The sequence below is a fragment of the Cupressus sempervirens genome, chromosome 1 (genome assembly GCF_028749045.1).
Source record: "Cupressus sempervirens isolate cs-2001-9-10 chromosome 1, ASM2874904v1, whole genome shotgun sequence".
Taxonomy (NCBI): Eukaryota; Viridiplantae; Streptophyta; class Pinopsida; order Cupressales; family Cupressaceae; genus Cupressus; species Cupressus sempervirens.
The window spans coordinates 456,730,982-456,803,070 of NC_143118.1; the positions used below are offsets into that span (position 1 = coordinate 456,730,982).

At 36.9% G+C, this 72,089-nt stretch overlaps 1 protein-coding gene across 4 annotated transcripts; it reads right to left on the reverse strand.

Annotated features, from left to right (window-relative positions):
* Nucleotides 1–1,806: 1,806 nt before the first annotated feature.
* On the reverse strand, nucleotides 1,807–38,092 carry LOC149578269 (cyclin-dependent kinases regulatory subunit 2-like). Of its 4 annotated transcripts, none has more exons than XM_089828020.1 (4): nucleotides 37,946–38,092; nucleotides 37,386–37,466; nucleotides 2,465–2,525; nucleotides 1,807–2,308 (listed from the first exon to the last, which is right to left on the reverse strand). In XM_089828020.1, exons 2-4 carry the CDS (start codon nucleotides 37,436–37,438, stop codon nucleotides 2,141–2,143), a joined length of 282 nt encoding a protein of 93 aa, XP_089684146.1. In that variant the 5' UTR covers nucleotides 37,439–37,466; nucleotides 37,946–38,092; the 3' UTR covers nucleotides 1,807–2,140. The 4 variants fall into 4 exon arrangements, with proteins under 4 accessions (XP_089684146.1, XP_089684149.1, XP_089684153.1 ...); XM_089828023.1 differs by having other exon boundaries at nucleotides 37,386–37,498; nucleotides 37,946–38,042; XM_089828027.1 differs by lacking the exon at nucleotides 37,946–38,092 and adding an exon at nucleotides 37,629–37,894.
* Nucleotides 38,093–72,089: the final 33,997 nt, after the last annotated feature.

Genomic DNA, 72,089 nt, shown 5'->3' on the forward strand with positions numbered 1-72,089 from the left:
TTACCCATTCTCTCATCTTGCTGGTGGGGTGGGGTGGGGTGGGGTGGCGTGGCGTGGGATTAAAGCCTAAATGGAATGGTTGGATATAGTTATTGCTAAGGGGGTTCCTAGATAAGAGTTTGGATAAATGATTTTGGTAGTCTAACTTACTGGGTACACTATTGTTTTTGTCTAAACAAACCTTATGAGCATATGAATTCTATTTTGGTTGAGTATTTTGTGCACTTACAACTAGAGCTCTATGGGTTGCTTTCCATTTGTTTTTGTTTCCAATTGTTACATAATTAACTGCTCCCTTATTGATTTTACTTTCTACTCTTCTATGGTTAGGGTTTGGGCTTGAAAGCATACCACCTTCTTATGATGTTTGTGTTGAGAAATGTCTTGTCCTTGTGATTGTTGCATTTGTAATGGTGGCAAATTGTATGGGTCTTCCACCCATTCTTTTTGGGCGTATTTGGTTTTGGCATAACACTCTTTCTGCCTTTTGAGGGATGTATTCGTTGTTTTCCACTGGGGAATGATGGATATGCAAGACAATAGTTTGATTTTTAAGGGTTCTTGTTGACAATTACCCACCACAAACCAGAGTTCTATGTTATTATTGAGATCTCAATCAAATGTGCTAGGGGTAGATTCGTTTCTTGGCACTTTTGGTGCTGCCTTCCAACCTGCAAATTTGAGACATTTACTCCATCAATTGTCCTCTTAAAATAATTATTTCCTCCCTCCTCATTCATAATCTTGTACGATTGTACATTCACTCTGAAATTTATTACAAAAAGTGCTATGCTGCTATGCATTTTGTGTTTATTTCTTAAATATGATATAATTTTTTATATTATATTTTTATTTCTTATTTAGCACTATGCATAATTCTATATGTTTTACAATTGAACTAAATGTTAAATTGTTCATTTTATATTTAAATGTGCATTTTATATTAAATATATATTTAAAAATGTATGAAAAAGAAATTGTCAAAATATATTATTTTAAATTTATGCGTTCTGTTTTTTTAGTTCAAAATATATTATAATATTGCTATAATGTGATTATGTAATTTTAGATTGGATCCTTTTCGATTCCTTTATTTGTATTTTTTTTATTACTTTTTTGCTTTTTTGGAACTACACACTCTGCTATAAGGCCAATTTAAAACAAATATAAGCAAAAGCTTCCACAATGAATTTGTTATTTTCCATCACAACCAAAACAAAAAAAAACCATTTATTTATTCTCCAAAGAGTCCGAATAAGAACATGTCCAAAGAAACCGGAAAATTCACATGTTTCAGAGAAATTTATTCTGCGGAAAGCTCAATCAATCTCCGCCAATCTCCACAATATTCCTCGAGTGGAAAAAAATCAAAATTTAATCGCAAAGCCGCGTTGCTAAAATTCCCAGCGAAAATCGAAGTAGTTTAGATATATTATTTCATTTGTTGTCGTGTCTTCACGATGGGACAAGCTATTTTCCCTATCGATCGGCTTTTATTTGACAACTGTTTAAACGGTTGAGACACTGCCAAATTGGATCTAGCCATTCTGTCCGACACATCAGATTGCTATAAAGCAGTTTAAAGCTCATTATCAATCCACATTAAATATTATATAAGTGCTCTCAAAAATTTATCGACGGTTTTTTCTTTTATGTGAGACATCACCCTTTCCCCTCAAAGTCTGCTGTATAATAGCCTATCGACTGATTAACTCAATGCAATGATTAGATACCCCTGGCTAATGTATATGTTGGTACTTGGTTCCATAACAATTCAAAGAAAAATGGAGACTTACACTGAGTGCATGATATAAGTATCTGACTTAATAGTTCATGTGCAAATGTTTACAAGAAATTTTCCAAATATTTCACAAAGCCAGTATATACTTTACCATTTACAAGCAATAATATCCACTATATGGAGGATTGGCAATCACTGTCTGCTACAGAAACAAAACCCTCACAAGCTTACTAAGATGGTCATAACTATCATAGAAAATGGAAACTTCAAGAACAGCATTATTCTCCTTTAACTGTCATCAAAGTTTCTAGAAAATTACTCATATACTCAGTCCTAGGCATATCATTATCGTCACTTAAAAGAAACCTCTATGACTCATCTTAACACTCGTTATGAGACTTATTGAGCTTTCATGCCCATTGTTTGAGACTGAACACCATTCTGCTGCTGTTGATTTTGCTGATAATTCAAGGGCCTACGGAATAACATAATGTGAGGCTCGGGACGATGAATGGCATAGTGCACCCAACCCCGAGACTGCTGCACTCCGATAGCTCGCCATTCAGCCTAAAAAAATATCAAGAAACATTTTTAACTCTTAAACAATAAAATATCAGAATGCGCCACTATAAAACAAATAGGTCTATAATACATCGCACCAAAGAGAACAGAGTAAAGAAAATTTAAAATTGCATAAAATATTAATGCCATTTTAGTATTTACCTCTGACAGCAACTGATTCTTTGGAAGCAATTTAGCAACATCTGGGGGAAGAACCACATGCCTGAACACATTAATTCATCAAGGAAAACCAGCAATTAGTCACTAAGAAATTGGAAGCAACTCACCAAGACACAAGGTAAAATTATAATTCTAGCAAGTTTTAGGCTATAATTTTGAGTCTGATGCATACATGTATAAAAGTAATCAACTTTGAATCAGCCCGAGCATGTGTGTGAGTACACGTGATGAATGCATGTATAAGAGTAATCAACTTTGAATCAACACAAGGATGTGTGTGAGTTCACGTGATTGATCCTAGATGTAAAATATGATTGTGAGAGAAGAAACTCCAAATACAAATAAATCAGTATCTATTTGGTCACAGGTATTTAATCTACGCCAAGTATAGTCCTAATTGTTGGAACCCTGTCAGAAACTTTAAAAATTGTAAAAAGTTACGCTGAGTCCTTCCCAATTTTGCCCAATTGCTGCTTGTCATTTTCGCTTTTGAACCCACGTGTTGAGGAACTCAAGTGTTCTATGATGAATCTCAATTTTGTGTGGGTTTCCCAAGCCTTTACCTCCCAAACCCATCTTGTGACACTTTATGTCCTCTCAAATCTCAAGGGCTAGCACAAACCTTGCAGCCTAAAACCTTTGCACCATCCTTGTTCCAATTCCTTCTCCACTCCCGATCTTTGGTCCCCTTTTTCTTATTAGATTTGAAGGCACTGTAATTTTTTCATTGGCCCACATGGTGGTGCTTAAATGTAATTGGGTGGTAGCAGGTAGTTATGGAAACCCTAATCAGGGTTTGTAGGATTTAATTTGGGCCATTGGTTCTAGTTTAATCTTGGTCATTCATTATACTTGAGCTCCCTATAGAAGGACCTCTCCTCTCATTTGTAAAAGGGTGGGTAATTTGGAGAATTGTTGTTATTATAATGTCATTTTTGCTCTACTTTTCATCGTTGTGTATTGTATGGTGAGTTGACATGATCATGTTTGCATTATGGCATGGTGATCCATGTTTCATCACTTAGTTTAGAATTTCATTTCATGTTTATTAGAAGTAGTTTAGTTGAATGGAAGTCATTGTGGATGTTCATTTGATTAACTCGAATAAATCTGAGCCACTAGCCTCTTGCTAATGGTAAGGGTGCCTTGCCTGGTAAGCCGATGAAAACACTTAACTTCAATGGATGTTCAGTCTTTGGTTTTCATCCAGATAATGGAACCGGAGTGAGGATATTGATGTGAAAACCATTTTTATATTCCTTAGAAGCTTGCACTAGATGGGTGGAATCCCTGGCAAGTTTACATCTAGTAGAGTCCGAGTTTGTCCATGATTACATGCATTTGTAGTAGAATTAGAATAGAAGTTTAAGTTGGAGTTGAAGAGGAAAGTGGAACTATTTTTTCACTGCACATTGTGGAGCCAAATCTTTAGGAGTGCAAGAGTTTATATCCATTAAATGAATAGCATAAGTCCCTTTGTGATAACCAACAAATCAAATTATTTCACTGAGCAAGTATCTACAATAGAAGGAACCTTGAAGTCATTTCATGATCTTACTTTGCAAGCTTAGCATGACAGATGACCTTATATTTAAAGAGGATTGAGTGTTTAGTGTTTCTCCTTGACACATTAAGTACTTAATTCTGCATGTTGTAGTGGAACAAAACTCACATCAACAGAAATTGGCGCTAGAAGGAGGGCCAAATTGAAATTAATTCTTGGGACAATTTTGAAAATCAGAGTGATGTTGGTGCACATACCCTCCATCGTCGCACCAACAGAAATTGGTACTAGGAGGGAATGAACTTCATGGAATTGTCAACAAGTGAGCTTTCAAGTTGTATTTGAGATAGGAGGTCTCTTCAAAAGTGAACAATCCAAAAGAGTGAAAATTTGAAGAAAATGAAAAAAATGAAAAATAAAGAAGAAACATTTTCTCGAACGGATAGGCAGGTGGATGTTCTTCCTATTTGGTTTAATTTGATCAATAAGTTGCATCGATGCGATTTTACTAAACATGCAGCAATAGAGCAATGTAGGATACATGGCGCCACAGAACACGAGGAGATGAATCGTTTGGTTTTCCCTTTGAGGGTGGACTTGGTATTATGAGGGAGAATTTCTTTTTGACAAGTATATGTGTCTGTCGTACTTGTCACTTCAAAAAAAGAGTTTCTTGAGTTCAAAAAGGATATCAACTTAGGAAACCAAGGATTGGATATGGAGGAATGTAATGTCCCCTGTTTAACCAGTTTGGATATATGTTGTCGTTAGCCTACTTCTATGTGGTCCCGGGGGCTAACAAGGACATGGACGGGATCTTGTGGTGTTTTGGCCTAGTCAATTTTGTTCTGGGGCCAACTAAGTTCGTTTGGAGGCATTTACAATGTGACTTACTATTTTTAGTAAGTCAGCCAGGCTAGCCGGATGATAATTTTGATGATGGGGTTGGATGTGTTTTTCTTAGCTCTTTCTAACGAGCTATCATTTGTGGTGTTTCGAGATCATTTGCTATGGAATTTTAATGCCGGAAGTTATTTAATAAAGTAACTTCAATTAAATTAATATTATAAGGTTACTTTATTATATTTTGTATTTTAAAGTGATAAATGGAAACAATATATTAAAATGCAAATATGAGATTTAATCCCACATTGCTTGTGGAGTGGGGGTCGACCCTCTAAGAGGACTTTATATACAGCCATGAATGGGGTGTGGAGATATGAAGAGATTGATGAATTCAAGCTTAGTTTGGTTGGTTTGGTTGCTGGCTTTTGGAGACGAAATCCTCCATTGGTGACAATCCTTTCGCTCTTGGAAGACAGAGTCAAGGGATTTAAGATCTATTAGCTTCATACTGTGTGCATTCAGCTTCAATTTTTCAGCTACAGGTAAGATTGAAATTGTTCCATTTCCAAAGGCATATCATTGCAGACATTGAACAGCATGGACAGCAGATTTGGAGGTGAGATTTGGAGCAGGTTTGTGGGTAAACAGTGCTGCTACAGTGCGCGTGAACAGTGCATGTGAATAGTGCGCATGAACAATCCTCATTCTGTGTACTTGGAGGTCATATTTCATACCCTAACCGAGCAGCTATTAGATGGGTTGCTAAACTGGACATCCATCCTCAAATTTCGAACAGCAACGATCATATTATTTCCAGGTTCTTCTACACCCGATTATAATAGTTCAATGAATGTATAGGTGTCATAATTATAAAGAGTTTTGCATATTCAGTCACTGTGTAACAGTCTTTGCACTACAAACTCAGTCACTTTTGTACACAGCTATATGAAGTTTGTATATCTTGAATAGAGGAATAAGTGTACGGAACATTTAGGATCAGTCCATAAGAACTCTTTACATTGCATATTTGTAGTAGTGTTCAAGTGCCAAGATATTTGTCCTTGCTATTCTTCAGATCATATGGTCATTGTTTGGCAGAGAAGTATTATAACATCTGAACAAGAACTCAGAAATTATAAATCAGACTTTGCACACCAACTGTTTGACAAAATGTTGTTGAATCAAAATTAAAAAATTCAAGGTAGAATTAGTAGGGTATGTTACAGTGGTATCAGAGCTATAAGTCCTGCCATCCTGTGGAGGTCTTATAGGAAATTTGGAACTGGCGGATAGAGGGGAAAGTGTTTTTGTCAAAACACTAAAATCAGAGCATTTATGTTTGAGCATGCGACAGGGGCCTTATAATTTCCGCAATACCAGAGCAAGACAAAGTAGGAGTTCAGACCTGCAAAGCAAACAGTCTAGTTCATCCGTACAGGGGGGTATAGAATCCAGTCATACAGACACAGCGGAGGTATTTTTTGATCAAGACAGCAATATGGGTGACCGAGATGATAGGAATACAAGATTAGGTGGAGGCGGGAATGCCGGTCCAGAGCCTGGAGAGGAAAGATTTTTACAATTATTAGAGACCTTGGCACAGGGACAGCGATTAGCAGAACAAAGGGCACAGGAACAGAATCAGAGATTGGAGCTTATGATGCAGATGATGGCTCGTCAAATGGGGTTGAATGCTAACATGGGTGGAGGTAATAATCAGAATGGTAACAATCAGAATGGGAATAATCAGGATGGGACACATAATGAAGGTGAACAAGTTGGGAACAATTTCGGTCATGCACCCCAGCAAGCTAGGACCGTGAGTTCGAGGCCCATGATTCCCACATTCCCTCCTAGAGCTCCAGAGCAACCCGTACCAAAACCCCAGATCATTGATATACAGGACCAGTTGAGGAGAGATTGGGAAGCCGGAGGTCCAGATTTTACTGCTGCAATTACCTTTAGGGAGTATATGGATGTGCGGATGAAACATATGCCACGTGGACATGACAGGAACCAGAACTATGAGCTACGGAAGAAAGTAGGGAAACTTCAGTTACCATATTATGATGGCTCGGGGAAGTCTTCAGCAAGAGCTTGGGTTCAAAAGCTTGACACATACTTTCAATTGAACCCTATGCCTGAGGAAGAAGCTATTAAGTACGCAGCAATTCATCTGGAGGGGTTAGCACACGAGTGGTGGCATCATGGTATGGTCACTATGGGTCATGCACACATTACCTCATATGTGGAGTTCACGGAAAGACTGATTGAACGTTTTGATAGGAAGGATCCAGAACTCCATTTCAAGGAGTTAGCTCAGCTTAAACAATGGGGATCATTGGAGACATACATTTCAGAGTTTCAGAAACTTGCAGTGTTAGTAACAGATGTATCTGAACGGAGGATACTGGTTCTATTTATGGATGGGTTAGCTGATCCGTTGAGAGGGTGGATTAAAGCTCTCAACCCTCCCACTTTGCAGGAAGCCATTAAGAAAGCTCGTGACATGGATTCCTCTTCAGCTTCTAAAAATAAATTCCTCGCAAAGAGTTTCCCTTCAAGGAAAGATAAGGACAGGAAACCTTTTCATAGAGAGCCTCCGCCACCTAAGGAGGAAAGTAAGAGGTTGGACAATGAAACACTTAATGATCTCAGGAAGAAGAAGCTTTGTTTTCATTGCAGGGAGCCTTGGGATTTGTCACATAAGTGTCCATTGAAAGCAAAAGCTAAGCAGATGGAGTACTTTTCAGCTGAAGAGTCAGTGGATGGAGATTCAGAGCAGTCATCAGAATCAGATGGAGATGATGATAATTCTTCACATGAGGAAGCACGTAGTGATGGCACGATAGCTCAGTTGTCTAGTATACAGGAGGCCGTCACTTTCAGAGTTAGGGGAACTTTGGATGGACAGAGATTTGTGGCACTCATTGATACAGGGGCAACACATAACTTCATTGATGAGAAGTTTGTGACACGCAGAGGGCTACATACAGAGGAGCATAGGGGATTTAAGGTGATGGTTGCCGATGGCTTCAAAATTGACTGTACCAAGAAAATCTCCAACTTGCAGCTTCGTTTGGGAGATTATGACATGACAGGAGATTTCTTTGTGGTCAACATTGGTGATCAGGATATGGTGCTTGGAATGAACTGGATGAAGTCTCTGGAAGAGTTTACATTTAACCTCCAGAAAATGGAAATGAGGTTTGAGGCAAATGGTAAGAAGATAGTGCTCAGAGGTTTGTCAGATGGGAGACTTCGAGTGGTCTCACTCAAACGAATGCAGAGTTTCTTTAGACATGATCAGGTGCAGTGGGCAACAGAGTTCAAAGTAATGCCTGAGGTGACAGAGCAGCATAAACAGGAGTATCCACCTGATGTACAAAAAATAATAACCAAACATACTAAGGTGTTTGATGAGATACCTCCAGGAAGACCCCCAGATAGGGGAATCGAGCATGTTATTGAGTTAGAGGAAGGGGCTAAGCCAGTTATCATCACACCTTACCGCCACCCCAAGAGATATAAGGATGAAATAGAAAAGGCAATCAAGGAGTTGATTGACATGGGGCACATACGGCCAAGCAAGAGTCCTTTTGCTTCTTCAGTAGTATTGGTGAAGAAGAAGGATGGTACAATGAGGATGTGCATTGATTATAGGGAGCTAAACAAGAAGACAATCAAGAACCGATACCCTATCCCGCGCATCGATGAGCTTATTGATGAATTGCACGGTGCATGCTACTTCTCTAAGATTGATTTGAGATCTGGCTACCACCAGATACGGGTTAGAGAGGGGGATGTGGAGAAGACAGCTTTTAGATGCCACTACGGACATTTTGAGTTCTTAGTCATGCCTTTCGGGTTGACTAATGCTCCCGCCACTTTCCAGTCCTGTATGAATAGAGTGTTCAGAGATCAGCTGAGGAATTTTGTGTTGATATTCTTTGATGATATACTGATATACAGCCATACTTGGGAGGAACATTTGAAGCATATTGATACAGTGCTCAGTATTCTAGAGAGGGAGTCATTATATGCCAAGATGAGTAAATGCGAGTTCGGGATGACAGAGTTGCTCTATCTAGGGCATATTATTAGTGCAGGAAGTGTTCGGGTTGACCCAGACAAGATCAGGGCCATTCTGGATTGGCCACCGCCGAGGAACACTTCACAACTCAAGGGATTTCTCGGGCTTTGTGGGTTCTACCGCAGATTTGTGAAGGGATTTTCACAGATAGCAGCACCACTTACAGATTTGACACGGAGAGACAGTTTCAAGTGGTCAGAGAGGGCTCAAGATTGTTTTGACAGGTTCAAGGAGCTGATGAGTACGTGTCCTGTTTTAGCCATTCCAGATTTCACCAGGCCTTTTGAGCTGCAGTGTGATGCCTCGGGAGAGGGCGTAGGAGCTGTCCTCATGCAGGACAAACATCCCATCGCATATGAGAGCAGGAAATTACGAGGTGTTGAGAGAACTTACAGCATCTATGACAAAGAAATGCTAGCAATCATGCACGCGCTAGCTAAGTTCAGGCAATATTTAGCAGGGAGCCGATTCACAGTAAAAACAGATCATAACAGCTTGAAACACTTCCTTGGGCAGAAGGATCTTAATGACAGGCAACAGAAATGGGTGAGTAAGTTACAAGCTTATGATTTCGACATAGTCTACGTCAAAGGGAAGAAAAATATTGTCGCAGATGCTTTATCCAGAAGGCCTCATTTGCTTGCTGTTGGGATAGTCATGGATGATTGGAGAGAGTTGATCTTGGCAGAGTATGCCAAGGATAGTTGGGCATCTAGTATTATTGAAGGAACTATTCAGGATAGCCGATACACTGTTGTAAATGATCTGATCATCTACAAGGAAAGGATTTATTTAGTACCCGGGTCTGCTATGAAGCAGAAGATTTTGAGGGCGTTTCATGATTCACCATTGGCAGGACATCCGAGATTCTTTAAGACATATCGGCAGGTGAGAGAGCGCTTCACTTGGAAAGGACTCAAAACAGAGGTGCTTCAATTTGTTAGAGAGTGCCAAGTATGTCAGCAGAACAAACAGGAACATTCCTTTCCAGGTGGTTTACTACAGCCCCTACCCATACCAGAGAAGAAGTGGGATAGCATTTCCATGGATTTCATCACAGGCCTCCCCAAGGCACAGGGTCGGGATTGTATCTTTGTTGTGGTAGACAGATTGACGAAATTTGCACATTTCTTTGCAATTTCGTCTACGTATTCAGCAACACAAACAGCAGAACTATTTTTTCGAGAGGTATTCAGACTACATGGGATACCAAGAAGCATAGTCAGTGACAGAGACAGCAGATTTATGAGCCACTTTTGGCAGGAGTTGTTCAAGTTATGTGGAACAGAGCTCACTCCGAGTACCAGTTACCACCCCCAAACTGATGGGCAAACAGAGATAGTGAACAAGTGGGTTGAGGGATATCTCCGAAACTATATTACAGGGCAGCAGAGGGCTTGGGTGAAGTGGCTACATCTAGGGGAGTACTGCTATAATACCTCTTACCATATGTCTATTCAAATGTCCCCTTTTATGGCACTATACGGGTATGATGCTCCTAATTTCTTGGATTTGTTATTTGGGGACAGTAGGGTGCCTAAGGCCAAGGATCTTTTGCAAGAGTGTCAGGACATTATGCGATCCTTGAAGGAAAACTTGCAAAAGGCACAAAATCAGCAGAAGCAATATGCTGATCAGCACAGGGTTGAGAGGTCTTTTGAGGTGGGAGACATGGTGTACCTCATGTTACAGCCGTATAGGCAGTCCTCTCTCAAGAGGAGTGGAACAGAGAAATTGAAACCGCGCTACTATGGACCATTCAGAGTAATCAGGAGAGTGGGCGAGGTAGCTTATGAGTTGGAACTGCCTGCAGACAGTAAAGTGCATAATGTGTTCCATGTGTCACGCCTTAAAAAGGCATTGGGGCACAATGTGGTGCCTTCAGTAGTATTGCCACCTCTCGATGATGAGGGAAAGCTTATCTTGGTTCCTGAAGCTATACTTGACACCCGGGAGAGGGTGCTTCGCAGGAGGACTATCAGGGAGTACCTAGTGAAGTGGAGGAACCTACCTATTGAGGATGCAACATGGGAGGCAGAGCAGGTTCTCCAACATCCAGAGTTGAGATTGCTTGGGGACAAGCAATTTCAAGAGGGGCGGACTGTAATGTCCCCTGTTTAACCAGTTTGGATATATGTTGTCGTTAGCCTACTTCTATGTGGTCCCGGGGGCTAACAAGGACATGGACGGGATCTTGTGGTGTTTTGGCCTAGTCAATTTTGTTCTGGGGCCAACTAAGTTCGTTTGGAGGCATTTACAATGTGACTTACTATTTTTAGTAAGTCAGCCAGGCTAGCCGGATGATAATTTTGATGATGGGGTTGGATGTGTTTTTCTTAGCTCTTTCTAACGAGCTATCATTTGTGGTGTTTCGAGATCATTTGCTATGGAATTTTAATGCCGGAAGTTATTTAATAAAGTAACTTCAATTAAATTAATATTATAAGGTTACTTTATTATATTTTGTATTTTAAAGTGATAAATGGAAACAATATATTAAAATGCAAATATGAGATTTAATCCCACATTGCTTGTGGAGTGGGGGTCGACCCTCTAAGAGGACTTTATATACAGCCATGAATGGGGTGTGGAGATATGAAGAGATTGATGAATTCAAGCTTAGTTTGGTTGGTTTGGTTGCTGGCTTTTGGAGACGAAATCCTCCATTGGTGACAATCCTTTCGCTCTTGGAAGACAGAGTCAAGGGATTTAAGATCTATTAGCTTCATACTGTGTGCATTCAGCTTCAATTTTTCAGCTACAGGTAAGATTGAAATTGTTCCATTTCCAAAGGCATATCATTGCAGACATTGAACAGCATGGACAGCAGATTTGGAGGTGAGATTTGGAGCAGGTTTGTGGGTAAACAGTGCTGCTACAGTGCGCGTGAACAGTGCATGTGAATAGTGCGCATGAACAATCCTCATTCTGTGTACTTGGAGGTCATATTTCATACCCTAACCGAGCAGCTATTAGATGGGTTGCTAAACTGGACATCCATCCTCAAATTTCGAACAGCAACGATCATATTATTTCCAGGTTCTTCTACACCCGATTATAATAGTTCAATGAATGTATAGGTGTCATAATTATAAAGAGTTTTGCATATTCAGTCACTGTGTAACAGTCTTTGCACTACAAACTCAGTCACTTTTGTACACAGCTATATGAAGTTTGTATATCTTGAATAGAGGAATAAGTGTACGGAACATTTAGGATCAGTCCATAAGAACTCTTTACATTGCATATTTGTAGTAGTGTTCAAGTGCCAAGATATTTGTCCTTGCTATTCTTCAGATCATATGGTCATTGTTTGGCAGAGAAGTATTATAACATCTGAACAAGAACTCAGAAATTATAAATCAGACTTTGCACACCAACTGTTTGACAAAATGTTGTTGAATCAAAATTAAAAAATTCAAGGTAGAATTAGTAGGGTATGTTACAAGGAAGTACTTGGTGTACTATGCATAGCCTTCTACATTCAGAATCTACTTGTCCATCTTGTCAAGACGCTATTGACTTTATCAAGTTTCAAATGGGTTGGTATGAGGAAATATCTGTGGGGGGTGGCAAGGATTTATTTCGACTCCCAGATTGGGTGTCTTAGAAAGGTGTTAGTCATCACTTGAATTTGGAACCAAAGGTTGAAGAAATTAGTTGCATCAAGGAAGCATGGTTGAGTATAATGATAATGATAATAAAGAGGAACTTTCACACATCACTTCACTAGAAGGAGCGAACCAAAAAATTAAGGAAGTGATAGATTTTATTCAAGGAAGGTGAGACATAAAAGACAAAGATCAACATTTTGAAGAACTAGAAGGTGATCATTACAATTTTGAGGAGGTGATCCCTCTTGCTACAAGGACAAATTCTTTAGGATGAATTGCAAGGATTTTCACACACCCTTTGGGGAAAAGATAGTCTGATGGATGAGTTGAATAAGGAATTACAAGTTATCATAGATGAATCAAGTTACGAAGAGCAGTTTGATAAGTCATTACAAGGCATCATCACCACCAAGTTCTTTGTGGGGTGCTAAAGGATATCATAAATGAAGTTGATTCGTTGCCAAAGGTATTTCAAGATAATCAAGTTATGGCAAGTGACACGTTCACCATCAACTTCAACCCCCAAAGGCTTCACTTGAGGTTGAATTTGATGAACGCATGAGGATGTTTGGTAATGAGCTTCATTCCAGTTTTGAAGAGGGTATGATTGATTAAATTCTACATGAAGCACTACAAGATGTTTGTAAAGAGAAATCTACATACAACACCATAAGGGAAGATGATGAACAATTTGGGATAATGCTACAGTGGGAAATTGTATTTGATCAGCTTGGGAAAATATTTGAAGGAGACCTCTACAAGGAATCCTTGATTTTTGAGGATGCACTTAGCAATACACACAAGGATGTGTGTTTCATGCTATACAAGGACAAGCGACCTAAAGTAGTATTCCAAGGGCTTGATCTCAAGAATAATCTTGACTTGAACACCCATGAGTTTGATGTTGCCAGCAGAGGGGGAGTCCACCACCAACTCCAACCTCCTGAAGCCATAAATGATCAAAAAGAATTTCAACATGAACCATCACTACAGACATGCCAAGTTGTTTCTTTCCTTGCCTCTAATGTTGAAAATTTTGAAAGTTATATTTTGATTATGGAGGTATAGAAAACAAAAGTTACATTTGGATTAACCATGGACCACATGAATTGCCTCACTGTTTGATGCAGGAGCATCTTGCATGGAAAAAGAAAAAAAGAAAAAAAAAATTTGAAAAAAAAAAAAAAATTGTGGAGGAGAGAGAAAGTGACGAAAATTAGAGGAGAAATAATAAAAAAATTAAAAAAAGGGAAAAAGGAGAAAAGAAAGAAAAAGGTGATTTCTATTTTCGAGGTATAATAGAAAAAAATAAAAAATAAATGGTTGTCATTCCATTTATCGAGGTGAGTGGGTAGAATTCTAGAAAGTTATGAATATTGTAGAAAGTTTTGGAAGTTGTAGAAGGTTGTGGAAGTTGTAGAAGGTTGTGGAAGAATTCTAGAAGGTTGTGGATAAGTCATGCATGGGGTGGTAAGTGCCTATTTAAGCAAGGCATATGAGCATTTCTAAATCAAGCTCAAGGGGGAAGCTTAAGGAGTAAAAGCTCAAGGGGGAAGCTTGAGGAGTAGAAGCTCAAAGGGGGAAGCTCGAGGAGTGGAAGCTCAAGGAGAAGCTTGATATCATCTTGTGGGTGTTGTAAGAATTTTTCAAGTATAATAAAATTATTTGTGAAGCATTTTTTTTTCTGGATCTCTATATTGTTGCTTTCTTGATTGTGAGTGGGTAAGGGTGGTGTGGCCCTCTATTAAGTGGTATCAGAGCGTACTACTATCAGTGGTATCAGAGCGGGCCCCTCTATCAAGTGGTATCAGAGCGGGAGTTCCTGAGTGTACAAGTAGATCGCCGAAGTGTGAGGCAGTTTGTACCAGGACCTTGGGTGAAATTTATCAGAGCAGGAGTTCCTGAGTGTACAAGCAGATCGTTGAAGTGTGAGGCAGTTTGTACCAGGAATGGTTGGGCAAAGTTTATCAGAGCTTGTGGATTGCAAATCCGTTGTCCCAGACTTGTGATGTGGTTTTTGATTGTTTGTGCGAGGTGGCAGGTTGCGATCTGACTTGCAAACAATTTGGTTGTCACAAGGAGCGTGGGAAGGATTTGTTGCAAAGGGTTTACGAAGTTCTTGGGAGATGGCTCCAAGAGGATTGGACCCTAAGATGATTGCGAAAATCCATGATATAGTGGAGAGGAATTTTTCTAAGATGATTTCTCGGTTGGATGATAGATTGGCTGATCAAGTTAAGGAGGTTCGTGAGAGAAGATGGCATCACAAGGTTGAGGTGGAAGAGGTTGGTTTTGCTGATCAGTCTGTGGAGTCTGATGCAGAACCTGTAGAGCAAATAGAGGTTGTTGCTGAGGATATTCCTAACCTTGCTAATGTTGGGATGGAGGTTGGTTTTCATGATCAAATGGTTGAATCTGACATGGAGATTATGGAGCACTTGGAGGTGGATGATCCAGTTGTTGGAGGTGAGTTATGTATTGCAGAGCATCTTGTTGTGAGCAATGAGGTTTCTGGTGTTGAGAGTTTGGCATGTATTGATGGTGATCTACATGTTGGTGCCGATATGGAGTTTGTTGTTGTTGATGCGGGGTTTGTTGCTATGGGTGTGAATTCACTAGTTGCTGATGTGAATGAGGGTTTGTTGATGAAGAATTATGTTCAGTTTGTTTCTGAGTGTGAGTATGCTGATTGGATGGTTGAGATTCGGGTGTTTGATAGAGTGATGCAGATGTGGAAGATTTGTATGGTGGTTTTCTTGTCTCTATTGAGGTGGAAACCTTTGGTGAAGATGAAGATGGTGGTAGATCTTTCTTTTGGCGTCAAAGTGTGGGACACACTTTTCTATTTACCAGGGGAGTCTGATGCAGGAGCATCTTGCATGGAAAAAACAAAAGAAAAAAAAAAAATTGAAAAAAAAAAAAAATTTGGAAAAAAAAAAAAAAAAAAATTGTGGAGGAGAGAGAAAGTGACGAAAATTAGAAGAGAAATAATAAAAAAATTAAAAAAAGGGAAAAAGGAGAAAAGAAAGAAAAAGGTGATTTCTATTTTCGAGGTATAATAGAAAAAAAAAAAAAATAAATGGTTGTCATTCCATTTATCGAGGTGAGTGGGTAGAATTCTAGAAAGTTATGAATATTGTAGAAAGTTTTGGAAGTTGTAGAAGGTTGTGGAAGTTGTAGAAGGTTGTGGAAGAATTCTAGAAGGTTGTGGATAAGTCATGCATGGGGTGGTAAGTGCCTATTTAAGCAAGGCATATGAGCATTTCTAAATCAAGCTCAAGGGGGAAGCTTAAGGAGTAAAAGCTCAAGGGGGAAGCTTGAGGAGTAGAAGCTCAAAGGGGGAAGCTCGAGGAGTGGAAGCTCAAGGAGAAGCTTGATATCATCTTGTGGGTGTTGTAAGAATTTTTCAAGTATAATAAAATTATTTGTGAAGCATTTTTTTTTCTGGATCTCTATATTGTTGCTTTCTTGATTGTGAGTGGGTAAGGGTGGTGTGGCCCTCTATTAAGTGGTATCAGAGCGTACTACTATCAGTGGTATCAGAGCGGGCCCCTCTATCACTGTTGATCTTGCATGATAATTTTCCTAAGTTTGCGTTTGAGGTAGATAATATTTTTTCGGCGTACAAGGATAAATTTGCAAAATTGAGAACCATTACCCAGACCTTACTACTCTTAAACATCTTGAGAAACCATGTCCGATCAAGTGCATATATTAGTCTGATCCATGTCATCCCTTCGAGATTATTGTACAAAGTCAGGGTAGGTTTGTCTTGAACCACTTGGTTCGAAAGACTTTGAGTAGGTTTCCTTTCCTTTTGTTAAAGTAGTTGTCTTCTTGTTGAACCAAAAAGTTAATTTGCTTCAAGTCATTTAACTTGAGATTTCTTTGAGTGGCTTTGTTAGTTGCTTGGCTTAGTTTTCTTTAGGGAGTCAGTCTATAGGTTGGTCTCGAGTCATTTGACCCAAAAAAATTTAGTAGTAATTTCTTAGTTTGCTTTAGTTTAGGAGTTTGCTTTGGGTTGTCTAGTTTGGAGGGAATCCAATTTGTGAGAAAGGAAATGTATTTTCCACACACTTATTCTCCCAATAGATTTGTTCACTTGATTTCTTGAATCTCTTTTGAAGATACCTTGAACTGGAAATTGTTTGTAATAGCCAATTCTTTTAAAAGGTTTTGTACGAAATTTGGATTGCATTCATTCATTGTGTTTGAGGCACCCGATTCTTTTAGTTACGACATTTACTCACACTTAATTGCTCCAAGTTCTTATGGAGTTTTCAAAGTGAAGTTGGAATTAGTAAAAATCATACCCATGCTTCAGCACCATTGTAGTCTTCCAAATCCTTTACAAGCTTCACTGCTTAAAGCCAAAAATAAAAGATTGAGAAAAAAGAAATGCAATATCAAAAGAAAAGAGAGAACTGACAAAAAAATGGAAAATAAAGCAAATTTGGCTTTTGCGCGTGCAAGTATCTCTATCGATGCTATAAAAAGTAAAAACTATCACTAAAGGTAGAGCAATGTTTATGGTTGACCACAACAATAACATCATTGAGGTTATGGACACCTAACTAGTAGTGAGGCTCTATTCAAGATGCTTTTGGAGTAAGGATATCACTTGCACCAACGTGAGTAACTATGGGTTAAGGTTCTTAGCTCAATTCATGGTTTCACCATTTGGAGTGCAATTTCTATTCATTGAATACGTGAAAAGGGGATTATCCAAAGTTTCTTGATTCTAAGTAAGTGATATTCTTGAAATGTTCAGGAACGTTTCTTTGGGTGGGTGCTAGATGTTGTGAGGTTTTCACACCATCACCCCATTGCAAATGGGGACCCCTATGTGTTGAGGAACTCAAGTGGTCTATGATGAATCTCAATTTTGTGAGGGTTTCCCAAGCCTTTACCTCCCAAACCCATCTTGTGACACTTTACGTCCTCCCAAATCTCAAGGGCTAGCACAAACCTCGCACACTAAAACCTTTGCACTATCCTTGATCCAATTCCTTCTCCACTCCCAATCTCTGGTCCCCTTTTTCTTCCACCCCCCACCACTCCATTCTTCCCACGAGTTCTTTCCTCCCTAATTCCCAATCCCCACAATTTCCTCCCTTGTGTTTCCTCCAGTACCAAGTCCCCTTTTTCTTTTGCCCACTGCTCCATTTGTCGTGAGTCCTTTCCTCCCTGGTCCCCAATCCTCTCCACCCCCCTCCCTCCCCGTGCACGCAATTTTGTCCCTTGTGTCCCAAGTCTCAAGTCCACACAATCCCAATGCCCAATCTCCAACCCTCTGTAGTTACATTTCTGTGGTCCCTCATAAACCCTAACTCCCTCCTAGCACCCAAACATTCAAAAACTTTGAGACAAGTTTTGTCGTGCTCTGCAAACCCTCAACAACAAAAGTCAACCCCACCAGCAACATACAGATCACCATTTAGGCTCCAATTCAACTTCTACAACATTCTAAATGTATTTCCCTTGCGTGTAAAAAAGATCTAATCTTTTGGCCACACTTTTGGAAGGATTTTGCAGCAAGGAATGAAAAACCCTCAAGCACCATCTTAACACGGTCAGTAATTTTAAAATGCTTACTTCGATGCTAGTTCCTGCAGACGACGAGGGCATGATTTTCTCATGTGCTATAAATGAAAAATATTTCTTCATCACAGTGATTGGTTAATGTTGCTTCCAACAGATTTATTTAAGGATCAAGTGGATTTTAGCTTTTCAATATTCCAATGTCTGCTTTCAGGAAGTCAATGAGTTTTTGAAGCAGTAATGGATGTCAAATATTGAGTGTCTCCAAGAAAGCATGTACTTTTTGGGGAATTTGTAGTGTTCTGATAAAGTTCCCTCTTATCAATCTTGCTGATACTAATGTAATATTGATTTCAGAAAGGTGACAGCATTTTTTTTAACATTGCAAACTTGTGATGATTATTTATTCCTCACCTGTGGGTTTATGTAGTAGAATGTAGGATGACTAAGTATATTCTGTGTTTGATATCTATTCCTGGTGCATTTTATGCTTGGATTGAATCCTCTTCAATTCTAGTCCTAATTAATTCTCCTACTGCAAACTGTGACACTGTAACTGCTTGGATAGGCACCCATCCAAGAAACAAGTGGTTCAATCACTCTTTATCAAATGCAAAAATTCTTCATCATTAGTTAGAACAAGTTTCAGTATATTTGCAAATCATGATTTAGCAGTTTAACAGGGAAAATTATAAAATATTATCTGTGAGCCTTACCAATTGGTGATTTTGTGAATCATGTATACTTGGAATTTATCAATTTGTCATATAATTACACTTAAGTTAGGATAATGCATTTCATAGCATTTTGCATAGGAAACACTTAGGGAATTGCATTTCATTGTTGTTGGAGAAGTTTCACCCTTGGTAGTATGATCTAGATATCACATTTGGAATGATAATTCCACCTTTGGTGGGTGTTCCACCTTTAAACCTTGCATCTCATTAAGCCACATGTCATCCGTGTGTGCTCTCTTCGCCTATCGCCTTGCCTATATAAGCAAGCACATGTACATTGCACTTGGTTTAGTTATTGCATCTTAATGAGAATATAATTTGTTCTTGTCCATGTTCTCTCTTGCTTTTGTGTTCTTCATTGGCTTCTAGATCTTGGGTTGTTGTAATAGACAAATTCTTGCATGCCATTGGGCCATCTTTGAGTAGTCTTCTTGGAGATATTTTGGTGCAATTTGTGATTGGCATAATCTCAGATCCGTGAATTTTTGGAGCATCCTACACTTAATATAAACTCACCATTGCATCTAGGAGATTGATTTCACAAGTTTTGACTACCAATGTTCCCACATTGAGCAATATCTTTAGCCTTTAGGCCATGCAACCAACCTAGCCATGCAGATGGTAAATTCCTTTCAGGAAAAAAAATTTGGGGGTCCACAAACAACCTATTTATTGTCACATGCCTATTCTTGAATTTGACATGGCACCATAGCACCTACACTAGCGATTTTCAAACCCTGCTTTGACTACATTATAGTACCTACCAGAACACAACACCTACCTCTGACTCCGACCACCACCATCACTATCAATATAACATTTGCACATTGCTCTATATATTCTCCGAAGAAGTCTACAACAATGTGCATGTGGGATTAATCTCCCATACTGCTCTGGCTTCCCCTCTCTTTGACTCATCCATGTGACCTTCCACTACCTTCCTGACCTATCCACTGGCATTTCCAGTGTCCTCTTGCGACTCCCTAACCATGCAGTACCCAGTCCACACACACAGCACAAAATCCAAACATGTGACAACGATAGGTGTCATGTCATACACAACATAATTTGCCAAATCAGCAACTCTCACCTCCCTGTCAATGTGGACAACTCAGCAAGTAGTGCCATGTCAGCATGATCAGCCACGTCAACACTCCATTGCCTTGCACAATCATCGTACAGAACGAAACATCAACTTTGTATGGTATGCACGGTCAATAGACACCCCCTCAAACACACTGGCATGTCAATAGTCATGTCAATGACACATGAACATATGGATTGCCTAGTCAACAAACCACACCAATGCTTTGTCAACAATACAAACACCACATCAGCTTCATACAGTTGAATTGCATACTGTCACATGGCATAAGCCTTTTTGTTGTGACAATCATTTGATCTATAAGGTTTCTTGTGACAAACATGCAATAGTCAAATTTAATCCAATGCTTTGAGGACGCCAACGAGGTTCTGAAAAATTTAGCATGATCAGCCACGTCAACACCCCATTGCCTTGCACAGTCATTGCACAGAACAAAACATCAACTTTGTATGGTATGCACAGTCAATAGACACCCCCTCAAACAGACTGGCATGTCAATAGTCACGTCAATGACATGTCAACATATGGATTGCCTAGTCAACAAACCACGCCAATCCTTTGTCAACAATACAAACACCACATCAGCTTCGTACAGTTGAATCGCATACTGTCGCATGGCACAAGCCTTTTTGTTGTGACAATCATTTGGTCTATAGGTTTCTTGTGACAAACATACAATAGTCAAATGTAATCGAGTGTCTTGAGGACGCCAACAAGGTTCTGAAAATTTTACCCCCCTCACTTTTGAGCTTTTCAATTTTGTAGTCCAACTTTGGAGGCTCATATCTTGGTCATTTTTTGGGATGAAATCTTCATGAGCTTCACAGTAATGCAAATGTTTTCTAATTTTGGTGGACAGATTTTCCAGAATTCTCAGTTTTTCACAACTATACATGTGCAATCCTCATTTCTGCAACTTTTGAGGCTTCAAGCCATACAAACAAAATTTCAAATGTTAATTTGTTTTAAAGTTCATGATTTTTCGTCTGCTTTGTTGTAGTGCTATCAATTTCATTATTATGAAAAAACATCACTTTCAAAACTTGGTCTATTTTGGCATTTGTATAGCAAGATCATGTGCATTGTTTGTTTGAGTCTATTATAGTCTAATTGAGGCAATTATAAACACAAAAAACAGACAATTTACACACACTTAGTATAAAGTGCCAAAATAGTTATCTTGATAGAACAATTGCAAAGTCATCAGACCCTAAGGCTGATCCTATTCTGAAAAATGAATGGTTCATCAAAAGATCTTTGGCTCTAAGTGCTTTGAGAAAATGTACTTCTCTTGATCTCATATTTCATATTGCAAAGTGTAAGACAATGAAGGAAGCAAGGGATAAAACTTGAACAATTGTATGGTAAAGTGGATGAGATTAGGGGATACACACTTGATAGTGATCTACTCAGCTAGGATCCTAAGAACTTTGACACAATTCAAGACTCTACCAATAAGGCAAATGAGCTTAAAGCACAACTTAAAGATTGTGATATTGAGAGGAAGGATGAGTTGATGTGAGTTTTGTTTCACTACAACATTCAGAATTGAATACTCAAAATCCAAGATGAAATACCAAATTTCCAACTCTCTTGAATAAGGGTACACATATGTTACACAATGTAGATGATTTGTGTGATCAAATGAGACAACCTCAAAGTTCTTTCTTATTGTGTACTACTATCAGTTTTATGATGTGATATGCTCATTATCACAAAGGGACTTACGTTATTCATTCGATAGACATCAACTTGATTTCAACTTCTCCAAACACTTCCAACCAAATAAACCACAAGGAAATAAAAGCTATCCAATTCTAGGAATGTAGGATAATGTTGATGATAGGGTGAACCTTTGACCAATCCTTACTTTGCCAAATCAACTAGGCATATGGGGTTACTATCTTCTATGGATGGAAGAATGATTTTCACATTGTCAACATTCATCCAAATACCCTATGATGACACACTCTAAATGAACATCTCTAATAGAAGTTAAACACTTGCAATTTAGGCTCAGACTAAACTTGCACTATTACTCACAATCATAAGTACCAAAAGGTATGGACACTAGTGTGAACATTAATCATCGTTCAATAATATCTTTCATCCATCTACTTCTATTCAATATGAAATAAAATCTTAATCTAAGTGAGAGATGCAAAGAGGCATGCAATACTACAAATGATCATATATATCCACTGTGAAGACCAACAAAGAATAGAGAACAATTTAGTAGTACTTTGGCAACAATTCTCCAACATAACTCTCATACAAATAATGTGAGCAAGCCTCTATATAGGGAGCTCAATTACAATGAATGGCCAAGATTAAACCACATAAGCCCTAATTAAAGTTTTACAACCATAGCTACAAATATTAAATGCTCACTCAATTACAATTAAGCGCCACCCTGTAGGCCAATTAGAAAATTACATTATTTTCAAGGGCCGGTGAGAAAATTCAAACACATAACAACCAAATAAGGTGCAATAACAAGTGAACCAATGAGAAGAGGGAACTTGAAGAAGAAGCCACCAACAAGCTGACCAATAAGAAAGCTTGAATGCTTCCCAGAGCCAATAATAAAAAGGTCATGTAGGCCTCTGCCACTTGGTGCCAAATGGGCCAATCAAAATTATGCATTTCTTCTATCAACCAATAAGAATTTAGGGCCACGTGAGTCTATGCCACCTCATCACCTTGGGAAATGTGCTTCTCATCCTCATCCTCTTTAAATATGCAATGAACCAAGACACAAACTCATTAATCATCTTAATGGGGACACTTGGTATGTTCTAATTCGTTGAGCAAATGTTTGCCATCTCAGCATACTCGCCCTTTAAACTTGATAAATACCCCTTGCTCATGAAAAATCATTTAGTTGGCACACTCACAGACTACTCGCCGAGTTTTTCCAACTCGCAACTTTTTCTAACTTTTACTTACAAACTGAACTCATCAAGTTTCCAAAAAAAGCTTGTCAGTTTTTTGGGGAAAACTCAACGAATCCAAGCATAAAACTCGGTCATTATTGTGCATAACAAGATAAAGCAAAAATATGCCCCAATTTGTTTCATTTTTATGTTTTATTGCTTCTATTTGGTTGTGAGGAGACAAAATAGGATTCCAAGCCCTTGGTAGCTGATTTCAATTAATTAGAAGTAGGTTTGAGCCTCCTTGTATGCATTCAAAGGATGATGCCTGAGGTTGGGGAGAGAGAGACCTTATTGTGGCAGAACTCCAAAACTATGTGGAAGCAAAGGGTAATTTGTTCTCTTCATAGCTGGCCAAGAGAGGAAGAGGCACTCAAACCCCAAGTAAAACATTTGCCATTTGGGTTTTGAGGTCTAAAGTAATTGATAAATTGATAAATTATGTTTAAGTTTTTCTTTTTGCTTTCTAACTTTTCAATTTTTTATTTTGTAAATGTTTGGTGGCAAAGTTGGGGTGGAAATACCCCACACCTCAAAAAAAATGTCCCCAAAATCTTATGTCAATCTTGTAGTTCATCTAATTGTGAGCGCGATTGGAGCTTGTTTGAGGACGTCCACATGAAGAAGAGGAACAAGTTAGCTCAAAAGCACCTCAATGACCTTGTCTATGTGCAATACAATACTCCAGTGTGCAAAAGGAAGACACAGAAAACAGCAGCTGATTCATTTAATTTGGATGATATCTATAGATCCTTACAGTGATTGGACAACACAAGAGCAGACTCTATTGTTTACGAAGGCTGATGTCACTGATTTGTAGAGGCGGGCTATGGAGGAGAAGAGGGGTGGATTTGTTTTCACGGGATGACATTAAGGAGGAGGATGATGAGTCAGATGAGAAATCCGTCAGGAGGAGGAGCTACATCCAAGGTGGTGAACGAGCCACACATCATCTGAGATACCGAGCAAGGAAGCATAGTCACGTCCAATGCACGCTACTAGGATTGGACCCTCTTGTTCTACCTCTCCCTTATTTTTTACTTGCACTGGGAAAACAAAGACATAATTGTTATAATGTATTTACTTTTTGTTTTACAAACACTATTTATTGTTTTGCTTCCAACCATCAGCATTCCTCATGAGAATGTGATTTTTCCCCCACTTTGCATTTAAATATATCTAGACTCAGCTTGTGTCTTTTGTGTTCTCATTGATTGACTGGTTGGATGCATAATCTCATTGAATTTTTCAAAAAAAAAGGTTTCTATTTAAATTTAAGCCGAATTTTTAGTTGCCGAGTTTTTCCCGAGATTTTTACTCGAGCCTTGTCAAGCTTTCCAACTATGGTTAAGCCTTCAATTGTGTTGGCTCATATCCTCAATTGCGTCCTTGTGCTCTTTAGCTCTTTCAATGGATCTCAACCAGCTTTCCTTGAATTATAAACCTTTGTTGGTGTACATGGCAGGTTTGCATACTGTGAATGCTTTGATCCTCTGAGTTGTCTTCTTAGATGTGTTGATCCTCTCCACCTCATTGTTGATGAATCCATCTTCATTCGTCACCTTTATGCATCAATCCTTTTTGAACTTTTGGTTTCATCCTTCTTACTTTAGCGCACTTTCAATGGTGCTGGCTCCCTTTCTTTTGGCTGCTTGCCCATCTCCTTTGTCTTTCACTGGTGATTCCCTTTTCCTTGGCTTTAGCCTAAGCTCTTACGACCTTTCTCCATTTATAGCCCTAAAACAAACAATATAGTTAGGATTTTGTTTGACTTAATCAGATCTGGAGTAAAAGATCAGAAATAAGAAGAGGCTGAAGATTAAATCAGAGCCTTTGATGCTTATATCAGACTTACAAAATGGATTGATTTGGACTCATTACACCTTAAAGCTGTCAAAGAACAAATTTAATTACATTTCTAAGTGTCCTACTATTTACACCAATTTGATTTCATCCCATGTTTGACCCAACAGATGTGATTAGAATTCAAAATGAGGTCTGATATACAGTTCTGAAAATGAAAATAGACCTCTGTGAATGGTGAAAAAATTATGATGAAAGGCTGAAGTAAAGCTTTCTTCCTTGGATCTAGAGCCTACAATCAGATCGGAATTGTTAACTATCAGCACCTAATCTAAAATGGAGGTCTTATCCTACCGATAAACAGTTATGATGAGACCTGCAACAAAATTTAACTTGCTGGTGAGGGCTTCTAGAGATCCAAAATCAGAAGTTGAAGCTCTGTTGTTGTTAATTGATTGGGAATTGAATTGTTCTGATAACAGTTGCTTGAATTTGGATTTCAAATGACTGATATAGGTGCTACAGCTATCTTAATTTGCAGACGTAGGTGAGAAATGGTAAAACTGATCTCTGCTACTTCTACCAATCACAGTATGTAAAATAAACTTCACAAATCTGCCTCCTGTAATTGGAATTCTCTCAGCTTGCTTTGCCTTTGCAATGAAAATGATCTTTGAATTAATTCTGGCTGTCTTGTTTATATGGTAAATCATTTGGATATAGGGCAATTGCTAGTGCAATTGGATTTTAAATTATATTCATGTTTCTGGGTAAGATTGTGTGTGAGTTTTTTCATCAAAGTTTCGGATCACATTCTTAGCTCTCTCATCCTGATGATGTATCATTGAGTATGATCCAAAACATTCACGAAAATGTTGGAATCACCGTTGCCGTTACACCAAAAGCTCGAGCTATCAATGAACGTCACAACAGCCAGAGGCAAGGATCCACGGGAGGCAGTTAAGGACATGGCACAAATCCATTGGTCTGTGCTAAATGGTACCTTCACCTAGAGGGGATGGAGGCACCAACCTTCCAACAATTCCCCCCCTCAGCATGACCCGAGGGATTTCATACCTGTAACCCGTAACCCAGCGCTCTGATACCACTTGTTGGAATCATTGTTGCCGTTACGCCAAAAGCTTGAGCTGTCAATGAACGTCACAACAGCCAGAGACAAGAATCCACGGGAGACAGTGAAGCACATGTCACAAATCCATTGGTCTATGCTGAACGGTACCTTCACCTAGAGGGGATGGAGGCACCAACCTTCCAACAGAAAAACTCACACAATCTTACCCAAAAGTATGAATATAATATCATGGACTGGAAATCTGTTATGGAATTTAAATGTTTGCAATCTTTTATTTAATCGAAGCTCTATCGAGTTTTGAATTAACGATTATAGCATTTAATTCAATTCATCTTGGGTTTTGAATTCTAAAACCCTTTGCTGGATCAAATCTCCTTATGTTTAATAAATGGTATTAAATTCATAGCCTTCATAGGCTAAGTTTGAGGCAAACTCAAATGGCAAAGGTTATAACGAGTTTTGTGTCCTTTGATCTGTATTTAATTAATCCTTTTACATCCTCAACTGCATTGAATTTTGCACCTTGCTTTCAGCTTTTAAACTATATATGGGATCCCACCTGGAGTTTTGTGTCCAATGCTTGGTGGTTAAGTCGAATTAGGGCCTGGGCGCTTTGATTTAGGGACCTTATGAGGACACACGCCACATTATTGGGACTCAATTCAACTTTGATTTATTCTCCAGCCGATAGGCAGATGTCAAGGTTATCATGCTTAGAATTTTGGGCCTAATTGTATTAATAACGCCACAAGTTTCCTCTTTGGAGCCAGCACCTCAAGATTAGAGCCCTAGTTTTGAATTTCAATGATGGATGTCTCAGATTTAGGCCATATCAATCCATTTTTGACCGACATGTTACATCACTTAGATCCGATTTAGCTTTCTGAAGCAACACGCTAGGCATATGGACTTGTTTTATCAATTTTTGTGCCCAGACTTCCAAAGCCCTAAGTTACATGTACTATCACTGCCCCTTAAATTGGGGCTCTTTTAAAGCTTTAACGCCAGTTTTAGATGCCTGATTATGGCCTTATCGCATCAAATTATAGCCTGTTCCATAAGGACCAGGCCCAGACGTTTCACAAAGGGCTGTATATGTTGTTATTGAAATGCTTTTTATGGGCCCAAGGATAAGAATTTTAGGCTCTTCCAACTAGGATTGAACCTATGCCTTTTTTCCTCCCTTTATTCAATCATGAGATGAGGAGGTGCTTCCTCCACCTTTACTGTGATGAGAAGAGGTTTCATCTACCCCATTTGAGATGAGAAGAGGCTTTGTCTCCTTCAGTTGAGCCGAAGAGGTGATTCAGCTCGATTCTATTTCATACTTGAGCAATCTTGCTCCCCTCTTAGCTCAAAATTTCTCTTTTATTTCTGACTTCCAGACTTAGCTATTTTTGCAAATTTTTCAAGTCTACCTAAAGAAAGCCTTTTAAATCTTGCCAAACTCACCCTACCACCTAGACCTACCAACCAAAAGAGGGGGTCCCCATTTGCAATGGGGCGATGGTGTGAAAACCTCACAACAGGATGCACAATTAATCTTCAATTTGTTGAACAAGCTTCCTTCAGAATATGCAGATTTTGTTTCAAGTTCTCACACTCGTCGATTGACAATGGGAAATGCCTACAATACAACTTCATTTAATTATTTTGCAGAGATGATGTTTGAGCAATCAAAATTGATGAGCACAGGGATTCTCAGGTCTTCAAAGTCCAAAGCTTTGCTAGCAAGTTATAGGAATCAAGGGAATCAAGGCAAGGCGTATCGCAAGAAGCGGAAGCATGGTAAGCCAAAAACACATCAAGGGAAAGCACAATCTTCCTCTCCACAACAAGGCAATTCTACATCTTCTGCCAACAAGACAGGAAAATCAACTAAGAAGAAGAGGCCAACTTTTCATATTGCAAGAAATCTGGTCATGATGAACATCATTGCCACTCTAAAAAAAATTGATGAGTTGACAAACATCATCAAGAACAACATCAATTTGCCATATGACTACAACAAGAAGGATTCCACACCTTTGACTTCCTTGTAGTCAAAAGTAAAAGGAAAGCATTTGTGGCAACTACGAGTTCTTTACGAGAATAAATATTTGACTCTAGTGCCACTCATTACATGGCCTCTACAATGGAGTGGTTTTCTTCATTGGAGCCATATACGGTACCTCACATCTTTACAAGAGATGATACTCAAGTGGAAGTTGAAGGCAAAGGTTTGGTTGCTATGGATGATGAAACATTTGAGAATGTTCTTTATGTTCCTATCTTGAGCACCAATCTATTCTCAATTTTCCAAATCACTCGCTATGGAGATGAAAGAAAGTTGAGTTTCTACTTGATTCAATTGTGGTAAAAGAACTTAAGGAGGATACCTTGGTTGCAATAAGTTAATCACAACACAAGACTTTACTCATTCTCCCATTGTGTGCCTGAATCTCCTTCTACAACCTTGCTCACTCATTCAAATTCAAAAAACAAGCTATTGTGTGAGCAGTTTCGACATCTCAATTACCACAATCTTTAGCAACTTAGCTCAAGGATATGGTCACAGGTTTATCTCCAATCAAATTTTCAGATGGTGTATTTTAGGGGTGTTCCATGGCAAGCATCCAAAAGGGAAGTTTGATTAAGGAAAGTCTTGGAGAGCTTTAGAAGTACTTCAATTGGTTCATACCATTGTAGCAAGCCCCTTTCCTATGTCATTGTTTAGCAAGGCTTGCCATGTCCTCACTTTCATTAATGACTAATCCCGCTTCGCATGGAGTCAAGTGTTTGACAAGTTTCTAGCCTTCAAGGTTCACGTTAAGAAGCAATCAAGAAAGCAAGTCAAGATTCTCAGCATAGACAATGGAAGTGTATATTTGAACGCTAGACTTGAGAAGTTTTGTACACTTGAGGGGATTGATCTATTAAATCTAAGGGCCCAGAAATCAATGTTGATAAACAATAATAAGAGGAAGATAAAAATGAACCAATAAAACACAAGAAATATCTTGGGAAAACCCTTCGAGAATGAAGGAGAAAACCCAACCACAACGAAAATGTATCTTTATTGATAATGAAATGTTCAAGTGTACAATATCATTTGCTTGATGCGAATATATAACAATAGGAGAAACTCTTCACATTATAACCTAAGGTCGCTTGAGATTCGCATAACTCCTATTATCAATTATAACCCTTCGAATATTCATGCCTCAATGCATGTGAATGACACATGTCATTAACATTTAATATTACAAATTAAACTTAAGTGTCCTTTTCAGCTAAAGATGACAATAACGGTAATAACGTCCAAATTTTGAGAGATAAAGATCTCTATCGCAGCTACAAACTTTAACACTCCCTCTTAGCAAGAGAGAGATCTTTAGCTGAACAGTCACATAAAGTTGCAACCAAAAATGTCAATGATAAATTCTGATCATACGAATTCAAAACATAATTCATGGAGTTACTCAACATGGACACCTATAACAATGAATCATATTAATGGAATCACTCAACATGAAAACCTGTATCAATGAATCATATTCATGGAATCACTCAACATGACAAATTTGTAAGACTCACAACTAAGCATTTAATCATGATCTTATGCACTGTCATGGAATCTCTCAGCATGACATCCAACTCCTATCACGAAATCTCTCAACATGACATCCAACTCCTATCACGGAATCTCTCAACATGATGACATCATGGACTCTCTCAACATGATGTTCATGGACTTTCTCAACGTGATAACATCATAGACTCTCTCAACATGATGTTCACTATTGCATAGTGAAAGTGTTATCATAGCTAATCTTACAATCTCATTTATTCACACAAGAATAAAATAGACAATAATAGACTAAGACTTGATTCCGTTTAAGTCTCAAATTTTATAAATACCACAAGCATCTATGAGAGTGATGGGGATTCCATAAGTACTCCCTCTTAATTATGATACCTCCCTTTGAAGCTAAAATCTCCCTCCAAAGCTCAGCATCTCCTTCTGAAGCTATAATCCTTATCTTGTTGCATCCTGCAACCAAGAGTGATTATTAAAATCAACTATCAATGCTAAACATAATCTCTTTTCAAGCAATTTAACCATGAATACTCATCTCTTTGTGTTATAATATAAATAAACGCACATACACAAAGAGGTTCAAAATGATGCCTCAATAGCTACTGTAAATCTCATAGCATCAATATAATTATAAGAATACTTATCTCTTCAATTCCATGCAATTCTGTCATGCACATAATCTTTCATTATCTCGATCCATCCCGCAAGTAAACAAGAGGGATTGGTAAAATTATCTTGTCATGGATATAAATGCTAAAGCCATACTTATTTCTAGATAAATAGCAAAATTTAAAAAAAATACAAGATAGAGTACTTATCTTGATTTTGGTGCCAATCCATCCTCTTGTAACTTCACAAAAAACTATCTTCTTCAAGATACAATATCACTGATAACAAAGAAGTTATAATCAACACTTTCAGAATACTTGCGGACAATATTCTTGAGCAGTACTCTTCCATGATCGTTATAAATGGAATACTAAGAAGATAATATTTATTGAAGGCGCTCGAGTCTTTGAAAGGTCAAATTGTGAAGCCCATGATCATTCTCAAAGCATAATCGACTTTTCTGAGAATCATGCAAAACAAACGATCATATTGAATCTTTTTCATGATCTTCACATGAACATCTAAACACGCAGGTATAAGGAAGACAACCGCTTCAAGAAAAATTGATTTTCTTTTAAGAAGAAGAAATCCGTTGCTTTTCTGCCAACCGTTGAATGAAAGATCAACTAAGACACATAAACACATCTACCGCACTCATGAACTTCACTGAGAAACAAACGACTGAATATCGAACTCAACACAAAAGTATTCTCATCAACCAAAACTTGGGTCGTGATAACCTGAACAAGAAAAATTCCTCCTAAAAACGCAGACCTCATAAAAATGATAACACATCTTCATTAGGCACAGACTCAACTTTTCTGATTTCATAATGTGAGCCCTCCACACCCAATAATGACCAAAGAAATTTCTACAATGAGTTTAGTCGATCCAGAGAGAGCATACGCATATTTAAAGCACCACACACGGATATAAGAGCTACCACTACAATCATAGGCGCCACTCTCCAAGCACCATAAAAGATAAGTGTTGATTCTACTTCAAGCTTGTTCGCTTAGAATACAACGTTAATACATATGAAGACACTCTCCATAGCCCAATAAAACTTTCCGCTTCCTCTCCCTTTCACTGATGATCAGAAAAAATGGACTTATAATTTCTTTCAGAGAATAATATTGCCTTCTGCAACCCTCGACACACAAAATACTCCATAATTATGTGTTGGGAACCGCGTGGCATAGAGGAGTGTTTGTTTTTTCTAAATAATAACCGCCTGAAGGAGTGATTGTACTTTAGAAGAGAAACGACATAGCAAAAAACCAACTCAACAGGTGAAACGTCAAGCAATGACGTGAGAGAAGATTGTAACTAAAATACCAATATCATGCAATGATGATGTCAGTAACGAACATCCCAATAAGAGAGCGAAGATAAATATAGAACAATACTCAAAAACAGATACGAAATTCTCATTACAATTCGCATGCAAGCTAGCAACAAAAGAACATGGAGACCTCAGAAAATATAAAACAAAGTGGTGAATTTCAGACAAAGTATAGTTGCAACCATCAAAATTGTCTCAAAAATGCCAACTTCCAACGACTCTATAGAGGGTTTATGCCAGTGTGAGACCATAACCACAACCGAGAACACCAAACAAAAGCATCAGGCAATTGATCATACACAAAGCATGCAATGCTTATTCACAAAACTGAAAATATCGCTAGGTTTACATACAAAGCCAAAAAGCCACAACCCTACATACACAAGGCATCCGAGAGGGAGAACATCGCATACAAAAGATTTTACACATGACAAACTCTCGTAAACAATAATAAATGAGAATTGTCGCCCAGATTAAAGGTCGATGTCTTCATTAATGGTGATGCCTGATAATAAAAACAACATATGAAATAAACAATCACATATCATATGAAAGAGAAAGAAGCAGCCTCAATAACGAAGACATGAGCCACAAGAGCAAGCATAACGAAGATAATAAGACTCAAAATAGATACAATCATGACCATTTCTTGAACAACAACCACTAGAGGTAGATTCCCTCATTGTTGATATCAAACCTGGGACCATAGCTTTGATACCATGTTAAATCTAAGGGCCCAAAAATGAATGTTGATAAACAACAGTTAGAGGAAGACAAAAATGAACCAATAAAACACAAGAAATATCCTAGGAAAACCCTTCAAGAATGAAGGAAAAAACCCAGCCACAACGAAAAATGTATCTTTATTGATAATGAAATGTTCAGGTGTACAATATCCTTTGCTTGATGCAAATATATAACAATAGGAGAAACTCTTCACATTATAACCTAAGGTGCTTGAGATTCGCGTAACTCCTATAATTAGTTATAACTCTTTGAATATTCATGCCTCAATGCATGTGAATGACACATGTCATTAACATTTAATATTACAAATTAAACTTAAGTGTCCTTTTCAGCTGAAGATGACAATAACGGTAATAACATCCAAATTTTGAGAGATAAAGATCTCTATCACAGCTGCAAACTTTAACATGATCTTCAACACTCAAATGCCTACACTCCACAACCAGACGGTCAGAAGCAATCAAGAAAGCAAGTCAAGATTCTCAACATAGACGATGGAAGTGTATATTTGAACGCTAGATTTGAGAAGTTTTGTACACTTGAGGGGATTTATCTTCAACATTCAGATGCCTACACTCCACAACCAAACGGTGTTTCAAAAAAAGAATTGAACTCTTAAGGAAATGCTAGTTGTGTGATTCATGCTTGATCTCTTGGTCCAACTTTTTGAAAATAAAATATCAATTCTATCACACACATCAAAAATCGAGTTCCCCACAAGACTTCGAAGGGTATGACTCCTATTAAGGCTTGGTGTAGTAGAAAACCAATTATGAGACACTTTAAAGTTTACGGTTGTCCAAATTGGAGCACACATAGCTCTACACAAATGAAAGGTATTAGAACCTCAAAGTAGGCCTTGCATAGTTGTTAGCTATCTTAAAGGTGTTAAAGTGAGATATGTTGAATTTTAGCCCAAAAATCAGATAAACTGCAATAACAAATAACGAGAAAAAATGCAAGATAGACATAGAAATATCCTAGGAGAACTCTTCGAGAATGAAGGGAAAAACCCAACCACAGATGATAATGAAATTCCAGTGTACAATGTCTTCCACTTGAAGCGATATATATAACCTAAGGAGAGACCCTTAACATACCAATTGAAGGTCTCTTCAATTTCCAAAATATAACTCTTTATTACAAATACAACTCTTTGTATTTCCATGCCTTAACACATGTTGAATGACACATGGCTTTATATTAATATTACAATTTAACATAAATGTCCTTTTCAGCAGTAGGTAACCATAACGGAATTAACATCTAGAGATAAAGCTTTCTATCATAGCTATAAACTCCAACAAGATATTCATTGAGAGGAGTGTTCACTTTGAGGAAAGCTCTCCTAGCTTGGCCTCTAATCCTCCTCACCCTTCCTCCATAGTGGAAAGTGATGATAGTGAGTCAAATCATGACTCTACCTCAACTCTAATTTGCAAGTCTCCACCTTCACAAGTCCACTTGTAGTTGAGGATACGTCACATTCTACTAGACCGCGCTGGGCTCAACAAAATCTAGAGTCAAAAAGTTCACTTGTGAGGGAACCTTTAGACACTCAAAGGACAAGGTTACAACATCAGCATCTTCCACATGTTTCCTTTACTACAACTTCCAATCCACAATCATTTAAGCTTTAGGAGTTCATGAATGGGATTCAATAATGGAAGAAGAGTATAGTTCTTTGATGTGGAATCACACATGGGATCTAATTGCTCTTCTAAGGGAAGAAGGATGGTTCAATATAAGTGGATCTATCGGACTAAGTTTGCAATAAATGGCAGTGTGGATAAGTGCTAAGCTTAGCTTGTGGCAAAAGGTTTCTCGCATGTTTCAAGTGTTGACTATACTGAGACCTTTGCACCTGTAGCTAAGATAAACTTCATTCATTTGACTCTTGCCTTAGCTACAACTCGTGGGTGGATTGTACATCAAATAGATGTTAAAAGTGCATTTCTACATGGGGATCTTCATGAGGAGATTTACATGGAGCAACTACAAGGATTCATACAAGATTCTTCATTGGTTTTCAAATTAAGGAAGTCAATCTATGGCCTCAAATAGGTTCCCAAGGCTTGGTATGCGAAGATAGATTCCTTTCTTCTCTCAACAAAATTCACTGGGTGCCATTCAGACTCAAATGTCTACAGTTTTCAACATAATAACTCACATTTGATACTTGTGGTCTATGTGGATGAGTTGATCATTACAAGAAGCACTTCATCCATCATTGGTAGAGTCAAATCTTCTTTTCAAAACCAATTTTCTATGGCTACCACGAGCCATTTGCACCACTTTCTTGAGATTGAGATCACCTGATCTATTTTAGGATTACACTTGTTTTGCCCAAGTATGCACTTGATTTACTTGCTTGGTTCTACACCACTGATTGCAAGCCTGTCTCTACTCCCTTCCTTTTAGGAGTCAAGCATGAGACTAAGTGCTCCACACCACTTGTTGATGCCACATTCTATTGACAGCTTGTTGGCAGCCTCGTCTACTTGACTCATTCACACCCTAACATATCCTTTGCAATTGGCATGGATTCTCAATTTATGCAAGAACCACATGAGCTTCACTGGAAGGCAATCAAATGCATCTTGCATGACATACAAGGTACGCATACTTATGGAAATCACCATGCAGTAGACATTGGACTAAACATTGTTTGAAAAACTCAGATTGGGTTGGCAATCTTGATGATTGTAAGTCCACTTCAAGTTATAGCTTTCATGTTGGTTCAAGCCCCATTCATTGGCAAAGTAACAAGCAGCATACTATTTATTTCTCTTCAACTAAGGTTGAGCGTTGTGGGGTTATTAATGCAGCACTTTGGCTAGTTGGCTTCAAGATATTCTTATAGAGTTTGGTTTCACCATTCCATGGCCTATGGTCCATTGTGACAATCAAAATGCTATTTAGATCTCAAAGAACCCAGTTCACCGTCACCAAACCAAAGACATCAAAGTCCACGTGCACAACATCAAGGAGCCTATACAAAACTAGGTCATTGATTTGAGATATCTTCCTACAACACAATAGATTGCAAACATTTTCGCCAAACCCTACACTAAGAACAAGTATCACTAGTTGCGAGCTCTCTTGGGGGATCGATATATTTCATCACGGAGGGTAAGTTGCCAACTCCATCCACTCCTAAAGGGGTTGGGGGCCATTTTCCTTGCATGAGGTTTTGTGCCTCTCATTCTTCTTGAGATTCCTTTCATGCATTCATCTCTCTTTGGGGGGGGGGGGGGGGTGGGAGGGGGCTGTCTCTATGGCTTTTCTCCCTTTCTCTGTTTTGTGAGAGATTAAATTGCATATTGTACATGGGTACCTAACATAGCCTAGTAATCAAGACCCATCTTGCATTTTTAGCTTTAGTAAGGATTCCCCTTAGTTGCACTTGGGAGGGGTTAATTAATTTCTCATATAATTACAATTAAGTTAACTTAGGATAACAAATGTCATAGTATTTTGCATATGAGACACTTAGGGAATTGTATGTTGTGGTTGTCAAAGAAATTTCACCTTTGGTGGTGTGATCTAGTTATCAAATTTTCATATCCATTGTAGAGTTGTAGTGGATTGATTGTTCCACCTTTGGTGGGTGATCCACCTTAGTGGAATTATCTATTATTTTCTCCTACCTAACCTTGCATCTCATTGAGCCATGTGTCATCCTTGTGCACTTTCTTCTACTATTGCTGTGCCTATCTAAGCAAGCACATGTAGATTACGTAGTTCAGCTGTTGCTTCTTAATGAGAAAACAGTTTCTTCTTATCTATCTTGTTCTCTCTTGCCTTTGTGCTATTCGTTGGCCTCTAGATCTTAGTTATTGCCATAGGAAAATTCTTACACTACTTGTCTTCATCTTGCATTTCTTGTAATGATACCATTATCAATTAAATAAAAAGGTGACAACTGCAATTGGTTCGCCTTTAACCCAATGACAATTTTCAGTGAAGGTTAAAACTTCATTGGATAGAAGCATTGCATTTCTCAAACTAGCTTAACTTTCAGTACCTTCAATCCTATACAGGATGCCTCTAGAAACACTCTCTTGAGCTCGGCACAAAGGGCAGAACCTATCTACTTTCGTTTATTTGGCCTTTAACCCTCTATAGTATGTTGATGAGCCTCAGTTTACCACCCTAAAGACCACCCCTTGTCCTTGAAGTTAAAATTGCATTCTAAACTATATAGCAGCAGCTTCAACATCAAACACAAACACAAACATTTACAAAAGTTATTATTTGACAGTATGCTAATTCAGCTAGCAGCCTAGTATGCAAAAACAAAGGCATGTAAAATACATTCGCAACTGTGTTTGATTCATGTGGGCAAATATCTGCTGCACAATTTCAACAAATTTGAACACCAGCACTCATCCAGTTAAAATAATAAAAAATAGTTTCAAAGTTGCCTACAGGTCCTGCAATCCTGATGATTTGGATCGACTTAATAGTTCAGTAAGAGATTTTCAGTAAACCAATATATTACAAGCATGTAAACAGCACGTTATAAAAAAGATGTTTGTGACGAGTGCAAGGGAGAAAAACGAGATGATATCAAATGCCTTCTTCCTGCCTCACTTTTTAATTAACAGTACGAGAAGGGGGAACATAAAGAACAGAAACTCTTGATGATTCCTCTAGAAGATGAAGGGCTTCCTAAATAACCTTTGCATCTCAAATTATAAAGATGCAGTCGAGTCCCGTGGAGAAGGATGTACTGCGCTGATTGTCTTTAAAAGGGTGACCCCATGAGACATCCAAGACAAGAAAGCAGAAATAGAATATTCTTTTAACAAAAAGGAATACTGACCTTCAAACTCGGAGCAACTGAGTTTTGCTGGGGGGATTTCAGAAGGTGCTGGAGGGGGGACCCGGAGCTTCGAAACTTCTAAAGCCACCTCAAAATGTTTTGGGCATCGTTTGCCAAATGGAAAGTACGAGTAATTGGTCTTCAGAATTAAAATGCTAAATCGAACAGTTGGGAAACCGGGATGTTCTACTGTTTGATTAAACCATGTTCCTAGAAATGGCTTCAATTTTTCTTCAAAAATACCCTCTAAGAAGGGCATCATTCACGATTAGAATTAATATTCAAGGCAATTCAAACTGGAAACCTTCGATCTGATGAAATGGCTAGTAGATTATAAACTTTTAGCTTGAGCCAATTCAACCCTGGTACAAAGTTTAAGGCAACCAAGGGCAAACCCTGATACACTGTTAAATTTGCATTCAGCCAATAGGCTAGAATGAATGGAGTACCTCAATAATCATTGAAACCAAAGCAAAGAAATTACAAAATCTCACATAAATGGTAGATGGACTAGATACAAACCTGTACTCGTAAACATCATCATTGTACTTCTCGGAATACTGAATCTGAGGCATGTTGATGAGGTGCTAAGAGACTCGGAACCTATCAAAAGTTGGAGCCAAGAACAGAAACAGCTGAGAACATATTAAACCCCATTATGCCAACATTAAACAAGAAAGAGATTATGGCAGAGACCCACACCTACATTTACCAAAAAAACATCAACTACAACAATAATCATCAATAACTTTCAATACTACCCACCCTAATTATCAAATTAAGACATAATTAAAGAAGCCTTCCTTTGAATGAAAATAACATCCTCTAAATAGACCAAGTCTCAAAACCATTCATCCCGCTCACAGCTTTGTGCATTTAAATGCACGAAGCAGACCCAAATAGAAAACAAGAAAATAGTCCTAGTTTAAGAAATTTCCGAATCCAAAAAGCCCCCTGCATTTTCTAAAGAAAGGGGGAAATTTTCCATGCCCATTTCAATGGTAGAAATCATAAATTTGATCAGATTGAGAACATTTAAGAATGATGTGAGAAGACAGGGAAATGGAGTTGCTAATGGCTACCTGAAGTGTGAATACGGACAGGACTCTGCACCAAATTACTCTTAAATGCGCGCCACCATGAATTAAAAGTGATAGACGCGCTACTTATTGTGTTGATGTGGAAGGCAGGCGGTAAATCAGTTCAAAACGGTGACGTCAATTTATTTCTCAATAAACCTTTCCGGACGCGGCTCAGTTGGCACCCATTTAGGGTGCTGGCCAATCTCGAGATAAAATGTACTAAAGACAAAAATAAAAATAAAGAGTCAAACATGATTTCAGATTTACCAAAAAACAGTGAAAAAATATACATATAATCTAAATCAAATATTGAAATTTTCAAAAAAAAATCATGGTACAATGTGTAGGGAGGATAGCTGCATCCCCATATAGTGATTTTCTAATGTGAGAAGGAAAAAATATTATTTTTCAATAAATTATGCAAAAAATTATAAGTACTTTTATTTTTCAATTTTCAAATACATTGTTCAAGTAATAATTCTTGAATATTAACGTATTAGAATAAGTAGGAGATCTTGATGTTGTGAGCTGTTCATCTTAATTTGATCAGTCAATATTGATTTTTTATTATTATTAGTTCTCATGTAGAGAACTATTAGAATCGTTTGATACCAACAATAATTTATTTATTTTAAGATTTTTGGATTTGGTAAAGTTTGATAATTTTCAGTGAATTAACATATTTAAATAATACTTTTTATTTAAATTTCTATTGGCTATTCTATAAAAAAATTCCAACAATTCACAAGAAAAATAAATAAAATCACTTTGCAAAATTGTATAATGGCTTCAGAATCCAAGGTGACGTTTTCTCTTTTTCTTTGGTTTTCGTTTTCTCGAAGATTATCCCTTCACTTTCTATATTTTCACTTAAATGAAATTAATTTATTTTTCAAAATATAAAATGTTTTACAATATTATAAAAATAGATAAAAATACTATTAAAAAATCAACTTTATTTATTTCTTAATTTTTTAGTATTTTTAATTTTAAATATATAAATATGTGAAGAGTGTTAAGTATTGATGATACTAACATTTCTAATACGAAATTGTTTTTTATTTAATATATTATAAATTGTAATTTTAATATATAATACAACTCCACAATAAAATGTATTTTTCTACTCTTATCATTATCTATTGTTTTATGTTTAAATCGTTTATCATTTATTAGTTGTAAATTTAAGTTTAAAGATTAATGCAATAGTTAATTTACATTCTAAAATGTAAGAATATGAAAATACTTCTAACAAAAATATGTACAGTTTATTTTACATCCCAAATTGAAACATTCAACCCAGTTCTAAGTTGTGGAAAAGTGACTTCACCTTTATGATATTATCGATTATAAATTTAAAATTAGTCAACACTTAATTTAATTGAAAACCATACAAAGGAGAAACAAAAATTGGGGAGAGGACCCAATACAAATTTTTGTATGCACTTAATATGTGTATAATGTTTATAACAAGCTTGTAGTTTATGAATATGTCACTAAATGTTCAAAATTATATATGTACAATTTGATTTGAAACCTACTTTGGTGCTTGTGACTAGTATATTTTTCAAATAATTAGAAATATAATTAAAACTATAAATATTCAGTCCATTTCTCGAGGTTTGCGGCAAGGTGACCCTCTCTCTCCTCACCTATTTCTTCTTTTGGTGGAAGGTTTGGGATGGTTGATTAAAAGGCATGTGGAAGAGGGCTTTATTCAGGGCTGGCAATGGGGAGGGGGTCTTCTTGTACAATCTCACCTTCAGTTTGTGGATGATACGGCTTTGATGGGCATGGCTACCGTTAGGGAGGCTTCGATTATGCGTAAGGTGTTGGATATTTACCTGGGTGCATCAGGATAGCTAATCAATGAGGGCAAGTCCTCCATTTTTTTCTTCAACACTCCACCCTCCATTCGGTGACGAATTGCTCATATTCTCAGGTTTCAAATTGGTGGCCTCCCATTGTTGTACCTGGGGATTCCTATATCAGCTGGCAGGCAATCCAAGGAGTCATGGCAAGTTATTTTGGATAAATTTCGAACCATTGGACTCATCGTTGGCTTTCTTTTGTTGGTCGGGTCCAACTGATTCAATCTGTGGTGCAAGCTCTTCCTCTTTATAGGTGTATGATTCAGGCGGCACCGATGAGCTTTGTTAGGGATCTTGATTCCTTAGCTAGGAAATTCTTATGGGCTGGAAATTTATCCTCAACTAAGTGGAGCCTTATTAAGTGGGAGATTGCCTGTAGCCCAAAAAGGTTCAGGGGTCTTGGTCTTCGGCAGTCAGTACTGTCTAGTACTGCTTTTACAGCCAAACTATATTGGCGGTGGTGTGTGGAACAGGACCGCGCATGGGCTAGAATTTTGTCTCATAAGTATTTTCTTGGGATCCCACAGAGGGATATTCCCCGGTATAGCTTGATAGGGAAAGGCTCGATGATCTGGACTACCCTCAAGAAGGGGGCTGAGCTCATAAAGGGAGGTCTTTTCTGGATTTTTAAGAGGGGGTTAGAGGCACATTTTTGGCATGAGTCTTGGGATGGCCATCCTCCCATAGTCGTCCAATATCCTCATTTGGGCCTATTGTCCCAGCGGTTCTGTGAAGCAGGTTGGACTAGGGTGAGTAATTTCAAATCACTCTCCTTTCAGGGACAATTGGTGGAAGCAAGATGGAAGAGCCCAGGGGAGTGGCCTAACTTGGGGATGGAATTAGAGTGTAGTGAGCTTTACCATATTCTGTGTGGTTGTGATTGCAGCACCCTTATGGAGAGCGATGTACTGACTTGGTCCCCTAATCCTAAGGGTATCTACACTATGTCTTCTGGATACCAAGAGTTGCTCTCTCAACAATTGGTTGGGAGGGAGGTTCACTGGTGGAAGAAGGTATGGAATAAATTCTCTTGGCCAAAGTGTAATTGCTTCATTTGGACTTTGGCTTGGAACAAGTGCTTGACTTGGGATAATATTTAGAAGAGGGGCTTTCTAGGCCCTTTGAGGTGCATTCTCTATGGTGGTGGAGAGATAGATGTACAACACTTATTCTTTCGTTGTTCCTTCACCTTTCAATTATGGCATTACTTGTGGGATGTCTGGAAATGTTTGTGCATTCATGTATCCTCCTTGGCAGAGTTTTGGATGAGATTGGGTAGGCCCCCCTCTTCAGCTCCCTTCCTGCAAGATACTTGGTATGCTGGTCCTATCTTCTTGTTGTGGCAAGTTTGGCTGGAAAGGAATCGTAGAATCTTTAGAGGTGAAAACTTGGGGTTTTAGCAGGTTTGGATTAGAATTCTGGGTATGATCAATGAATCTGTTGAAGCTAAGAGCGAGATTGTGTTGCCACTAGAGAAAGTAGATGCTGAAATAGTTAGCAGGTTTGGTATATAGGAAATCTCTCCAGTCTCGGCTTGTGTCAGGAGAGGGAGACATACAAAGCAAAGAGTTCAGAGGTTGGGGAATTGGCTGCCACCTCCAGAGGGTTTATTGAAAATTAATACAGATGGTTCCTCCAGGGGTAATCCAAGCTCAGCTAGGATTGGTGGGATTGGCAGGGATTATTCTGGAGCTATGGTTTTTGTTTTCTTGGCCAATAAAGGGATATAGATTGTTAATAGGATGGAAGGCTTGGCTATTCTGTATGCCTTGAAGCGTGCTTATGCTCTTGGGTGGCGGAAGGTGATTTGTGAGGCTGACTCTCAGGTCCTGGTTAATATGTTGCTCGGGAGGAAGACCTCGGATGTTAGTTGGCAGTTGTCTACGATAGTGCAACAGATATCACAAGTTAGTTCTTTAATGGATTCAGTTTCTTTTGTTCATATTCCAAGGGAATGGAATAGGGCGGCTGATTGTTTGGCAAAATGGGCGTCAGTAGCTATAGGTGGCTAGAAGATTGAGGAGTGGGAGCAGATGCCCTATGAGTTATCTCAGGACTTGGAGAGGATTTTGGCTGATGATAATAGTGGTAATGGGGAGTGATGTTTTTAGTGATTTTGGGACTGGGGACTTCGGTGTTCCATGGGGCCTTGGCCCTTTGATGTGTTGGAGCATGTTGTTCTAATTTTCAATAAAGTTTTTACCCCTCTTTTTTCAAAAATATTCAATCCATTAATATATAATTTATAAATTTATCTTAATAAATACTATCTCTTTTATAGTGAGAAAATAATGTAAATGATATTTTAAAAAATTATAATATACAATAAATATATTCTCGTAGAAAAATAATATTGTATAACATATATCAAAATAATTGCAAGCAAAATTTAAAATATTGATAAATTATAAAATATTTTTTACATTAAACAAAGACATGCCAATTTATTCTTTTTTAACCATTAACTTATAGTGCAATTTAGTATTATTTAACTATTAATTATGTTTTCAAGTGTGCTAAAAAAAATGGAATGGTTGTGTTTATATATTTGTAATTTTTTAACCATTAATCTTATAGTCCAATTTATTCTTTTTTAACTATTAATTATGTTTTAAAGTGTGCTAAACATATTTGTAATTTTTTAACCATCAATATTATAGTCTAATTTATTCATTTTTAATTATTAATTATATTTTAGAATGTGCTAAAAAATGGAATGGTTATGTTTACATATTTCTAATAATATATCCGAAGAAATTGCCTAAGAAATTGTGAGTGGCATTATGACTCCATGAAATATGTGTATAAGACCCCAAACTAATTAGTTAATAAGAGAGTAGAAAAATAATATTGAACAATTAATAACTTTTGTCTTTATTTTTATTTTACATTTTTTATGTTTTAAATTCTACAAATTCATAAGAACTCTATTAATGATAGCTCCTACATATTCTCAATAACTCCCTCTAAAATAATATGCAATCCTATTTTTCAATAACTCCCTCTAAAATAATATACAATCCTATTTTTCTATAAGACCATTTTTTAGGGCTATTCTTTCAATTAAAATATAAGACATGAATGATCATATACATATATGTAGTTTTGTTGAATCACATTATTTTATATTTGTATATTTTTTTATTTTTTATGGGTAATGGGGCAAAATTGAGCTTAATCATTATTTTTATTATAAGAAAGAAGTTGATTGAGTACATTTAGTGAAGAATTGGTTGGTATTATCTCGTATAACATTCTTGATGAGATTGTGTTGAGAAAGGAAAAGTTTTGTAATAGGTGCAACATATTTGAGATTGTAATTTTTACCAATTGAAGTTTATGGAAATAGAATAATCCTCATATTTAATAATCTAAGATGTTATGCACGCATTTGTTCTTCTTGGAATGGGTATGTTGGTCCTAACCGGTACTAAGAGAGGGAGTGAATCAGTAGTGGTCTTAAAAGTTGATTATCTTTCTTTCTTCCTTCTAACCTTAACACGATCCTTTTTGCACTTTTAAACATAAGATAAATGCATTAAGATAAAACAAGTTAACTCATATACACAAAAGCATTCATCAAGTGATGGGTATTTTGTACGTGGAAACCCTCGATGTGAGGATGAAAACCACGATGGGGATAATACACCCACTAGCCCATATAATGCATGTAATGGGTATGTTGGTCTCAACCAAAACTAAGAGGGGGGGTGAATCAATACCAGTCTTTAAAGTCAATTTTCTTTCTTTCTTCCTTCTAACATTAGCATGGTCCTTTTTGCACTTTTATACATAAGATAAAACAAGTTAACTCATATACACAAAAGCAATCATCAAGTGATAGGAATTTTGTACGTGGAAACCCTCGATGTGAGGATGAAAACCACGATGGGGATAATACACCCACTAGCCCTTATAATGTATGTAAAGGGGTGCTAGGTTAAGAGCTACAAGTGCTTCTTCTGGAAGTGCATCCTGTAAGAAATGCATGTAACTTGTTAGAGTTACTAAAGCTTTGTTATACCTACCTGGTTAGCGGATTTACAAATCTCTTTGTAAGAGACACCTTGTTAGAGGATTTTACAATAGGCTTCCAAATGAAGTCGACCCTATTAGGGGCTTACATAGAGATGCAATGGTAAGAAAACATGCTAAAAATTTGACCTAAATGTGGCACTAATTTGTCGTGTAGATCATCTCTGTTATGTCTCCTTTGAAGATGCTTTAATCTTCTTTCTTATTTGATGAGTTATTTATTCTCACCTCTCCCATGGTTGCCTATAGCAGTTCTTTGCTTGTTGTTATTTCACTTTAGTACACCTGCTTCTCCCCTGCAGTTGTTTTTCTCCTTCAATATTTTTGTTTTCTACAACCTCTTCAACAACCTTCACATTTCATTGCATATACTATTTAATTGATATCAGGGCATAATTACCCATAGTCAACTTATCCTTCTCATTTTGAATTCAAATTTTGAATACCATGTCTACTAGGTTCATGAAAGACCCGTGAACCCTATGCCTAGGGTCTAGGCTAACAACTTTTGATAGTCCTATCTACTCAACAATGGTGGTTTATCATCCTTTTCTACTTGCACCACTTTATCTTTTCCTTTCTGTCACATTGATGGTGACTTACTGTGTTGATGACTTGGATCAACTAGTATCTATTTATGTCTTCTTGCCAGCAGGTGTGCCAGAGTGTATGTCAATGTGTATCTCAACTAGTAGCCCTAGACCTCTTCCTCCTTCTTGCTCTTCAACTATTGTCACATATTTTGTCGAAAATATGTTCTTGGCCATCAATGATAGTACTCACTACTTATCTTACTCTTCATGTCAAAGATGCATGTGGCGCTCATAATCTCCTCCTTTGGCATTGATGGAAAAACATCATTTACCACCATGCTCCCCCTTTCTTATTTGCAAAGTCCCTTTCTCCTACTTTTTCTTGAACCGATGAAAGATGTCGATAGATGGACTTTAACAAAATGTGTTTGACACTTGCTTCACAGTGCCTATCTCCCTTCATGTTCTTCATAGCTAATATTCTCATTTTCCTCCTTTCATATAATCTCCCCCTTTGATGCTCTTCCCATTTTGGTAGTCTCCTCTTTTGATCACATAAGCATTCTCCATATGTTATATCTTTTGTTCTCCCCCTTTTTGTCATCAACAACAAAGGATTTGTGTGGCTACAAGTTGCTAAATATGTCTTGATAGTGTCCCTATGTGGTGGCAAGATGGGTGTCCCATGATGACTTCAAATTTATGAGAGAAATTATCTCACTCTCCATTTCTCCTAAGAGTGTTTCCAGTTCATTATCATTTCTTAGTTTGTATTGTACCTCCATAAGCTTGAGTGTATGGTTCTCCTATTCATCCTTGATCTCGTGAATGAGATGTAATGCCCCTTTTGTTTTTGATAGATAGTCAGTTGTAGAGTTAGTGAGTACATTGTAATTGTCTTTCGGACTTTAGAGCTCCTATTGAGCTTGTTGAATTTTTTGCTTCAGATCTAGTGATAGAGTGTGTGGATTGGATGACTTCTTAGAATTAGGCTTGAGGCTCATTAGTTTTCTCTCATCTTTTCTTTGATTTCTTGTAGACTAGTCTGGTTCTTTATTACTTGTTCTTGTAGAATACTCATATGTTTACTTTCAAGCTTCTTCTCAATCAATGCTTCGACGCTTCCTTGGTCATCTTTGACTTTATCAACCAATATGGATAGTTGGTTGATGAGATCTGTGTTGGGATCATATTGCACATCAAACACTAGTTCTACAATAATGTTTCTTATTATCACCAGTGTACTAGTTCATTGCTCCTTTTTGATTTCTACTTGCCTCTTCAGATGTTGCTTGTATTCATTGATCTCTTCTAGAACCATATTCTGAATTTTATCTTTCTTTTTTGTAATAAGTGCATCTAGCTCATCGTTTCCTTCTACTAGTCCAACATCTTTTCCATAAAATTCCCCTCCATCTTCTGAGTAAGAATATGATGACATGATGAGGATGATGATATTATCGTGTATCTGGTTGGTTTTCTTGTTTTCATTACTTGTTCTCCACCTGTAGTTCTAGACAGGCTTGGTGCTCTCCTCTCGTTATTTGTTATGTGTGTCTTTCTTTCAGACACCTTTGATTGTGACAATTTCTGCCTAGTTGTGACATCTTGTTTTTCCTTTTGTAATTCAACATCTTGTCCTCCAGTCTAATGTAGGGATTCCATATCTTCTTTCATAATTGGGGACTTTTCTTCCTGAGGCTCTTCATATAGTATCTATACTACAACAAGTGATTGATTCCCTTCTTCTTCTTCCTTTTTTGGTGATGACTCAATGGAGATGGTCATTGTCTTGATTGTTTCTTCAATCTTTTTTTGAGTCACACCTTCTTATGACTTGACTCTCTATTCCATTGTGTGCTTCTCAATCCATTTAGTTGGTGGGGTGTCTATTAGTTAACTATCTTTCTTCTCTTCAGTTGCAAATTTGTGCATTTTAGTTTCCTTGGGCGTTGTGGTCTCTACTTGAGTTGCCTTGCTTGATTCATGTTCTTCTTTGTACGACACATCTTTCTCCCTTTTAAGACTAGGAGTTTCTTCACTCCTTTCTTGTTCTTTTCTCTCTTCCTCTTTCCTAAGGTGGATCTCTATACCTATTTGCTTGGGGCTCTCTGTTCCCACACTTGTTCTACCTCCTTGTAGTTGATTTCCCTTCAGGTAGGCATCAATTTCTAGTGTTATCTCTTTCAAGTTTTTATTGATGCTCATTTTTGTCTAGTTCCTTCAGCCTATTATGAGGTCATTTACATCCATTGTGTTGTTGAATTTTCCTATGTGTGCTCCCATTATGCAGTTTTTCTAAAACTGACTCATTTTGGGTTTCATCTTTACTAGGAAATCTTCCACCATATTCTCATAATCCTTTTCTCTAGTGCTCCATTTTTTATTTAATAGTTTTCTCAAATCTTTGGGTAATTCTAACCCAACATCATATGGTCTTCTATCTCTTATTCTTAGACTAGATAGTACAACATTTACAATCTTTATTTTGTTTTCCTTGGTGAACCTTGTAAAAACTATTCTTAAGAATAGTGTAAGCATGATTATTTACAATTAAGTCTATAACCTTAGTGATAGGAATTGGTTTAGACTTTTTCTTACCTTTTAAAGGTGCTAGTGATGCTTCATCTTAAGTAGCTTCAATGATTACAACTACTCCGACTTCATCATTTTTTTATTTAGTTTCTTTAGCTTTTGGTTCCTCACAATGATTATTTCCTTCTCTCAGGTGCTTGACTCCTTGTCATCATTGGTGGAGTGGGCTTCTATGTTTCCCTTTGCTCCAGTAAGAGTCAGTTTATGATTTCTGCACAAGTACCAAACCTTGGTAGAATATTACTTTCTTCAGAGGCTAAAAGCCTTTCTATGTGGTGTCTAGGTTCCCCGTCCTTCACTTCATAACCAAAAGGTGTCAACTACATAGCTCTAGGTTGTGCCAAGCATATAATGCAATTGTATGTGCTTGCTAGAAAATAAATATTGTCCTTGTAGCTCTCCACTAGACTTGTGGAAAACCTTTCTCTCTAATTCATTTCCTTTTGGAAATGCTTGAAGTAATCCCACATCATGGTGTTTCCTTTTCTTCTAGTCTTTTTTACAGCTCACCTATCTGATCCATGATCTCTAGGTCTTCAATCCATTTGATCTTTGGGGACCTAGGGAATTCTCCCCTTAGATAGAAGAAAATGCATACCAGTATGGATTTATACCTTAGAGTTTTATTATGATGATCATTCATTATCTTTCTAATATTCTCTAATATTTATCTATAAAGGTATGCACACATGTCAACCTTTGACTTGTTGTGTATGATATGAACAACTCTATAAGCTGCATTTCCTAAAACATAGTCATTTTTACTGGTGTGGCACAATGTGTGGCCCAACACCATTGTAGCAAAATTTAATTTTGAGCTTGGAATGTCACATATGGTGCACCCTAATACATCTAGTTTCGTCCTTCCTCCTATAAGTGAGGCTTCTTGTCTTGTCGAGAAAACATTCATGGACAAGTCAATACTTGATGCATTAAACCCATTTACCCTTTCAATTAGGGCTTTGGTGATTTTATACAGTTTTCCCAACCACATATATTGGTCATGAATTTTGCAGAGAAAAAACCTTACTCATTCATCATGGAAGAAATTGGGTATTTCCACCACTCTGTATAATGTGGGTTCTACTAAATCTTTGTATTATTCTTTTAGGGTTCCTTCCATACAAAATGTATCATACAACTCCCTTAACTCTTTATCACTATTTTCTCGTATCTCAACTTCTAGATATGCACTCATGTCTTCTATGAGAAGGACATCATCATGTAGGGATGACAGTGTAGTTCCCTCTTCGACATCTCTTCCTCTTGCCATGATTCCCTGATACTCTGGGTGATTGCTTTGCCTATTATCAATTAGGTTTACCTTGTTGATTTCTTTTGCCATTTTTTCTTCATGATTTTTTACTGAATAGACTCATAAGAATTTCTCTTTGTAGATGATTCTTTCACAATCTCTCACTTTTGAGCTTTTAGGGTTTCACAATATGAAAGCACATATGTTTTCACAATGCAAAGTGTGAAATGACTCTCAATCCTTGTTTTTATGTCACTAGAATTACACCATTAGGGTTGTAATGGTCAACAAGTGCTTTACCTACTAAAGGAAATGTATCACTAATGCACCAAGTTATTTGTATTAGTTTCTTTTTCAGAGACTTTATCAATAGGTTATGCTTGAATTTCCCTTTCTCCTCTTTTATCTACATTGCTACTAGTTTTGTATTAGGGGACTAGATTCTAAGTGTTACCTTAGTCTCTCAACCACTTTAAGCTACATTAGCTTAGTTAGTTTGAGAGGTCTCACCAATAACCGATGAGTTTTATACCTCATCCAACTTGGTCTTAATCTCCTCACTCTTCTTTGTCTACTTAGTGGCAAAATCTTTCTCTAGTTTTTCCACTATCATGGCCTTCTCTTTTTTTACTAGGGATTTTTTGCCTTGTCTTCTACTACATTTATAGTCTCTTACCACATCTAAAATCTCTTGTGAGATGCCCAATTTTTTGGTAGATATAGCTAGTCATTTTGGTACCCTTTCATGGTATGGTGTTGTTCCTTGGGTTTATCCTTAGCTTGCATTGAGTTGTTGGGTGTCCTTCATTTTGCTAGGTCATGCACACTAGTGTAGGAATCCTATCACTTCCAATGAAACTTATTACTTTGGGAGACCTTTGATTATCTTGAGCTCTAGTTTGGCAATCTTCTTCTTTATGCTCATACTTATTACAATAGTAGCAACATTCATATATTCTTATCTCATTAAAATGGGATATACAATGACGTGTAATGTGGTTATAGAGATGGTAGTTGTTATAGTAACCTTCATAGGTACACTATTGAAGTGGTGTTATTTTCTTAAACCAACACACTTTAGATGTATGTCTTATTTTACCACAAAAGTTACATGTGGGTTTAGCAACACCCTTAGTTTTAAGAGACTTGCTTCCTGACCTTCTGTTGTTTAGGTTCTTTGCTCTAGAGGTCTCTCCCTCTTTAGTTTTCCTGTCACCTTGGTAACCAAGATTGGTTGTATTTTTGTTTCTCTTTGAACCTTCATTTTCTCATCAATCTTCTCAAAGCTCTCATTGAATCTCCTCAACTTTTCATTTTTTTCATTTGTGCCTCTTACCTCTTTAGTGAGCTTGTGCACTTATTCAATTAGTTCCATGAATTGTTCCATATTGGGACAACTATATTCTTCACTTTTTTTAGTTCAACCACTCTCCTTGTTGCTGCAATAGCTTCATTTCTTGTTAGGATGACAACATCTCATTTGGCTTGAGCTTTAGCAACTTCTTTGATCAACTCTTCACTTTCCTTACTTAGTTGAGCAGTAGTTCCTTTTAACTGATGTATTTCAGCCATTATACCAAAGATGGATTCCTCTAACTCTTCATGAACACTATGTTGATGTTCAATGTCATTAATGGGACTCAAAATTGCAAGCAAATTTTGAGTACCATTTTGTGAATTTTGCTAAAATGAGCCCTTATAAGTGCTTAGTGTGCCTATATGTCGAGTTCCCCTTTTGAGTCATTAAATATGTTTCAAGTGCTTCTTGTCTTTCATTTAGTATATCCATACACTGCAGGTTGTTAGTTTGAAGTTTTGAATTATTTGGTGAGGTGTTGTTTTGAGCATTTGTCAAAATTGCATTCTTGCCCAAGTGTCAAATAGAGTTTAGAAGGCTAGTTTGCATTTTAATATCTTGCACCCAATTAAGTGGTATAACTCTCCACTTTGGGAGTGTTTAGTATGCATGTTAGAGAACTTATGTTTCAGATTTTGAGTTATTTTGATAAATTTTGATAGGGTTTTGAATTCCTCAAAGTTGGTTGTTTACTATTTTCATATAGTTGCACTTTGCACATTAATCTAGGAAGCCCTATTTGACTGATTATAAATTTGAGCCAGTTGACCCTATTGAGAAAAAAACTCATTGTATTCTAAGGATTAAAGACATGTTATGTTCCAATTTTGAGCTACTGACAAATTCATGTGACTAGTTTTAAAACGTGATTCTGTTTGCAATTTCTAACATGTTGATGTAGAGCAAATTTGTAGATTGATCAGGAGGCATGTTTGGGATGTTATAATTTTGAACCTATGATAGATGAGGTCAAACTAATTGCACTCCTATGTTTCATACTGAAAATTCTTCAAGTGTGTTAGTTTGCAAGTTTTCACAAATCCATTTACACACTTTCCTAAGGTCATTCCATATGTAAAATTTATTGTTTTGACAAGTTGTCTAGTTATATAATTCCTAGGGGTCAAATTTGCACATTTTCCAAATTTATCTAGTTGTTCATCATATGCCCAAATCACATAATTATACTCTCCACATCAAGATCTACCAATACCCCAGATCTTAAGTTACCAATTCGTCGTTTGACTAGTTTTTCCAAGCCAAATCCAAAAGCAATTTTCTATTTGTAACAAGTTAGGATGCAAGAAAGTTTTAAAGGCACAATTTTAGGGTTAGTAAATTTCAACCCTAATATCATCATGAGATGAATATCTATAGTCTAAAAGAGTATATGTCAAAGAACACGAATGCAAAAATTTTAGAGCTTAGTTATGTGTTCTACTCAAATTTTTATACTAGTTTTGAGGCCTCTCGACATGAAATTGACAGTTTATAGAAAAGGTTTAAAATGAGTTTTAAATGCTCAAACAGTGATCAATTTTCAATTCAAATATTTTAAGGATCTCAGTGGGTCAATTTGAGAAGTCAGTTGCTTGAAAATGATTTTTTTTTAGTTGGACTTGTAATCACCTAAAAATGACCACTTAGACTATTAGCCCCCTTCTCAGCATTTTGGCTAAACTATTTAATTATGTGCCTAGAAAAAATTTGTAGAACATGTCCCCTTTTAATTAAATAAAATTCCCCATTCTTCTAACCCAATCTAATGTGCACACATAAAGTCATTTTTTATGTAGGGAGGGATGAGATAACCAAGGTCAAAGGCACACTCAACTATTCCAAACCACTTGTTAAACACAGTGGAAACAACACAATAAGAGAAAACACAAGAGATAGAGGAACAAATGCTTTATAGATTCATTAAAATAACAAATACATGCCTAGTTGTAAGGCCTTTTGGGTTATGACCAACATAATAATTCAAACTTGATCCACAATGATAAATTTTGCATTCCTACTTGCTTTTTCTCTTCCTACGCTACTTTCCTCTACTTCTTCCTCTTAACTTACCCCTTAACACTCTACCAAAGACCCCTTTAAATACATGCATGAACACAAGTCCACCTATTACAAATACAACAAAATAAACCCTTATATTAAATTCTAAAACAAGCCACAAGTCAACTCATAACAAATACCTATCACAAAATTAAATGCAAAGGTTGGCTCCAACTAGAAACCACACATAGACAACTTAGCACATGAAGGACCGAACAAAATGTTGCAACTCGATGAACTTGACAACCAAAGGAACTCGACAACCAAAGGGACTCAACAACCACTCCAAACTCGACAACCAAAGAGAGCTTGCAAACCAAAGGATAACTTGGCAACAACTGTGACCTCGATAAACATAGAGACCTTAACAATGCAAGGGATTGCAACTCGACAACAACTAAGAAGCTCGACAAACATGCATGATAGAAAAGCAACTCAAGATGCTCCTGCATCAAACAACCAAGGTTAAAAGAAATGATTCTCCCGAATCATTGAGATGTCACAACCTGAGTTGAATCCAACTCAGATTGGGAAATCCTCGTAGTAATTTTTCCCTCTTATGCTCTTATTGACCTTTTGATCCAATATATGTTCAAGCTCTTCAATCTGTTATTTAGGATAATTATTTGATACAACAACTTCATTATCTGACTCATGATATCCATGCATATTAGCAACATTGAATATAGGAGATATATCCATGTCATCAAGTAACTCAACTTCATAAGCATTACCACTATCAAACTTTCTTAAGATCTTACAAGGTCCAAATTTCTCCATCTTAAACTTATTGTATGTTCCAATAGGAAGTCTTCAGTTCTTCAAATGAACCATCACCTCATCACCAACTTCAAAACCATGATTTCTTCTAAACTTATCAACATTCCCCTCATACTTCAGATTACTTTGTTCCAATCTTAACTTTACTTCCTCATGTAATGACTTCATAAAATCAAAAAACTCTTCTCCTACAACACTTCTCTTCTCTTCACCAATAATATCCCTTAACTATGATATCCCTTGAGGTTGTATTCTAGTAACAATCACAAAAGGTTTTTTCCTTGTACTTCTATTCATAGAACTATTATATGCAAACTCAACTTGTGCTAATACCAGCTCCCAATTACTTGGCTTATCTCCAACTAAACATCTCAGCAAATTACCCAAGCTTCTATTCACAACATCTATTTTTCCATTTGTCTATGGATGGAAAGTAGAACTAAACTTCAACTCAATACCCATCTTCTTCCACAAAGTCTTCCAAAAATAGCCAACAAACTTACTATCTCTGTCAAAAATAATACTTCTTGGTAATCCATGCAATCTAACAATCTCTTTGAAGAAAATTTCAGCAACATGCTTGGCATCTGATGTCTTCTTATAAGGTATGAAATGAGCCATCTTGGAAAATCTATCTACAACAAAAATATAGAATCATACCCCTTCACTGTCTTAGGCAATCCAAGAATAAAATTCATATTGATGTCACTCCAAGGTTTCTTAGGAACATAAATAGGTGTATACAAACTAGTATTTTGACTTACTCCTTTTGCAACTTGAAAAACTCCACAACTCTTTACAAACTTTTGAACATCCTTATACATTTGAGGCCAACAATAATTATCCTTTAGTAGACTCAATGTTTTATCTATTCCAAAATGTCTAGCCAATCCACCACTATGCTTTTCTTTAATCAAATTCAACCTCATAGAAATCTTAAGAATACATAACTGAATTCCCTTAAAGAACATACCTTCTTGAATAAAATATTCATCAAACTTGCTTGGTTGTTCTGTCAAACTAGGTGCTTTGCACTATCTCCACGTCTCAGAAAAATTAGGATCAATATCATACAACTCCTTCATCTCATCAAAACCAAGAACTTCAACCTTTATCTCAGTCAGTAAAGAATGTCTTCTACTCAATGCATCAACAACTTGGTTAGTGACTCCACTCTTATTCTAAATCACAAATGTAAAACTCTACAAGTACTCAATCCACTTCATATGTGTTTGATTCATTTTATGTTGACTTCCCAAGTACTGTAAAGCTTTATGGTTAGTATACTACTCAAACTCCTTAGGAATCAAATAATGTATCCACTTCTTCAAGGCTTGAACACTAGCATAAAACTCTTGATCATACACATAATACTTCCTTTTAGCATCATTCAACTTCTCACTAAAGAAAGAAATGGGTTTACCTTCTTGACTTAATACAACTCCTATTATACTACCACTTACATCGCATTCAACTTGAAATACCTTATAGAAATTAGGCAAAGCCAATACAAGTAACTCAACAACCTTTTGTTTCAAAGTCTCAAAACTCTTATCAGCTCCATGTGTCCACTTGAATTCCTTTTTATCTCCTCTCATTGTCTTAGTCATAGCATTACAAACAGAACTAAAATTCCTTATAAACTTCCTCTAAAAACTAGTCAAACCATGAAATAATCTTACCTCACCCACATTCTCAGGTGTAGGCCATTCCAAAATTTCTTTAACCTTCTTAGGATCCATCTTCAAACCATTAGCTAAAATCTCAAATCCCAAATACACAATCTCCTCTTGCATAAAAGGATACTTCTTCATATTAATCATCATATTTTCCTCTTTCAATCTTTGCAATACTTTTCTAACATGCTCAAGATGTTCTTCCTTAGTCTAATTGAATATCAAAATATCATCCAAATAAACAATCACAAACTTACTCAAGAATCTTTTAAGAACTTCATTCACCAACCTCATAAAAGTACTAGTTGCATTAGTCAAACCAAAAGGCATAACCAACCATTCATACAAACCATCTTTTGTCTTAAAAGCAGTCTTCCATTCATCCCCTTCTCTGATTCTAATTTGATGATAGCCACTCTTCAAATCAATCTTGGTAAAATACTTTTCTCCACTCAAACAATCCATTATGTCATCCATCCTCACCATAGGAAACCTATATTTCACTGTGATCTTGTTAATAACTCTAGAATCAGTACACATTGTCCATTCTCCATTATTCTTAGGTGCTAATACAACAGGTACAAAACATGGACTCAAAATTTTTTTGATCAAACCTTTCTTCAACAATTCATGCACTTGTCTGCTAAGTTCTTCATTTTTAGTAGGTGTAACTCTGTATGGTGCTTTATTCAACAAACTAGCTCCAAGAATCAAATCCATGCAATGAATTATACTTCTTATTGGAGGTAAATCAATAGGTATATCCTCTATAATAATATTTTAATACTCATTCAATAATTTTCTAATTCCCATTGGCACTTAGTCAATAGTACCAATTTTTATTGTCACTCGGTTACTACTAGCTTCTGTCACTTGGTCGATATTGACTAGCACTCGATTAACACTATTTTTTGATGCTCAATTTCTATTGGCACAACTCGATCTCCTAGGGATTATCACAAAATAGATTTGATTCTTCTTCATTTCATTTTCAAATTGCTTTCCACTAACCATGCAAATTCTCATAGTAGTACAATTAACCTCATTTGGACTTTCAATCAAAGGTAGCAATATTTGTTTTTCCCATTCACCCAAAGAGTATATTGATTCAATCTTCCATCATGTATAGCATATCTATCATATTGCCAAGGTCTAACCAACAAAATATGATAATAATCCATGGGCATAATATCACACAGAACTTCATCAAAATAATATCCAATCTTGAATTTCACAATACATTGTTCACTTACCAATATCTTATGCTCATCTTTGGTCCATGAAACATGATAAGGTTTAGGATGCTCCAACCTCTGCAACTACAACTTTGTAACCAATTCTTCTAATGCCAAATTTGTAGAACTTCCACTGTTAATGATCACCTTGCAACATTTTCCATCCATCTTACATCTGCTCTTGAAAAGACTTCTGCTTAGGGCAGGTTCCTCATCACTTCCCTTATTACATAAGGTTCTTCTCACCATTAGATTTTCTCCAGCCTTAGGTCCACTTGATGAACCTTAAATGTCTCCTTGAATCACAACATTTTTGTTACCTTTCCCATTTTCAAAAGATCTACACTCAAAGGATCTGTGCCCTTCTTTACCACACCTAAAACAATTACCACAAAAACCACCTCTAGAATAAGAATTACCTCTTCCTTGGTAAGAACCAGTACCTCCTCGGTAGGAATAACCACCTTTTCACTCAATCTTTCCTTTATCATCATTCTTCCATTCAAATTTTCACTTATCTTGCATAGAACTATCATATCTACCACCTTCTCCATAAGATCTACCTCTGCCTCTTTGGAATCTACCACCTCTACCTCTTTGTCTTTGTTTTGTCTTTGTTCATGCTTCTTTTTCAAAATCTCCTCAGCTTTCAAAGCATATTGGTATGCTTCCTCCACACTTCTAAATTTCACAAAACTTATCTCATCTTGAATCCCATATCTCAATCCATTTATGTACCTTGCAATTTTTCCAACATCATCATCAACATGTCCAGATTTGATGTCCAATTTATATAATTCCTTAGTATATTCCTTCACAGTCATGTCTTTTTGTTTGAAATTTTGCATCTTTCTCAACAAGCTAACGTGGTAATCAACAAGAAGGAACTTTTTATTTACCTTGTTCACCATCTTCATCCAAGTCTTGATCTTCTCCTTTCCTCTCTTTTGTCTATCAATTTGAAAGTGCTTCCACCATAGTGAGGCATGTCCTATCAACCTAGTAACTACAATCTTCACCATCCTATTATCAGGAGTGTTTTCATACTTAAATAACTTATCCATTTCATATATCTAATCCAACACAACATTGGTATTCAATTTTCCATCATAAGTAACAACTTCTACAATAAATTTTAATTTTCCTCTAGATAATACTCTCAATAATCTTGCCTCATCTTGATCTTCTTCAGGTTCTGGATTAGGGTTTGTTATTGTTGCTTCATCATCACTCACATCATCAAGATGTGCTTCTCTCCTTTGGATTGTCTCCATATCATCTAATATGGTTACAATTTGTTTCAATGTATCCAATACAACATTGTTGACATTTCCTCTACCTCAAACCATCTTTACAAATAGGTTCTAGCAAGATCATAACCCTCTACAAGTTATAGGTCAAATCCGCAAATCTGCAACCCCACAACCAAATTCACTTAGGTTTCTAGATGATCCAATCTCCATAAGGATGAACCTCAAGCTTTGATACCACCTGATGTAGGAAGGGATGAGATAACTAGGGCCAAAGGTAGACCTAACTATTCCAAACCATCTACAAGAGTAAACACAATTGAAAAAAACATAATAGTAGCAAACGTAGGAGATAGAGGAACAAATGCTTTATAGATTCATCAACATAAAAAATACATGCCTAGTTGTAAGGCCTTCTAGGTTATAGCCAACATTCAAACTTGATCCATAATGATAAATTTTGCATTCCTACTTTCTTTTGATCTTCCTATGCTACTTCCCTTTACTTCTTCCTCTTAACTTAACCCTTAAAACTCTACCAAAGACCCCTTTAAATACATGCACAACCAAAAGTCAACTTGTTGCAAATACAAAAAGAAACCCTTATATTAAATGCTAAAACAAGCCACAAGTTGGCTCTCAGTAAATACCTATCACAAAATTAAATGCAAAGGTCAGCTCCAACTAGAAACCAAACACAGAAAACTCGGCACATGAAGGACCAAACAAAATGTTGCAACTTGGTGAACTTAGAAACCAAAGGAACTTAACAACCAAAAGAACTCAGCAACCGAATAAACTCAACAACCAAAGGAACTCAGCAAACCAAAGAGAGCTTGACAACCAAAGGATAACTTGACAATAGCTGTGAACTTGGGAAACATAAAGAGCTAGGCAATACAAGGCATTGCAACTCAGCAGCAACTAAGAAGCTCAGAAAACATGCAGGATAAAAAAGCAATCCAGGATGCTCCTACATGAATTTTCCTATTTACAAATTAAAAGAAAAGACTTTATCTAACATGAAAAGTAAACTCATTTATATTGGAGGGGATGAATATGCACATGGATCATGATAAAAGTCAACTGTTACGCTTGATCAGTCTCCTCTTGATCTTGATTTCAACCATCCATACACCTTTAAAAGGGAGAGCTATCTCCTCATCTAAGAATCCCCATTTTTGAGCTATTGTTATGCTGCAAGTTTTCTCATAGACTTACTTGGAACATTTTGTGGAGAACTTATGTTTTCTATCTTCATATTCTTTACATACTCATACTAGTTTAGTTCATTTACATTAGCTTAGTTTTCCTTCTTTCAAATAACATAGTTCACTTAGCTTAATTAATATGGTTGTAACACTTTGATATTCTTAACTTAGTTGCATTATTGCACCTCATTCTAGTGTAGTAGCATTTGCATTACATCATTTGAGAGTTCTTTGACACTAGCACTCTTTCTCTTGTCTAAAGAGTTTCTCATTTCATTGTTTACTAGCAAGTGATGCATTTCTAAGGCTTAGCTGAGAGTTATCTTCATGCTTGTTTGTATGCCTTTGCACTCCATGACTAGGGAGCTCTAAGACACAATTCATTCTTTCCAACTCATGGAATGCCTTGGATAGAATGGTTTAAAGGAGTGCATTTTCTTAGTGCACATTTTTTGGCACCCATCGTGGGGCAGAATGCTTTTGTTTTGCCTCATTAGCTACATTTAGTCATGCATATTAACTCACTCTTCTATACATTTTTCTAAATTTTAGATGAAATTATCATGTAATACTTTATCAGTATTGTATGATAGTTTCTTCTATTAGTGTGTGATACTTTACCAGTTAAAGTATCACACCACCATTTGCATACTATCACATTGTTGTAGTAAACTCTGTTGCATGGATGTTATGCAGAGTATCACACAGAGGGAAAATATTTGCCTTTGTATACTAAAAAGTATCATATGATACTCTGTTAGCAAAAAAAATCACCTTGTTTGGAACTAACTGATGTTTGGATTATTTGATCAATTTTTGAGTCTTTATCATTCTATTTTCTGATTTATTAGGTCTATTCACTATCTAACAGAGGTTTTTTGAGGGCTTGGTATTGGTGGAAAGATACCAATAGGAATGACCCAAAGTGGGAATGAGCAAAACCTAGCTAACCTGACCCACTATAATCACAAACCCCTTGACAAAGGCCAAAGCCTTGGGGGGCATATCACTTATCTTCACTTAGTAGAAGTACTTGTGGGATTGGGACCATGAGGAAAATACTAAGAAAGAATGCTTAAGGTACTCTTGTGGCCATGAGGTATGTTATCTACCACAAGAGGGTGTCCTATTCATAGGCGCAAGAGAAGTGTTGTGAACGAGACCCTTTCTAAACACCATAGGAATAGAAGCTACCTTATTTATCCGCTCAACATGTTTGTGCAAGGACTGATCCTAGTGGACTACCTAGATCATCCCAAGATTTTACACTCACCATTTGTGTCCCTTTGGTTGTGCCAACATCACCTCCATGACAAAGCCAATATCTATTATGGAAAACCACTTTGTGTGAGGTGAAGGGGCATTAAGTGTGGGCCAAGGTGTTGAGTAATGAACTGTGACCTTAAGTAGTTCTTCTTGGGATGTCCTCAAATGTGACAAGACTTGTGTAAACATTCTCAAACATCAAATATGGCATTAGCATTTCTAGGATTTTTCTTTTGATATCCCAATTGTTTGTGTTGACAAGGTTGCTTTGTCCCTTGTTTAATTGTTTGAGACATGTTCATTTCCCCTAGTTTTTAGACCATGATATTTACTCCTACAAATTGAAGTTCTATTTTGTCATTAGTATTTTTTGGTTTGAAACATCCAAAAGGTCAAACTAAAACAAAGGAATTTTAGACATTAAGTTGCATTTTACATAGTCCATTGGCCCTTTATCGCACAACCTCTTGAGGAATATTGTGCAATACTTCGCACCTGAGAACGTATTGCTTGCTAGTACAAAACTCTATCACATACTAGTTATAGGTTCTATTGTACCCTTTGTCTAAAAGTATTGCATAAACAAAAAGTATCACCTGATTATAGAAAGGATTGTTGTATGATAATTATTGTTGATCTTATATCGCCTAGTTTATTGAGAAATATCGCCTGACCTTTCTTGCTTGTAGAATCAAGTTAGAATTGTACCATAGCTAATTTAGGGGTGTCGTCACTTTGTCCTACTTGAGTTTGGTATGAAATCTTCATGTTTGGTGTTGTCTTAAGTTGAAAAGATGGATCTAGTTTGTTGGATGTGAGATAAGACATCACTAATGATCACTTGTCAAAATTTGGTTACCTTGCTATTATAGCCACTTGCTATTGAGATTCTTGCTCAACTTCTTGGCTTGAGTCATTAATGTTGTAAGTTCTTGAGCACCCTTTACAAGCCACTCACTTATTTTATCTTTGACAAGTGATCAATTTGACCGTGTAAACTCTAAATCCAAAAATATTTTATCTCATCTCATTAAACAAAGACATATCCTTACATGTCAGTTGCAACTAGGCTCCAAGTCAGTCAAGGAAGTTGTCCTTCATTCACTTTTGAACAATTGACAACTCTAACTAGGTGTCCTTGTAGGAAAACTTGTGAGGAAGAGCCCATTCCTAACAAACAAGAAGAGGCTAACACTTAGCACAATCTACTCTATAGATTTGAGAACTTCTTTGATACTCCCTTTGATACCCCTAGGGCCACAAATAGCATTTCACTCACCATGCATCCTAAAGAGAGGAATCACTACCTAGAGAAACTCTTTGCACAAAAAGAAGAACAATAGTTCTTAGAGAGAGAAAGACTACATGAGGCTATACAAATATTTGCTAGAGAAAGGTCTTACCATCAAGCTAATACTAATGCTCATGCACATGACTTTGAGAATAGACATGCACATGGTTACTATAATAGTCCTTTCGAGAAAAACCCCATTAGTGGCAATAATGGAAACAACATGCCACAGAGACATGTCCATCACAACCTAGACCCTCATAATCACATCATGAAAGTAAACTAAATGATGAAATCACTAGTCGGGATCTTATGTGATTCCAAAAAGACGAGGTTTCCCAAAGGCCGATGCTAAAAGCCTTACAACAAAATGTTGACCAATATTTCCAATACATGACCTCTAGGGCATGGACACTACCCCATGACTTTGATGTCTAAAGGATCATTCAAAAGAGAGAACCCACTATTGGGACTGAAAATTGCATGGTCAAAGTTTAGTCACATTTTGAAAATTTTGAGAAATCAAGCCCCTTAAATGCTTTTTGATGCCCATGTATCTGGTTGTACTTTTGAGCCCCAAGAGGTGTTTAATGCTTCTAGCACCTTTCATTCAGTGCGTCTACCTATTCCATGATGATAAATTGATATTCTGAGTCATTCTGTGAAGTCTCATTTTGAGCTAGTTCCAAATTTGTATTTTCACCAAACTGTCAAACAACGACAAGAGGCCATGTTTGCATCTGAATATCTCATGCCCAGAAATGTTTCATGACATGCCACTTTGGGAGTATCTAGTGTCCATATCAGAGAACCTATGTTTCAGATTTTAAGTCATTTTGAATCCATTTGGCTAGGTTTTGAATCCCTCAAAATTGGTAGTTTACTGTTTTCATGCTGATGCACTTAGCACATAATTTTGGGAAGCCCTATTTGACGAGTTATAACTTTGACCCAGTTGACTGAAATGCTAAAATTCCTTTTGAGTTGCATTGTAAACATTAGAGATTTTTTATGTTTCAAGTTTTAGCTTATGACAAATCCGTTTAATCAGTTTTCAAATGTGATTCGAAACACAATTTCTAGCTTTTTACTGGTGTCAGCATTTGTAGATTTGTCGGGACCCCTGTTTGTGACTTTGTAACTCAAAATCTGTGATAGTTGAGATTGAATGGATTGTACCACTGTGTTGTCCTCTAAAAATACTTTAAGTGTGTTGATTTGTAAGTCTTAATGAATCCATTTGCACACTTTCCCAAGTCAATTCCATTTGCAAAAATTGCTTTTATGCCATTGTTTCAATTTATAAAATCCAAGTAGCCCACTTTGACCGCTTGCCATTTATGCCTATTTATTTGTCATGAGCCCAAATCTCAAATTTATACTCTCCTCGTGATAGTAAATCAACGCCCCAATTTTCATCTCCCCAAGTGTTAGTTTACCCAGTTTTCAAAGCCAATTTTGTACGTGATTTGTTGTTTTCTGACTTTTTTCATGCAGGTAATTTTAAGTAAGCAAACTTGACAGTCAATATCTTTTGACCCTGAATTTGTCATGAGATGAGATTTGATGGGGTGCAAGTGTGCAGAACAAAGATTTAGTGTGCCAGTTTTCAGAGCCCGATTAGGTGTTCTAGTCAATTTTTGAGGCCAGTCAAAGAACCTCCTAGCACCAAATTGACAGTTTGCAGATTAATGGTAAAATGATCTTTTATTGATGGTTTAGTGATCAAACTTGATCCTAATTAGTTTGAGATGATCAATGGAATCAGTTTGATAGTTTAGCTGTTTGAATTCAAAAAAAATTTAGGCCGGACCCACTTTGGGGGCCCGACCTATTTCAGTGGATTGACTGGGCATTGGTTTTAGAAAAGGATGTGTATTGATCTTATTATTATCTCTTGACATGCACATTTGTGTTTGAGGACTAAATGGCATACTTCTTCATCAGAAGACTCAATGCCTCATCAAAATTCGCAAAGATTGCCCATATCTGGATACTGTCAATAGACAGGTTTTAGATTTTGATTTCGAAAAGTTCTGCTCAGTCTCTTTTTCAAACTTGAATGTCTATGCTTGCCTTGTTTGTGGAAAGTACTTTCAAGGCAGAGGTCAAAAATCACATGCTTACACTCACAGTCTTGAAGTAGGTCACATGTATATATCAATTTCCATATAGAAAAGGTATATTGTTCTCCAGATGGATATGAGCAAAGATCCTCACTTGTTTTCTTGCAATTGTCTAAAGGAAATTTGGAGGTAATAGAGATATTCAACTTTGTTCAAGATGATCTAATGACAGAAGATATGATGATTTTGGATTTCCATTCAGCGATCTACATTTAGGTGGGGCAACAAGTTGATTCAAAGCTTAAATAGAAGGCTCTAAATATTGGTTAGAAATTTTTTAAATGGCATTAGCTAAGTTGGGTGTCTACTCAAGGCTCGTCCATGACTTCAACAATACATATAAATACTTATCCAACATTGCAAACTTTTCTTCAAAATCTATCAGCATTCGTCATCTTCATTTTGTAGCTTTTTTCAAAACAATTCATGTGTCTTACTATTAATCAACACCGCCCACCTCCCATTTGCAAATCAAGGCTAGACTTCCATGTTATCGCTTCGATGCCATAATAAAGATTGAGAGTGATAATTAGAGAAGCATGGGCTTGTAACCAATCGTGAAGACAAGCATGACTCTCTAGTAGCTATATTCAGAGTGGATGCATCAAGCATTCTAAATCACCCCAATTATCTTTCATCCACACGTTTTTTCACATGGGACTCATAAAAGACACCCAGAGCAAAGTAAATTTGAGAATGAAGCATGTTTTTACAGTGCAGAGATAGTGGATGCTCCCACATCATTTGACAAGGCCTACACATTTGTAGTTATAGTTGCATATGTTCCACCAGAAGTTCTTAAGCAATTTTGGAGAATACGCGAAATAAGGGAGCAACTTTGAAATATATATGAACTAGATAGGGAGATGTTTTTAGCAAAGAAAGCCAACCTCTAAGAGCAACTCGTGGCTAGAAAGAACTCCATACACGCCATGTAAGTAGGGGCAATATGTAAAAGATCTTCATGGCTAAGAAGAACACAGTTAAAGATAGTAACAGAGCCGACATTGAAGGGGGAATGACTTCAGCAAGAAAAGCTCATGCGATAAAAGCATATGCCAGTTGAAAAGAATCCATGTGAGAGGGCAATCCACATTGAAGAAGCTACCATGACAAAGAATGCGCTCCGCACATAGCATAATAGGGAAGTAGGCAAGTTTGGAAGTCATGAGCAATGGAAGGGCACGCCAAAAGCAAGAGGCAATTGATTGGGAGTCAGCACAACATAATAAAGGAAAGCCCATGCTAGGAGAAGGGCAACCTATGGCAAGCAAACAAGAGAAGCTACTGGCTAGTAAAAGGAGAGTTCCCACGCAATAGTCAAAGGTGAAGCCCGCATGTAAAGGAGGAGCATGTCCATGAAGCCATAGCATGTCAAAAGAATGCCACACGTAGGGGAGTTGAAGCAGACCAACGCATCAAAGAGAGACTTCATTGATGGAACAAGACCACACAAAGCAACAGGGGAGGCATCGAAAGCTAGCATGGTGGAACCCGAGAAACAAAGGCAGCTATTCAAGGATGCAGGGCATCCACGTGCATCATAGCAAAAATGGTTGCATGCTTGAGGAGCATCCTGCGCATGAGAAAGAATAGAGCATATAGGAGGTATTCACATGCGTAGGCAAGAAAATGGAAGCTCACGCTAAAGACCACGTGAGGAAGACAGTGACATCTATGAAGAAAAATGTCCACAGCCCCATGGCAAAGGTAGAGCATCAACAAAAACAACACCCACAGATACAAGGAAAGAGCTCTGACATTTTTAAAGCAGTAGAGGAGAATAGATACGTTAGAGCCATTTATTCCACATCAAGGAGGGGCTAGATTTCAAAATGTTTTAAATGCAAATCCATACAAAGAGTGAGTGTCTTAAAAGACACATCACTTTTAAAGCCGAGCCATGCTTAGAGGGGCAACATGTTTTGACTCGTAAGAGTGGAGAGAAATATTCAAGGCTTAATGGGGTTACGACCACCGTAGGGTTGGGAGGCAGATTTCAAAGGTCCACGCTCTTATGGGGAGGCCCAACGGCGTATGGACGTAAACAAATTTTCAAGGACCCTGATGCTACGCGAAACTCACGCTCGTAAGAGTGTAAAACAAATTTTGAGCCTCTCCGATGCTACGTTCAAGGTCATGAGAGCATAAAGGTAGTTAAAGCCCGTATACACATAAAGGTAAAATTAAGGGGTTCTGACCTTACAGGATAGAGATATGTGATATTATTAAAATATTAATATTTTCATTGTGCGTATGAGCATAAATGGAAAATTGAAAGGGCTCAATGCTATGGGGTGAGAAAATAAATTAATATTAAAATATTAATTAATTTAAAATGTCTCAAATGGTGCACAGTCAACAACAGATTGACACATGGTGATGGCAGATTGGAGGGAGAGTATAAAAGAAGAGTAAAAATGAATTTAAAGTCAAATTCAGAAGTTTCAAATGCACAGGATGAAAAATTTGAATAAATTTAGATGATTTATATAGTCTAACTATATAATTATTTTTAAATTTTTGAATTTTAATGACTGATCATGGCTTAGGACCTTGAATTTCAAATGGCCATAATAGGGACAGTTTTTGTCCAAAATAGGCAGTGCAGTATACCGTTGGAACTAGGAGAAGCTGAATTTTCCAAATTTGTGGTTAGATTTTGCACAACAATTCATTGTTTTGAGCTATAAGCAAATTTGTAATTTCTGAGGCTTTCTCAGTGGAAAGGGAAAAATTCATCATGTGATGTCAAAATTAGTTTGGAGGCAGATATAAAGGTTTATTGAAGCTTGAATGTGGAAAAAACAAGTTTGAAAATATTATATTGCATTTTTGAAATCATTTAACTGATTTTTGCTTTGGTTTTTAGTTCTAGATCGGGCATCAAAATCAGTTATCTTTTCAACCAAAATATCTAAGATATTTTTGCATTTGGGAGGCTAAATGATGAAGATTTGATTCACCAGTTGAGGGGAGAGATTAGAGAGGATTTTAATCTGTTGAGAAGGTTTTTCAAGTGGACAGATGTCATGTTTTGATCAGATCTAGGAATTAACTCTTCTCCTATATCTTCTTTTCTTTTCCTCATTGTCAAGTTGGTTCCAGTTTTTATCACTGAGAAATCAGTTGGTTCTAGTCTTTGGAGAAAAACCAGTCATTGCTGTGATACCATGTTTTGGATCCAATTTTGATGTGTTCCCATATTGTGATACCACATTTCTTTTAGCAAATTTCTCCTATATGAACTGTAGTAGGAAGATAAATATAGATAGTTCTGATATGTTAGGTGTTTTCATGTTTTTATTTCATGCATATGAATGTATTGTTTCAAGGAAATGAATACAAAGAACAACAAATGGTTGAGTTTCATCTTGAATCTTGTCTCCTTTATCAGTGATTTTCAATGTTTTACAATCTTTGAACAAAGAGCTTAGGTTGTAGTTACAGTCCCTTAAAGCTATATGTTATTTCATTGTTGCTTATAACTCAAGGGGTTATGTAAATGTTTTAGGGAAATCAACAGGGTTGCAAGTTTACTGATGGGGATACCATGTAAGAATGAGGTTTTGATTGAACATGGATGTCTATTTACAAGGTGAATGGATAGGTCATATATCTAAAGATACAAATATGTCTTAGATATCCATATGTGTGTGATTGATTCATGGAATTTCCCAATAGATAAGGCACTAATCAGTTATAGGATCACTTGTTCATGCTACTGCATATTAGGGGTTTTGTTGAATTCAAAATTATTAATCAAAATCAATTCAATTTTTCATGTCTTGTAATGGGCTGAAAAGAAATAGCCCTCACTCAACTTATGAAGTTCATAGATTTGCATCTAGCTACTGTAGATCTGTGCTATTGCATGAGTTATTAGGAGATATAAGGGGTTTTTATCCACAGTTATTAGGTTCAGATCTATGTTTAAATTGCACTGGTACCATACATCAGAACCTCAAGGTTAACCTGTCTAGGAGCCTAAAGTGAAGGAGTTATGCCTTATAGTTGGCCCAAGAATGCAGTCAGGTACATCTTTCATAGGAAGTTGCTAGCCTTAGATGCATTTTTTTGGTCTCTTGGTTATTTGCAAAACTATTAAATCAGGAGCCAGCACCCACCAAGGCTAAAATCTTGAGGAAAGAGAAGCAAGAACTCAAAAATCAACTTGCTCAACTACAAGTAGCCAAAGAACAACCCAATACTTCTTTTGTTGAATCTATATGTGCTCTTCCATTTGATAGGAGTCTCTACATGGTCCCATTTCCCAAGGATATAGAGGTTCCCAAATATGATAAATTTTATGGAAATTGTGATCCCAATGATCATGTACAAAACTTCTATGCTTTTAGCATGGATTTTATGCACAAAGACACTTATCTTATGAAGTTGTTTCCTATAAGCTTGAGGGGGCAAGCTATGGAATGGTTCACTAATTTGTCACCCCCCTCAACTCATTTATTGAACTCGCACAACACTTTATTCAACAATATTCAACATCCTATCACTATGTTAAACTTGTTGAATATCAAACAAAATTAGGGTGAACCCTTTGCTACAAAACTACAAAGCTAGAGATCATTACACTCTAGGTACCCTTGGTAGATTCCTAAAACTAAGAAAATTGACATTTTTGTCAACATGCTTGTGCTTGAGCTATATTATGATCTTAGAAAATAGTTGTCTACCTCCTTCAATGACATGATTGAGAGTGCTTACCATATCAAGGATGTTGTTGTTAAGAAAGGTGACATCATGCTGAAAAAAGACAAGAATGACAATGGAAATGGAAAGGAAAAAGGAAAACCTTGGAATAAGAATAAATACATAGTCAATGATGGAGTTGTAGATTCTCCTAAGACAAAAGAGTCAACCTTCCATTTGTCTAATGCTATTTATGTTGCTAAACAACAAGAGAATTCAAAGTCTCAATCCTTTGACAAGACTAAGAAGTCTTCCAAGCCAAAAAAATGTCTACACATCGATGGTTGAGTCATACAAGGTAGTCCTAAAGACCTTGCTTGCTAAAAAGCTTATCATGCTACCTGATAAATTTCTAACCCTATGACCCACCCATCAAGACTACTTGGTAGAGAGATGATCACTTTTGCAACTATCATAGGAGTAAGGGACACAACACTGATAATTGTTTCAAGCTTAAGGATGTTATCCAAGATCTCATTGATGGAGGTGAGGTTGTTATAGATGGCTTAGTCAAGAATTCTAATCACAAAACCTTTAAGAAACCATTATCTGAGTATGAAAAAGGAGAGCCATCTCACACTAACAAGAAGAATCATGATGCTAAAATCAACTATACTTACACTGACACCAATAATGTCATCAACATGTTGGAACCCGTTGAACACATCTGCATGATGGGTCCTAAATTTGACAAGGAACCAAACTATGATACTGATGATAAAAAGCCTAAAGTATTCTTGAAAACATGCACCTCTTAGCAAAACTATAGTGCCACTAGGCCTAAGGTGATTCTTAATGTAGCAAAATCTTCCTCTTCACATGGTGAGATGCTAAACATTGTCACTAGGGGGTAATCTAAGGTTGTCCTCAAAGTAGAAAATGATCCTAAGAATTCCTCTTCCTCCAAATAGGTGGTTTCTATAGCCATATCTAGTTAAGATCTTGTTAGTATGTTACAATGAACCCCTGCACAAATTTATATCTTTGAGTTACTAGAGTTGTGTCCTTTAGACAAGGTGATCCTTGAAAAGGTTTTATGAACATCCAACATTCCCACATATATTGACACTAGCAGGTTCCAAGCTATGGTCAATCACATCTCCTCGCTTCATTATCTCACCTTCTCCAAAGAAGATGACAAGTATCTTAGTCATCCACACAATCCATCCCTCCATATTGAAGTCTAAATATTTTGCACTCAAGTTCGGTGAGTCCTAATCAATAATGGTGTCGGGCTAAACATTATTTCTTTCCATGTAATCCAACAACTTGGAAAGTCTAAATTTTCCATTAATCTTAGAACCAAAACCACTATCAAGGCATATGATGAAGTTGAACGATCTTCTAAAGGCCTAATTGTGCTATGTATCAGTGTGGGTCCTATAGAGAAAGATGCGGTCTTTCAAGTCTTAGATATACCACTTGCATAAAATGTATTACTAGGAAGACCATGGATCCATTTAATGTAAGATGTACCATCAATATACCATCAATGCATACAATTCATGTTCAATGGTTGTTATTCTAGGGGACAACTCCATGTCTATTAACATGCTTACTACTACAGAAACACTAGTACCACACAATCGCTCTTCTTGTGAGATTGGACCATCCCTTACAAAATGTGAGTAGAAACTAAAAATGATGAGCCTTGGTATAGGAGAGTACACTCTAGACTCTATTGTTGCATTACCAATTTCTCTACATTTTTATGGGAAACTTTTTGAAAAGATGAAACCCTTAGCTTATTTCATGACTATCTTTGGTACCTTTGTCCAATCATCCATCGCTTTAGAAGTAGAGAAGGAAGACCAAGCTATAAGAGATTGGATCTATAGAGAAGAAGAGGATGTTGAGGAAGTTACTATTACTACTCCTATTTCTCCTGAATGATATGGAAAAGGCTATAATTTTTTGAATAAAATGTGATATCATGGTCAAGGATCTCTAAATGGTGATAAAAAGGCTCTTGTAGAGCCCCTAAGTCACACTAAGGGATGAAAAAGAAAGGATATTATTGGGCTAGGCTTTTGGGTAGATGATGAATTGCCAAAGTTTGATAGGAATGCCCCTATGGTTAGTGAATCAGATGATGATGATCCACCCTTTATTACCTCCACTACATAAGAAGAAGGATTCATACCTTCTACTTTCCTTATTTGGGGAGAGGAAATGATGATTACCAATAATGATGATGAGGCCTCTACATCTAGACAACATGAATCCAGTGAAGATGATAATGAAGATCCTAATAGAGGTAGAATAAGAGAAAATATTGATCATCTGCTAGTTTGAAATTAGAGTACCAATTCCAATGAATATGAATGGGGGTCTCTTTTAGATGCCTCTTGTTAATTAGGAGTGGATGTCATACATGCATATGTCACCCAACCCAACATAGTTGATGAGTCTAGTATCAGGTTCAATGAGTTCGGCTTGCAATTTTCTTTAATGGATCACGTTGATCCCTCTAGGCCTCCTCTTGATTTAGATTGCTTTGGAGCTTTCTCTATAGGCTCAAATTGTCTTGTCACCAAAGATGATTCCTTTTACGTCGACAATCTCAAAGCTTCCACTTCCCTTTCACTCAAACACCCCAATCTCATAGACTTGTCCATCCAACATCAAAGACCGAAGCTACCATCCTTCCAAAATGAATTAGTGACTTATATGACAGAGACAGATATTAAGTACCTCATACACAAAATAAAGAGAAAAATGAGAAACAAGCATTTAGATGGCAAAAATCACTTTGTGGTGGTATCTAAACCTAAAAAATAGTAAAAATAAAGATGTATCCAAGGGTGAAAACCTCTTTGAGGTGCTCGAGGATGAGGTGCTTGGTAGTCTCCCAAGCTATTTTCAAGATAGGTCATTAATTTTGATTGAAGCAATGCAACCAATCAATCTAGGTATTGAGGAGTCTCCTAAAATAATACATGTTTCTCAATCCCTATTAGAAGAAGATAAATAACAATTTATAGAGTTCTTTAAGGAAAAGAAGATAAATTCTACATGGACTTATACTGATAAGCATGGTCTAGATATAGAACTCATCATGTACCATCTCTCCATAGCTCCTAGCATCAAACTAGTCAAACAAAAGCTAAGAAAAATGCACCATTATGTGGTATTTTTAGTTAAAGCCAAGCTCAATAAATTATTAAGTTCCAAATTTATTCAAGCTATTGACTATGCAAAATGGATCTCCAATATTATTCTCATTTCAAAACATGACAAATCCATCTGTGTATGTACTAATTTCAAGGATCTTAATAAAGCATGCCCAAAGGTTGACTTTTCACTACCTAACATTGACATGATAATGGACATGATTGTGGGTTATGAAATGTACTCCCTAATGGATGGGTTCTTTGGGTAGAATCAAATCAAGATAGCTCTAGAAGACTAGGAGAAAATAACTTTTACTTGTGCGTGGGGAACCTTCTGCTGGAATGTAATGCCATTTGGATTGAAAAATACTAGTGCTACCTATCAAAGAGCTATGACCTCTATATTTCGTGGCATGATACAAAAAAATATGGAAGATTATGTTGATGACACTCTGGCAAAATCTAAACACAAAAGCACTCACATGTTAGACCTAAGTTTGATACTGGACCTTATGGAACAATTCCAACTTAGGCTAAATCCAAAGTAATGTACTTTTGGTGTCACATCATGAAAATTTCTAGGGTACATCATCTCGGCTAAGAGCATAGAGGTAGATCCTGAAAAGGTACAAGCTATCATGAACATGCCACCTCCTAGAAATATTAGTCAATTGAGGAGTTTACAAGGACGCCTTCAGTCAATCCATAGGTTCATCTCTCAACGTGCTAGTAGGTTACAACCTTTCAATAAGAATCTACATAAGGGTATTGCATATACATGGAATGAAGAATGTGAAAATAACTTGACTCAAATCAAGGAATATTTAGCAAAGCCTCCCATTCTCATGCCTTTGATTCAAGGGAAATCTTTGTTCCTCTATATCTCAACTACAACAAATTCACTAGGAGCTTTGTTGGCACAACAAGATGAAAATGGGAAAGAAAGAGCCATTTATTATATCAGTTGCACCTTGGTGGCCTATGAGCTTAATTATAACAATATTGAAAATGCTTGCCTAATAATAGTGTTTGCATCCCAAAAACTTAGACATTTTATGCTAGCAAATACCATGTAGCTAGTTGCAAAGATAGATCCTTTAAAATACTTCTTAGGAAAAGTTGCACTTATAAGTCGACTTTCCAAATAGATGTTGATTCTTTTAGAATTTGACATTCAGTATGTTGAACACAAGGCTATTAAAGGATAGGAAATTGCCAATCAATTGGCTGAATTCCCAATTATAGACAATGCTTCAATACAGATTGACTTTCCAGATGCCTATATTATTTATATCATTGAAAGGACATGGAAGATGTTCTTTGATGGCTCAAAGACTCAAAATGGAGCTAGTATTGGGATTTTTTTTGTCACACCTCACGGCTACACGATCCCAAAGTCTTAAAAATTATTATTTCCATGCACTAAAAACATAGCTGAGTATGAGGCTCTAACTAATGAGATTAAAATGGCTCTTGAATGGAGAATCATAGAATTGCATATCTATGGAGACTCCCAACTTGTCATTAATCAAGTCAACAATGACTATCAAACTAAGGATGACAAATTAGTACCTAATAAGAAGTTGATTGATGCCCTAAGGAATAATTTCATATTTGTAACATTCCAGTAGATTCCTAGGGCTAAAAAAAGGGTTGCAGATGCTATGACCACTTTAGCATCTATATTACAATTGCAAGAACACGAGTCTCACTTTGAGTTCCTAGTGGAAGAATTATGACATGCTACCTATGACTCCCCCAAAAACCATGTGATCTACACTA

Bases quoted from the DNA above. Each gene is read 5' to 3' on its own strand.
- LOC149578269 (XM_089828016.1), bottom strand. From the start codon at position 37,125: ATGATGCCCTTCTTAGAGGGTATTTTTGAAGAAAAATTGAAGCCATTT. The intron at 2,526-36,863 runs GTCAGTATTCCT...TAATGTGTTCAG, and splicing joins CAGTTGCTCCGAGTTTGAAG to GCATGTGGTTCTTCCCCCAG. The intron at 2,309-2,464 runs GTAAATACTAAA...ATATTTTTTTAG, and splicing joins AGAATCAGTTGCTGTCAGAG to GCTGAATGGCGAGCTATCGG.